The following is a 69,740-nucleotide window of genomic DNA, read 5'->3' as shown; positions in this document are numbered from 1 at the left end:
GGCTGGGATGGTGTGTGTGGGGAGTGTCTGGGACGGTGTGTGTGGGGAGTGTCTGGGACGGTGTGTGTGGGGGGGGTGTCTGGGATGGTGTGTGTGGGGAGTGTCTGGGATGGTGTGTGTGGGGAGTGTCTGGGATGGTGTGTGTGGGGAGTGTCTGGGACGGTGTGTGTGGGGAGTGTCTGGGATGGTGTGTGTGGGGAGTGTCTGGGACGGTGTGTGTGGGGAGTGTCTGGGATGGTGTGTGTGGGGAGAGTCTGGGATGGTGTGTGTGGGGAGTGTCAGGGATGGTGTGTGTGGGGAGTGTCTGGGATGGTGTGTGTGGGGAGTGTCTGGGACGGTGTGTGTGGGGAGTGTCTGGGATGATGTGTGTGGGGAGTGTCTGGGATGGTGTGTGTGGGGAGTGTCTGGGATGGTGTGTGGGGAGTGTCTGGGATGGTGTGTGTGGGGAGTGTCTGGGATGGTGTGTGTGGGGAGTGTCTGGGACGGTGTGTGTGGGGAGTGTCTGGGATGATGTGTGTGGGGAGTGTCTGGGATGGTGTGTGTGGGGAGTGTCTGGGATGGTGTGTGTGGGGAGTGTCTGGGATGGTGTGTGTGGGGAGTGTCTGGGAGGGTGTGTGGGGAGTGTCTGGGATGGTGTGTGTGGGGAGTGTCTGGGATGGTGTGTGTGGGAAGTGTCTGGGACGGTGTGTGTGGGGAGTGTCTGCGATGGTGTGTGTGGGGAGTGTCTGTGACGGTGTGTGTGGGGAGTGTCTGGGACGGTGTGTGTGGGGAGTGTCTGGGACGGTGTGTGTGGGGAGTGTCTGGGATGGTGTGTGTGGGGAGTGTCTGGGATGGTGTGTGTGGGGAGTGTCTGGGATGGTGTGTGTGGGGAGTGTCTGGGACGGTGTGTGTGGGGAGTGTCTGTGACGGTGTGTGTGGGGAGTGTCTGGGATGGTGTGTGTGGGGAGTGTCTGGGACGGTGTGTGTGGGGAGTGTCTTGGATGGTGTGTGTGGGGATTGTCTGGGATGGTGTGTGTGGGGAGTGTCTGGGATGGTGTGTGTGGGGAGTGTCTGGGATGGTGTGTGTGGGGAGTGTCTGTGACGGTGTGTGTGGGGAGTGTCTGTGACGGTGTGTGTGGGGAGTGTCTGGGATGGTGTGTGTGGGGAGTGTCTGGGACGGTGTGTGTGGGGAGTGTCTGGGATGGTGTGTGTGGGGAGTGTCTGGGACGGTGTGTGTGGGGAGTGTCTGGGATGGTGTGGGGAGTGTCTGGGATGGTGTGTGTGGGGAGTGTCTGTGACGGTGTGTGTGGGGAGTGTCTGTGACGGTGTGTGTGGGGAGTGTCTGTGACGGTGTGTGTGGGGAGTGTCTGGGATGGTGTGTGTGGGGAGTGTCTGGGACGGTGTGTGTGGGGAGTGTCTGTGACGGTGTGTGTGGGGAGTGTCTGGGATGGTGTGTGTGGGGAGTGTCTGGGACGGTGTGTGTGGGGAGTGTCTGGGATGGTGTGTGTGGGGATTGTCTGGGATGGTGTGTGTGGGGAGTGTATGGAATGGTGTGTGTGGGGAGTGTCTGGGACGGTGTGTGTGCTGAGTGTCTGGGATGGTGTTTGTGGGGAGTGTCTGGGATGGTGTGTGTGGGGAGTGTCTGGGATGGTGTGTGTGGGGAGTGTCTGGGATGGTGTGTGTGGGGAGTGTCTGGGATGGTGTGTGTGGGGAGTGTCTGTGACGGTGTGTGTGGGGAGTGTCTGTGACGGTGTGTGTGGGGAGTGTCTGGGATGGTGTGTGTGGGGAGTGTCTGGGACGGTGTGTGTGGGGAGTGTCTGGGATGGTGTGTGTGGGGAGTGTCTGGGACGGTGTGTGTGGGGAGTGTCTGGGATGGTGTGGGGAGTGTCTGGGATGGTGTGTGTGGGGAGTGTCTGTGACGGTGTGTGTGGGGAGTGTCTGTGACGGTGTGTGTGGGGAGTGTCTGTGACGGTGTGTGTGGGGAGTGTCTGGGATGGTGTGTGTGGGGAGTGTCTTGGACGGTGTGTGTGAGGAGTGTCTGGGATGGTGTGTGTGTGGGGAGTGTCTGGGATGGTGTGTGTGGGGAGTGTCTGGGATGGTGTGTGTGGGGAGTGTCTGTGACGGTGTGTGTGGGGAGTATCTGTGACGGTGTGTGTGGGGAGTGTCTGGGACGGTGTGTGTGGGGAGTGTCTGGGATGGTGTGTGTGGGGAGTGTCTGGTATGGTGTGTGTGGGGAGTGTCTGGGACGGTGTGTGTGGGGAGTGTCTGGGATGGTGTGGGGAGTGTCTGGGATGGTGTGTGTGGGGAGTGTCTGTGACGGTGTGTGTGGGGAGTGTCTGTGACGGTGTGTGTGGGGAGTGTCTGTGACGGTGTGTGTGGGGAGTGTCTGGGATGGTGTGTGTGGGGAGTGTCTGGGACGGTGTGTGTGGGGAGTGTCTGGGATGGTGTGTGTGTGGGGAGTGTCTGGGATGGTGTGTGTGGGGAGTGTCTGGGATGGTGTGTGTGGGGAGTGTCTGTGACGGTGTGTGTGGGGAGTGTCTGTGACGGTGTGTGTGAGGAGTGTCTGGGATGGTGTGTGTGGGGAGTGTCTGGGACGGTGTGTGTGGGGAGTGTCTGGGATGGTGTGTGTGGGGAGTGTCTGGGATGGTGTGTGTGGGGAGTGTCTGGGACGGTGTGTGTGGGGAGTGTCTGGGACGGTGTGTGTGGGGAGTGTCTGGGACGGTGTGTGTGGGGAGTGTCTGGGACGGTGTGTGTGGGGAGTGTCTGGGACGGTGTGTGTGGGGAGTGTCTGGGACGGTGTGTGTGGGGAGTGTCTGGGATGGTGTGTGTGGGGAGTGTCTGGGCTGGTGTGTGTGGGGGGTGTCTGGGATGGTGTGTGTGGGGAATGTCTGGGACGGTGTGTGTGGGGAGTGTCTGAGACGGTGTGTGTGGGGAGTGTCTGGGATGGTGTGTGTGGGGAGTGTCTGGGACGGTGTGTGTGGGGAGTGTCTGGGATGGTGTGGGGAGTGGCTGGGATGGTGTGTGTGGGGAGTGTCTGGGACGGTGTGTGTGGGGAGTGTCTGGGACGGTGTGTGTGGGGGGGGTGTCTGGGATGGTGTGTGTGGGGAGTGTCTGGGATGGTGTGTGTGGGGAGTGTCTGGGATGGTGTGTGTGGGGAGTGTCTGGGACGGTGTGTGTGGGGAGTGTCTGGGATGGTGTGTGTGGGGAGTGTCTGGGACGGTGTGTGTGGGGAGTGTCTGGGATGGTGTGTGTGGGGAGAGTCTGGGATGGTGTGTGTGGGGAGTGTCTGGGATGGTGTGTGTGGGGAGTGTCTGGGACGGTGTGTGTGGGGAGTGTCTGGGATGGTGTGTGTGGGGAGTGTCTGGGACGGTGTGTGTGGGGAGTGTCTGGGATGGTGTGGGGAGTGTCTGGGATGGTGTGTGTGGGGAGTGTCTGTGACGGTGTGTGTGGGGAGTGTCTGTGACGGTGTGTGTGGGGAGTGTCTGTGACGGTGTGTGTGGGGAGTGTCTGGGATGGTGTGTGTGGGGAGTGTCTGGGACGGTGTGTGTGGGGAGTGTCTGGGATGGTGTGTGTGGGGAGTGTCTGGTATGGTGTGTGTGGGGAGTGTCTGGGACGGTGTGTGTGGGGAGTGTCTGGGATGGTGTGGGGAGTGTCTGGGATGGTGTGTGTGGGGAGTGTCTGTGACGGTGTGTGTGGGGAGTGTCTGTGACGGTGTGTGTGGGGAGTGTCTGTGACGGTGTGTGTGGGGAGTGTCTGGGATGGTGTGTGTGGGGAGTGTCTGGGACGGTGTGTGTGGGGAGTGTCTGGGATAGTGTGTGTGTGGGGAGTGTCTGGGATGGTGTGTGTGGGGAGTGTCTGGGATGGTGTGTGTGGGGAGTGTCTGTGACGGTGTGTGTGGGGAGTGTCTGTGACGGTGTGTGTGAGGAGTGTCTGGGATAGTGTGTGTGGGGAGTGTCTGGGACGGTGTGTGTGGGGAGTGTCTGGGATGGTGTGTGTGGGGAGTGTCTGGGATGGTGTGTGTGGGGAGTGTCTGGGTTGGTGTGTGTGGGGAGTGTCTGGGACGGTGTGTGTGGGGAGTGTCTGGGACGGTGTGTGTGGGGAGTGTCTGGGACGGTGTGTGTGGGGAGTGTCTGGGACGGTGTGTGTGGGGAGTGTCTGTGACGGTGTGTGTGGGGAGTGTCTGGGATGGTGTGTGTGGGGAGTGTCTGGGACGGTGTGTGTGGGGAGTGTCTGGGATGGTGTGTGTGTGTGGAGTGTCTGGGATGGTGTGTGTGGGGAGTGTCTGGGATGGTGTGTGTGGGGAGTGTCTGTGACGGTGTGTGTGGGGAGTGTCTGTGACGGTGTGTGTGGGGAGTGTCTGGGACGGTGTGTGTGGGGAGTGTCTGGGACGGTGTGTGTGGGGAGTGTCTGGGATGGTGTGTGTGGGGAGTGTCTGGGATGGTGTGTGTGGGGAGTGTCTGGGATGGTGTGTGTGGGGAGTGTCTGGGACGGTGTGTGTGGGGAGTGTCTGTGACGGTGTGTGTGGGGAGTGTCTGGAATGGTGTGTGTGGGGAGTGTCTGGGACGGTGTGTGTGGGGAGTGTCTGGGATGGTGTGTGTGGGGATTGTCTGGGATGGTGTGTGTGGGGAGTTTATGGGATGGTGTGTGTGGGGAGTGTCTGGGACGTTGTGTGTGCTGAGTGTCTGGGATTGTGTTTGTGGGGAGTGTCTGGGATGGTGTGTGTGGGGAGTGTCTGGGATGGTGTGTGTGGGGAGTGTCTGGGATGGTGTGTGTGGGGAGTGTCTGTGACGGTGTGTGTGGGGAGTGTCTGTGACGGTGTGTGTGGGGAGTGTCTGGGATGGTGTGTGTGGGGAGTGTCTGGGACGGTGTGTGTGGGGAGTGTCTGGGATGGTGTGTGTGGGGAGTGTCTGGGACGGTGTGTGTGGGGAGTGTCTGGGATGGTGTGGGGAGTGTCTGGGATGGGGTGTGTGGGGAGTGTCTGTGACGGTGTGTGTGGGGAGTGTCTGTGACGGTGTGTGTGGGGAGTGTCTGTGACGGTGTGTGTGGGGAGTGTCTGGGATGGTGTGTGTGGGGAGTGTCTGGGACGGTGTGTGTGGGGAGTGTCTGTGACGGTGTGTGTGGGGAGTGTCTGGGATGGTGTGTGTGGGGAGTGTCTGGGACGGTGTGTGTGGGGAATGTCTGGGATGGTGTGTGTGGGGATTGTCTGGGATGGTGTGTGTGGGGAGTGTATGGGATGGTGTGTGTGGGGAGTGTCTGGGGCGGTGTGTGTGCTGAGTGTCTGGGATGGTGTTTGTGGGGAGTGTCTGGGATGGTGTGTGTGGGAAGTGTCTGGGATGGTGTGTGTGGGGAGTGTCTGGGATGGTGTGTGTGGGGAGTGTCTGGGATGGTGTGTGTGGGGAGTGTCTGTGACGGTGTGTGTGGGGAGTGTCTGTGACGGTGTGTGTGGGGAGTGTCTGGGATGGTGTGTGTGGGGAGTGTCTGGGACGGTGTGTGTGGGGAGTGTCTGGGATGGTGTGTGTGGGGAGTGTCTGGGACGGTGTGAGTGGGGAGTGTCTGGGATGGTGTGGGGAGTGTCTGGGATGGTGTGTGTGGGGAGTGACTGTGACGGTGTGTGTGGGGAGTGTCTGTGACGGTGTGTGTGGGGAGTGTCTGTGACGGTGTGTGTGGGGAGTGTCTGGGATGGTGTGTGTGGGGAGTGTCTGGGACGGTGTGTGTGGGGAGTGTCTGGGATGGTGTGTGTGTGGGGAGTGTCTGGGATGGTGTGTGTGGGGAGTGTCTGGGATGGTGTGTGTGGGGAGTGTCTGTGACGGTGTGTGTGGGGAGTGTCTGTGACGGTGTGTGTGGGGAGTGTCTGGGACGGTGTGTGTGGGGAGTGTCTGGGATGGTGTGTGTGGGAAGTGTCTGGTATGGTGTGTGTGGGGAGTGTCTGGGACGGTGTGTGTGGGGAGTGTCTGGGATGGTGTGGGGAGTGTCTGGGATGGTGTGTGTGGGGAGTGTATGTGACGGTGTGTGTGGGGAGTGTCTGTGACGGTGTGTGTGGGGAGTGTCTGTGACGGTGTGTGTGGGGAGTGTCTGGGATGGTGTGTGTGGGGAGTGTCTGGGACGGTGTGTGTGGGGAGTGTCTGGGATGGTGTGTGTGGGGAGTGTCTGGGATGGTGTGTGTGGGGAGTGTCTGGGATGGTGTGTGTGGGGAGTGTCTGTGACGGTGTGTGTGGTGAGTGTCTGTGACGGTGTGTGTGGGGAGTGTCTGGGATGGTGTGTGTGGGGAGTGTCTGGGACGGTGTGTGTGGGGAGTGTCTGGGATGGTGTGTGTGGGGAGTGTCTGGGACGGTGTGTGTGGGGAGTGTCTGGGATGGTGTGGGGAGTGTCTGGGATGGTGTGTGTGGGGAGTGTCTGTGACGGTGTGTGTGGGGAGTGTCTGTGACGGTGTGTGTGGGGAGTGTCTGTGACGGTGTGTGTGGGGAGTGTCTGGGATGGTGTGTGTGGGGAGTGTCTGGGACGGTGTGTGTGAGGAGTGTCTGGGATGGTGTGTGTGTGGGGAGTGTCTGGGATGGTGTGTGTGGGGAGTGTCTGGGATGGTGTGTGTGGGGAGTGTCTGTGACGGTGTGTGTGGGGAGTATCTGTGACGGTGTGTGTGGGGAGTGTCTGGGACGGTGTGTGTGGGGAGTGTCTGGGATGGTGTGTGTGGGGAGTGTCTGGTATGGTGTGTGTGGGGAGTGTCTGGGACGGTGTGTGTGGGGAGTGTCTGGGATGGTGTGGGGAGTGTCTGGGATGGTGTGTGTGGGGAGTGTCTGTGACGGTGTGTGTGGGGAGTGTCTGTGACGGTGTGTGTGGGGAGTGTCTGTGACGGTGTGTGTGGGGAGTGTCTGGGATGGTGTGTGTGGGGAGTGTCTGGGACGGTGTGTGTGGGGAGTGTCTGGGATGGTGTGTGTGTGGGGAGTGTCTGGGATGGTGTGTGTGGGGAGTGTCTGGGATGGTGTGTGTGGGGAGTGTCTGTGACGGTGTGTGTGGGGAGTGTCTGTGACGGTGTGTGTGAGGAGTGTCTGGGATGGTGTGTGTGGGGAGTGTCTGGGACGGTGTGTGTGGGGAGTGTCTGGGATGGTGTGTGTGGGGAGTGTCTGGGATGGTGTGTGTGGGGAGTGTCTGGGACGGTGTGTGTGGGGAGTGTCTGGGACGGTGTGTGTGGGGAGTGTCTGGGACGGTGTGTGTGGGGAGTGTCTGGGACGGTGTGTGTGGGGAGTGTCTGGGACGGTGTGTGTGGGGAGTGTCTGGGACGGTGTGTGTGGGGAGTGTCTGGGATGGTGTGTGTGGGGAGTGTCTGGGCTGGTGTGTGTGGGGGGTGTCTGGGATGGTGTGTGTGGGGAGTGTCTGGGACGGTGTGTGTGGGGAGTGTCTGAGACGGTGTGTGTGGGGAGTGTCTGGGATGGTGTGTGTGGGGAGTGTCTGGGACGGTGTGTGTGGGGAGTGTCTGGGATGGTGTGGGGAGTGGCTGGGATGGTGTGTGTGGGGAGTGTCTGGGACGGTGTGTGTGGGGAGTGTCTGGGACGGTGTGTGTGGGGGGGGTGTCTGGGATGGTGTGTGTGGGGAGTGTCTGGGATGGTGTGTGTGGGGAGTGTCTGGGATGGTGTGTGTGGGGAGTGTCTGGGACGGTGTGTGTGGGGAGTGTCTGGGATGGTGTGTGTGGGGAGTGTCTGGGACGGTGTGTGTGGGGAGTGTCTGGGATGGTGTGTGTGGGGAGAGTCTGGGATGGTGTGTGTGGGGAGTGTCAGGGATGGTGTGTGTGGGGAGTGTCTGGGATGGTGTGTGTGGGGAGTGTCTGGGACGGTGTGTGTGGGGAGTGTCTGGGATGATGTGTGTGGGGAGTGTCTGGGATGGTGTGTGTGGGGAGTGTCTGGGATGGTGTGTGGGGAGTGTCTGGGATGGTGTGTGTGGGGAGTGTCTGGGATGGTGTGTGTGGGGAGTGTCTGGGACGGTGTGTGTGGGGAGTGTCTGGGATGATGTGTGTGGGGAGTGTCTGGGATGGTGTGTGTGGGGAGTGTCTGGGATGGTGTGTGTGGGGAGTGTCTGGGATGGTGTGTGTGGGGAGTGTCTGGGAGGGTGTGTGGGGAGTGTCTGGGATGGTGTGTGTGGGGAGTGTCTGGGATGGTGTGTGTGGGAAGTGTCTGGGACGGTGTGTGTGGGGAGTGTCTGCGATGGTGTGTGTGGGGAGTGTCTGTGACGGTGTGTGTGGGGAGTGTCTGGGACGGTGTGTGTGGGGAGTGTCTGGGACGGTGTGTGTGGGGAGTGTCTGGGATGGTGTGTGTGGGGAGTGTCTGGGATGGTGTGTGTGGGGAGTGTCTGGGATGGTGTGTGTGGGGAGTGTCTGGGACGGTGTGTGTGGGGAGTGTCTGTGACGGTGTGTGTGGGGAGTGTCTGGGATGGTGTGTGTGGGGAGTGTCTGGGACGGTGTGTGTGGGGAGTGTCTTGGATGGTGTGTGTGGGGATTGTCTGGGATGGTGTGTGTGGGGAGTGTCTGGGATGGTGTGTGTGGGGAGTGTCTGGGATGGTGTGTGTGGGGAGTGTCTGTGACGGTGTGTGTGGGGAGTGTCTGTGACGGTGTGTGTGGGGAGTGTCTGGGATGGTGTGTGTGGGGAGTGTCTGGGACGGTGTGTGTGGGGAGTGTCTGGGATGGTGTGTGTGGGGAGTGTCTGGGACGGTGTGTGTGGGGAGTGTCTGGGATGGTGTGGGGAGTGTCTGGGATGGTGTGTGTGGGGAGTGTCTGTGACGGTGTGTGTGGGGAGTGTCTGTGACGGTGTGTGTGGGGAGTGTCTGTGACGGTGTGTGTGGGGAGTGTCTGGGATGGTGTGTGTGGGGAGTGTCTGGGACGGTGTGTGTGGGGAGTGTCTGTGACGGTGTGTGTGGGGAGTGTCTGGGATGGTGTGTGTGGGGAGTGTCTGGGACGGTGTGTGTGGGGAGTGTCTGGGATGGTGTGTGTGGGGATTGTCTGGGATGGTGTGTGTGGGGAGTGTATGGAATGGTGTGTGTGGGGAGTGTCTGGGACGGTGTGTGTGCTGAGTGTCTGGGATGGTGTTTGTGGGGAGTGTCTGGGATGGTGTGTGTGGGGAGTGTCTGGGATGGTGTGTGTGGGGAGTGTCTGGGATGGTGTGTGTGGGGAGTGTCTGGGATGGTGTGTGTGGGGAGTGTCTGTGACGGTGTGTGTGGGGAGTGTCTGTGACGGTGTGTGTGGGGAGTGTCTGGGATGGTGTGTGTGGGGAGTGTCTGGGACGGTGTGTGTGGGGAGTGTCTGGGATGGTGTGTGTGGGGAGTGTCTGGGACGGTGTGTGTGGGGAGTGTCTGGGATGGTGTGGGGAGTGTCTGGGATGGTGTGTGTGGGGAGTGTCTGTGACGGTGTGTGTGGGGAGTGTCTGTGACGGTGTGTGTGGGGAGTGTCTGTGACGGTGTGTGTGGGGAGTGTCTGGGATGGTGTGTGTGGGGAGTGTCTGGGACGGTGTGTGTGAGGAGTGTCTGGGATGGTGTGTGTGTGGGGAGTGTCTGGGATGGTGTGTGTGGGGAGTGTCTGGGATGGTGTGTGTGGGGAGTGTCTGTGACGGTGTGTGTGGGGAGTATCTGTGACGGTGTGTGTGGGGAGTGTCTGGGACGGTGTGTATGGGGAGTGTCTGGGATGGTGTGTGTGGGGAGTGTCTGGTATGGTGTGTGTGGGGAGTGTCTGGGACGGTGTGTGTGGGGAGTGTCTGGGATGGTGTGGGGAGTGTCTGGGATGGTGTGTGTGGGGAGTGTCTGTGACGGTGTGTGTGGGGAGTGTCTGTGACGGTGTGTGTGGGGAGTGTCTGTGACGGTGTGTGTGGGGAGTGTCTGGGATGGTGTGTGTGGGGAGTGTCTGGGACGGTGTGTGTGGGGAGTGTCTGGGATGGTGTGTGTGTGGGGAGTGTCTGGGATGGTGTGTGTGGGGAGTGTCTGGGATGGTGTGTGTGGGGAGTGTCTGTGACGGTGTGTGTGGGGAGTGTCTGTGACGGTGTGTGTGAGGAGTGTCTGGGATGGTGTGTGTGGGGAGTGTCTGGGACGGTGTGTGTGGGGAGTGTCTGGGATGGTGTGTGTGGGGAGTGTCTGGGATGGTGTGTGTGGGGAGTGTCTGGGACGGTGTGTGTGGGGAGTGTCTGGGACGGTGTGTGTGGGGAGTGTCTGGGACGGTGTGTGTGGGGAGTGTCTGGGACGGTGTGTGTGGGGAGTGTCTGGGACGGTGTGTGTGGGGAGTGTCTGGGACGGTGTGTGTGGGGAGTGTCTGGGATGGTGTGTGTGGGGAGTGTCTGGGCTGGTGTGTGTGGGGGGTGTCTGGGATGGTGTGTGTGGGGAATGTCTGGGATGGTGTGTGTGGGGAGTGTCTGAGACGGTGTGTGTGGGGAGTGTCTGGGATGGTGTGTGTGGGGAGTGTCTGGGACGGTGTGTGTGGGGAGTGTCTGGGATGGTGTGGGGAGTGGCTGGGATGGTGTGTGTGGGGAGTGTCTGGGACGGTGTGTGTGGGGAGTGTCTGGGACGGTGTGTGTGGGGGGGGTGTCTGGGATGGTGTGTGTGGGGAGTGTCTGGGATGGTGTGTGTGGGGAGTGTCTGGGATGGTGTGTGTGGGGAGTGTCTGGGACGGTGTGTGTGGGGAGTGTCTGGGATGGTGTGTGTGGGGAGTGTCTGGGACGGTGTGTGTGGGGAGTGTCTGGGATGGTGTGTGTGGGGAGAGTCTGGGATGGTGTGTGTGGGGAGTGTCAGGGATGGTGTGTGTGGGGAGTGTCTGGGATGGTGTGTGTGGGGAGTGTCTGGGACGGTGTGTGTGGGGAGTGTCTGGGATGATGTGTGTGGGGAGTGTCTGGGATGGTGTGTGTGGGGAGTGTCTGGGATGGTGTGTGGGGAGTGTCTGGGATGGTGTGTGTGGGGAGTGTCTGGGATGGTGTGTGTGGGGAGTGTCTGGGACGGTGTGTGTGGGGAGTGTCTGGGATGATGTGTGTGGGGAGTGTCTGGGATGGTGTGTGTGGGGAGTGTCTGGGATGGTGTGTGTGGGGAGTGTCTGGGATGGTGTGTGTGGGGAGTGTCTGGGAGGGTGTGTGGGGAGTGTCTGGGATGGTGTGTGTGGGGAGTGTCTGGGATGGTGTGTGTGGGAAGTGTCTGGGACGGTGTGTGTGGGGAGTGTCTGCGATGGTGTGTGTGGGGAGTGTCTGTGACGGTGTGTGTGGGGAGTGTCTGGGACGGTGTGTGTGGGGAGTGTCTGGGACGGTGTGTGTGGGGAGTGTCTGGGATGGTGTGTGTGGGGAGTGTCTGGGATGGTGTGTGTGGGGAGTGTCTGGGATGGTGTGTGTGGGGAGTGTCTGGGACGGTGTGTGTGGGGAGTGTCTGTGACGGTGTGTGTGGGGAGTGTCTGGGATGGTGTGTGTGGGGAGTGTCTGGGACGGTGTGTGTGGGGAGTGTCTTGGATGGTGTGTGTGGGGATTGTCTGGGATGGTGTGTGTGGGGAGTGTCTGGGATGGTGTGTGTGGGGAGTGTCTGGGATGGTGTGTGTGGGGAGTGTCTGTGACGGTGTGTGTGGGGAGTGTCTGTGACGGTGTGTGTGGGGAGTGTCTGGGATGGTGTGTGTGGGGAGTGTCTGGGACGGTGTGTGTGGGGAGTGTCTGGGATGGTGTGTGTGGGGAGTGTCTGGGACGGTGTGTGTGGGGAGTGTCTGGGATGGTGTGGGGAGTGTCTGGGATGGTGTGTGTGGGGAGTGTCTGTGACGGTGTGTGTGGGGAGTGTCTGTGACGGTGTGTGTGGGGAGTGTCTGTGACGGTGTGTGTGGGGAGTGTCTGGGATGGTGTGTGTGGGGAGTGTCTGGGACGGTGTGTGTGGGGAGTGTCTGTGACGGTGTGTGTGGGGAGTGTCTGGGATGGTGTGTGTGGGGAGTGTCTGGGACGGTGTGTGTGGGGAGTGTCTGGGATGGTGTGTGTGGGGATTGTCTGGGATGGTGTGTGTGGGGAGTGTATGGAATGGTGTGTGTGGGGAGTGTCTGGGACGGTGTGTGTGCTGAGTGTCTGGGATGGTGTTTGTGGGGAGTGTCTGGGATGGTGTGTGTGGGGAGTGTCTGGGATGGTGTGTGTGGGGAGTGTCTGGGATGGTGTGTGTGGGGAGTGTCTGGGATGGTGTGTGTGGGGAGTGTCTGTGACGGTGTGTGTGGGGAGTGTCTGTGACGGTGTGTGTGGGGAGTGTCTGGGATGGTGTGTGTGGGGAGTGTCTGGGACGGTGTGTGTGGGGAGTGTCTGGGATGGTGTGTGTGGGGAGTGTCTGGGACGGTGTGTGTGGGGAGTGTCTGGGATGGTGTGGGGAGTGTCTGGGATGGTGTGTGTGGGGAGTGTCTGTGACGGTGTGTGTGGGGAGTGTCTGTGACGGTGTGTGTGGGGAGTGTCTGTGACGGTGTGTGTGGGGAGTGTCTGGGATGGTGTGTGTGGGGAGTGTCTGGGACGGTGTGTGTGAGGAGTGTCTGGGATGGTGTGTGTGTGGGGAGTGTCTGGGATGGTGTGTGTGGGGAGTGTCTGGGATGGTGTGTGTGGGGAGTGTCTGTGACGGTGTGTGTGGGGAGTATCTGTGACGGTGTGTGTGGGGAGTGTCTGGGACGGTGTGTGTGGGGAGTGTCTGGGATGGTGTGTGTGGAGAGTGTCTGGTATGGTGTGTGTGGGGAGTGTCTGGGACGGTGTGTGTGGGGAGTGTCTGGGATGGTGTGGGGAGTGTCTGGGATGGTGTGTGTGGGGAGTGTCTGTGACGGTGTGTGTGGGGAGTGTCTGTGACGGTGTGTGTGGGGAGTGTCTGTGACGGTGTGTGTGGGGAGTGTCTGGGATGGTGTGTGTGGGGAGTGTCTGGGACGGTGTGTGTGGGGAGTGTCTGGGATGGTGTGTGTGTGGGGAGTGTCTGGGATGGTGTGTGTGGGGAGTGTCTGGGATGGTGTGTGTGGGGAGTGTCTGTGACGGTGTGTGTGGGGAGTGTCTGTGACGGTGTGTGTGAGGAGTGTCTGGGATGGTGTGTGTGGGGAGTGTCTGGGACGGTGTGTGTGGGGAGTGTCTGGGATGGTGTGTGTGGGGAGTGTCTGGGATGGTGTGTGTGGGGAGTGTCTGGGATGGTGTGTGTGGGGAGTGTCTGTGACGGTGTGTGTGGGGAGTGTCTGGGATGGTGTGTGTGGGGAGTGTCTGGGACGGTGTGTGTGGGGAGTGTCTGGGATGGTGTGTGTGGGGATTGTCTGGGATGGTGTGTGTGGGGAGTGTATGGAATGGTGTGTGTGGGGAGTGTCTGGGACGGTGTGTGTGCTGAGTGTCTGGGATGGTGTTTGTGGGGAGTGTCTGGGATGGTGTGTGTGGGGAGTGTCTGGGATGGTGTGTGTGGGGAGTGTCTGGGATGGTGTGTGTGGGGAGTGTCTGGGATGGTGTGTGTGGGGAGTGTCTGTGACGGTGTGTGTGGGGAGTGTCTGTGACGGTGTGTGTGGGGAGTGTCTGGGATGGTGTGTGTGGGGAGTGTCTGGGACGGTGTGTGTGGGGAGTGTCTGGGATGGTGTGTGTGGGGAGTGTCTGGGACGGTGTGTGTGGGGAGTGTCTGGGATGGTGTGGGGAGTGTCTGGGATGGTGTGTGTGGGGAGTGTCTGTGACGGTGTGTGTGGGGAGTGTCTGTGACGGTGTGTGTGGGGAGTGTCTGTGACGGTGTGTGTGGGGAGTGTCTGGGATGGTGTGTGTGGGGAGTGTCTGGGACGGTGTGTGTGAGGAGTGTCTGGGATGGTGTGTGTGTGGGGAGTGTCTGGGATGGTGTGTGTGGGGAGTGTCTGGGATGGTGTGTGTGGGGAGTGTCTGTGACGGTGTGTGTGGGGAGTATCTGTGACGGTGTGTGTGGGGAGTGTCTGGGACGGTGTGTGTGGGGAGTGTCTGGGATGGTGTGTGTGGAGAGTGTCTGGTATGGTGTGTGTGGGGAGTGTCTGGGACGGTGTGTGTGGGGAGTGTCTGGGATGGTGTGGGGAGTGTCTGGGATGGTGTGTGTGGGGAGTGTCTGTGACGGTGTGTGTGGGGAGTGTCTGTGACGGTGTGTGTGGGGAGTGTCTGTGACGGTGTGTGTGGGGAGTGTCTGGGATGGTGTGTGTGGGGAGTGTCTGGGACGGTGTGTGTGGGGAGTGTCTGGGATGGTGTGTGTGTGGGGAGTGTCTGGGATGGTGTGTGTGGGGAGTGTCTGGGATGGTGTGTGTGGGGAGTGTCTGTGACGGTGTGTGTGGGGAGTGTCTGTGACGGTGTGTGTGAGGAGTGTCTGGGATGGTGTGTGTGGGGAGTGTCTGGGACGGTGTGTGTGGGGAGTGTCTGGGATGGTGTGTGTGGGGAGTGTCTGGGATGGTGTGTGTGGGGAGTGTCTGGGATGGTGTGTGTGGGGAGTGTCTGGGACGGTGTGTGTGGGGAGTGTCTGGGACGGTGTGTGTGGGGAGTGTCTGGGACGGTGTGTGTGGGGAGTGTCTGGGACGGTGTGGGTGGGGAGTGTCTGGGATGGTGTGTGTGGGGAGTGTCTGGGCTGGTGTGTGTGGGGGGGTGTCTGGGATGGTGTGTGTGGGGAGTGTCTGGGACGGTGTGTGTGGGGAGTGTCTGAGACGGTGTGTGTGGGGAGTGTCTGGGATGGTGTGTGTGGGGAGTGTCTGGGACGGTGTGTGTGGGGAGTGTCTGGGATGGTGTGGGGAGTGGCTGGGATGGTGTGTGTGGGGAGTGTCTGGGACGGTGTGTGTGGGGAGTGTCTGGGACGGTGTGTGTGGGGGGGGTGTCTGGGATGGTGTGTGTGGGGAGTGTCTGGGATGGTGTGTGTGGGGAGTGTCTGGGATGGTGTGTGTGTGGAGTGTCTGGGACGGTGTGTGTGGGGAGTGTCTGGGATGGTGTGTGTGGGGAGTGTCTGGGACGGTGTGTGTGGGGAGTGTCTGGGATGGTGTGTGTGGGGAGTGTCTGGGATGGTGTGTGTGGGGAGTGTCAGGGATGGTGTGTGTGGGGAGTGTCTGGGATGGTGTGTGTGGGGAGTGTCTGGGACGGTGTGTGTGGGGAGTGTCTGGGATGATGTGTGTGGGGAGTGTCTGGGATGGTGTGTGTGGGGAGTGTCTGGGATGGTGTGTGGGGAGTGTCTGGGATGGTGTGTGTGGGGAGTGTCTGGGATGGTGTGTGTGGGGAGTGTCTGGGACGGTGTGTGTGGGGAGTGTCTGGGATGATGTGTGTGGGGAGTGTCTGGGATGGTGTGTGTGGGGAGTGTCTGGGATGGTGTGTGTGGGGAGTGTCTGGGATGGTGTGTGTGGGGAGTGTCTGGGAGGGTGTGTGGGGAGTGTCTGGGATGGTGTGTGTGGGGAGTGTCTGGGATGGTGTGTGTGGGAAGTGTCTGGGACGGTGTGTGTGGGGAGTGTCTGCGATGTTGTGTGTGGGGAGTGTCTGGGATGGTGTGTGTGGGGAGTGTCTGGGATGGTGTGTGTGGGGAGTGTCTGGGACGGTGAGTGTGGGGAGTGTCTGGGACGGTGTGTGGGGAGTGTCTGGGACGGTGTGTGTGGGGAGTGTCTGGGACGGTGTGTGTGGGGAGTGTCTGGGAGGGTGTGTGGGGAGTGTCTGGGATGGTGTGTGTGGGGAGTGTCTGGGATGGTGTGTGTGGGGAGTGTCTGGGATGGTGTGTGTGGGGAGTGTCTGGGATGGTGTGTGTGGGGAGTGTCTGGGATGGTGTGTGTGGGGAGTGTCTGGGATGGTGTGTGTGGGGAGTGTCTGTGACGGTGTGTGTGGGGAGTGTCTGTGACGGTGTGTGTGGGGAGTGTCTGGGATGGTGTGTGTGGGGAGTGTCTGGGACGGTGTGTGTGGGGAGTGTCTGGGATGGTGTGTGTGGGGAGTGTCTGGGATGGTGTGTGTGGGGAGTGTCTGGGACGGTGTGTGTGGGGAGTGTCTGGGATGGTGTGGGGAGTGTCTGTGACTGTGTGTGTGGGGAGTGTCTGTGACGGTGTGTGTGGGGAGTGTCTGTGACGGTGTGTGTGGGGAGTGTCTGGGATGGTGTGTGTGGGGAGTGTCTGGGACGGTGTGTGTGGGGAATGTCTGCGATGGTGTGTGTGGGGAGTGTCTGGGATGGTGTGTGTGGGGAGTGTCTGGGATGGTGTGTGTGGGGAGTGTCTGGGATGGTGTGTGTGGGGAGTGTCTGGGATGGTGTGTGTGGGAAGTGTCTGGGACGGTGTGTGTGGGGAGTGTCTGCGATGGTGTGTGTGGGGAGTGTCTGGGATGGTGTGTGTGGGGAGTGTCTGGGATGGTGTGTGTGGGGAGTGTCTGGGACGGTGTGTGTGGGGAGTGTCTGGGACGGTGAGTGTGGGGAGTGTCTGGGACGGTGTGTGTGGGGAGTGTCTGGGACGGTGTGTGTGGGGAGTGTCTGGGAGGGTGTGTGGGGAGTGTCTGGGATGGTGTGTGTGGGGAGTGTCTGGGACGGTGTGTGTGGGGAGTGTCTGGGACGGTGTGTGTGGGGAGTGTCTGGGACGGTGTGTGTGGGGAGTGTCTGGGACGGTGAGTGTGGGGAGTGTCTGGGACGGTGTGTGGGGAGTGTCTGGGACGGTGTGTGTGGGGAGTGTCTGGGACGGTGTGTGTGGGGAGTGTCTGGGAGGGTGTGTGGGGAGTGTCTGGGATGGTGTGTGTGGGGAGTGTCTGGGATGGTGTGTGTGGGGAGTGTCTGGGATGGTGTGTGTGGGGAGTGTCTGGGATGGTGTGTGTGGGGAGTGTCTGGGATGGTGTGTGTGGGGAGTGTCTGGGATGGTGTGTGTGGGGAGTGTCTGTGACGGTGTGTGTGGGGAGTGTCTGTGACGGTGTGTGTGGGGAGTGTCTGGGATGGTGTGTGTGGGGAGTGTCTGGGACGGTGTGTGTGGGGAGTGTCTGGGATGGTGTGTGTGGGGAGTGTCTGGGATGGTGTGTGTGGGGAGTGTCTGGGACGGTGTGTGTGGGGAGTGTCTGGGATGGTGTGGGGAGTGTCTGTGACGGTGTGTGTGGGGAGTGTCTGTGACGGTGTGTGTGGGGAGTGTCTGTGACGGTGTGTGTGGGGAATGTCTGGGATGGTGTGTGTGGGGAGTGTCTGGGACGGTGTGTGTGGGGAGTGTCTGGGATGGTGTGTGTGTGGGGAGTGTCTGGGATGGTGTGTGTGGGGAGTGTCTGGGATGGTGTGTGTGGGGAGTGTCTGTGACGGTGTGTGTGGGGAGTGTCTGTGACGGTGTGTGTGGGGAGTGTCTGGGACGGTGTGTGTGGGGAGTGTCTGGGATGGTGTGTGTGGGGAGTGTCTGGTATGGTGTGTGTGGGGAGTGTCTGGGACGGTGTGTGTGGGGAGTGTCTGGGATGGTGTGGGGAGTGTCTGTGATGGTGTGTGTGGGGAGTGTCTGTGACGGTGTGTGTGGGGAGTGTCTGTGACGGTGTGTGTGGGGAGTGTCTGGGATGGTGTGTGTGGGGAGTGTCTGGGACGGTGTGTGTGGGGAGTGTCTGGGATGGTGTGTGTGTGGGGAGTGTCTGGGATGGTGTGTGTGGGGAGTGTCTGGGATGGTGTGTGTGGGGAGTGTCTGTGACGGTGTGTGTGGGGAGTGTCTGTGACGGTGTGTGTGAGGAGTGTCTGGGATGGTGTGTGTGGGGAGTGTCTGGGATGGTGTGTGTGGGGAGTGTCTGGGATGGTGTGTGTGGGGAGTGTCTGGGATGGTGTGTGTGGGGAGTGTCTGGGAAGGTGTGTGTGGGGAGTGTCTGGGACGGTGTGTGTGGGGAGTGTCTGGGACGGTGTGTGTAGGGAGTGTCTGGGACGGTGTGTGTGGGGAGTGTCTGGGACGGTGTGTGTGGGGAGTGTCTGGGACGGTGTGTGTGGGGAGTGTCTGGGATGGTGTGTGTGGGGAGTGTCTGGGCTGGTGTGTGTGGGGGTGTCTGGGATGGTGTGTGTGGGGAGTGTCTGGGACGGTGTGTGTGGGGAGTGTCTGGGACGGTGTGTGTGGGGAGTGTCTGGGATGGTGTGTGTGGGGAGTGTCTGGGACGGTGTGTGTGGGGAGTGTCTGGGATGGTGTGGGGAGTGGCTGGGATGGTGTGTGTGAGGAGTGTCTGGGACGGTGTGTGTGGGGAGTGTCTGGGACGGTGTGTGTGGGGGGGGTGTCTGGGATGGTGTGTGTGGGGAGTGTCTGGGATGGTGTGTGTGGGGAGTGTCTGGGATGGTGTGTGTGGGGAGTGTCTGGGATGGTGTGTGTGGGGAGTGTCTGGGATGGTGTGTGTGGGGAGTGTCTGGGATGGTGTGTGTGGGGAGTGTCTGGGATGGTGTGTGTGGGGAGTGTCTGGGATGGTGTGTGTGGGGAGTGTCAGGGATGGTGTGTGTGGGGAGTGTCTGGGATGGTGTGTGTGGGGAGTGTCTGGGACGGTGTGTGTGGGGAGTGTCTGGGATGATGTGTGTGGGGAGTGTCTGGGATGGTGTGTGTGGGGAGTGTCTGGGATGGTGTGTGGGGAGTGTCTGGGATGGTGTGTGTGGGGAGTGTCTGGGATGGTGTGTGTGGGGAGTGTCTGGGACGGTGTGTGTGGGGAGTGTCTGGGATGATGTGTGTGGGGAGTGTCTGGGATGGTGTGTGTGGGGAGTGTCTGGGATGGTGTGTGTGGGGAGTGTCTGGGATGGTGTGTGTGGGGAGTGTCTGGGAGGGTGTGTGGGGAGTGTCTGGGATGGTGTGTGTGGGGAGTGTCTGGGATGGTGTGTGTGGGAAGTGTCTGGGACGGTGAGTGTGGGGAGTGTCTGGGACGGTGTGTGGGGAGTGTCTGGGACGGTGTGTGTGGGGAGTGTCTGGGACGGTGTGTGTGGGGAGTGTCTGGGAGGGTGTGTGGGGAGTGTCTGGGATAGTGTGTGTGGGGAGTGTCTGGGATGGTGTGTGTGGGGAGTGTCTGGGATGGTGTGTGTGGGGAGTGTCTGGGATGGTGTGTGTGGGGAGTGTCTGGGATGGTGTGTGTGGGGAGTGTCTGTGACGGTGTGTGTGGGGAGTGTCTGTGACGGTCTGTGTGGGGAGTGTCTGGGATGGTGTGTGTGGGGAGTGTCTGGGACGGTGTGTGTGGGGAGTGTCTGGGATGGTGTGTGTGGGGAGTGTCTGGGATGGTGTGTGTGGGGAGTGTCTGGGACGGTGTGTGTGGGGAGTGTCTGGGATGGTGTGGGGAGTGTCTGTGACGGTGTGTGTGGGGAGTGTCTGTGACGGTGTGTGTGGGGAGTGTCTGTGACGGTGTGTGTGGGGAGTGTCTGGGATGGTGTGTGTGGGGAGTGTCTGGGACGGTGTGTGTGGGGAGTGTCTGCGATGGTGTGTGTGGGGAGTGTCTGGGATGGTGTGTTTGGGGAGTGTCTGGGATGGTGTGTGTGGGGAGTGTCTGGGATGGTGTGTGTGGGGAGTGTCTGGGATGGTGTGTGTGGGAAGTGTCTGGGACGGTGTGTGTGGGGAGTGTCTGCGATGGTGTGTGTGGGGAGTGTCTGGGATGGTGTGTGTGGGGAGTGTCTGGGATGGTGTGTGTGGGGAGTGTCTGGGACGGTGTGTGTGGGGAGTGTCTGGGACGGTGAGTGTGGGGAGTGTCTGGGACGGTGTGTGGGGAGTGTCTGGGACGGTGTGTGTGGGGAGTGTCTGGGACGGTGTGTGTGGGGAGTGTCTGGGAGGGTGTGTGGGGAGTGTCTGGGATGGTGTGTGTGGGGAGTGTCTGGGATGGTGTGTGTGGGGAGTGTCTGGGACGGTGTGTGTGGGGAGTGTCTGGGACGGTGTGTGTGGGGAGTGTCTGGGACGGTGAGTGTGGGGAGTGTCTGGGACGGTGTGTGGGGAGTGTCTGGGACGGTGTGTGTGGGGAATGTCTGGGACGGTGTGTGTGGGGAGTGTCTGGGAGGGTGTGTGGGGAGTGTCTGGGATGGTGTGTGTGGGGAGTGTCTGGGATGGTGTGTGTGGGGAGTGTCTGGGATGGTGTGTGTGGGGAGTGTCTGGGATGGTGTGTGTGGGGAGTGTCTGGGATGGTGTGTGTGGGGAGTGTCTGGGATGGTGTGTGTGGGGAGTGTCTGTGACGGTGTGTGTGGGGAGTGTCTGTGACGGTGTGTGTGGGGAGTGTCTGGGATGGTGTGTGTGGGGAGTGTCTGGGACGGTGTGTGTGGGGAGTGTCTGGGATGGTGTGTATGGGGAGTGTCTGGGATGGTGTGTGTGGGGAGTGTCTGGGACGGTGTGTGTGGGGACTGTCTGGGATGGTGTGGGGAGTGTCTGTGACGGTGTGTGTGGGGAGTGTCTGTGACGGTGTGTGTGGGGAGTGTCTGTGACGGTGTGTGTGGGGAATGTCTGGGATGGTGTGTGTGGGGAGTGTCTGGGACGGTGTGTGTGGGGAGTGTCTGGGATGGTGTGTGTGTGGGGAGTGTCTGGGATGGTGTGTGTGGGGAGTGTCTGGGATGGTGTGTGTGGGGAGTGTCTGTGACGGTGTGTGTGGGGAGTGTCTGTGACGGTGTGTGTGGGGAGTGTCTGGGATGGTGTGTGTGGGGAGTGTCTGGGACGGTGTGTGTGGGGAGTGTCGGGGATGGTGTGTGTGGGGAGTGTCTGGGATGGTGTGTGTGGGGAGTGTCTGGGATGGTGTGTGGGGGGAGTGTCTGGGACGGTGTGTGTGGGGAGTGTCTGGGATGGTGTGTGTGGGGAGTGTCTGCGACGGTGTGTGTGGGGAGTGTCTGGGACGGTATGTGTGGGGAGTGTCTGGGATGGTGTGTGTGGGACGGTGTGTGTGGGGAGTGTCTGGGACGGTGTGTGTGCGGAGTGTCTGGGATGGTGTGGGGAGTATCTGGGACGGTGTGTGTGGGGAGTATCTGGGATGGTGTGTGTGGGGAGTGTCTGGAATGGTGTGTGTGGGGAGTGTCTTGGATGGTGTGTGTGGGGAGTGTCTGGGACGGTGTGTGTGGGGGAGTGTCTGGAATGGCGTGTGTGGGGGAGTGTCTGGAATGGTGTGTGTGGGGATTGTCTGGGATGGTGTGTGTGGGGAGTGTCTGGGACGGTGTGTGTGGGGAGTGTCTGGGATGGTGTGTGTGGGGGAGTGTCTGGAATGGTGTGTGTGGGGGAGTGTCTGGGACGGTGTGTGTGGGGAGTGTCTGGGATGGTGTGTGTGGGGAGTGTCTGGGATGGTGTGTGTGGGGAGTGTCTGGGACGGTGTGTGTGGGGAGTGTCTGGGACGGTGTGTGTAGGGAGTGTCTGGGATGGTGTGTGTGGGACGGTGTGTGTGGGGAGTGTCTGGGACGGTGTGTGTGGGGAGTGTCTGGGATGGTATGGGGAGTGTCTGGGGCGGTGTGTGTGGGGAGTATCTGGGATGGTGTGTGTGGGTAGTGTCTGGAATGGTGTGTGTGGGGAGTGTCTGGAATGGTGTGTGTGGGGGAGTGTCTGGGACGGTGTGTGTGGGGAGTGTCTGGGATGGTGTGTGTGGGGAGTGTCTGGGAAGGTGTGTGTGGGGAGTGTCTGGGACGGTGTGTGTGGGGGTGTCTGGGATGGTGTGTGTGGGGAGTGTCTGGGATGGTGTGTGTGGGGAGTGTCTGGGATGGTTTGTGTGGGGAGTGTCTGGGATGGTGTGTGGGGAGTGTCTGGGACGGTGTGTGTGGGGAGTGTCTGGGACGGTGTGTGTGGGGAGTGTCTGGGATGGTGTGTGTGGGGAGTGTCTGGGATGGTGTGTGTGGGGAGTGTCTGGGATGGTGTGTGTGAGGAGTGTCCGGGACGGTGTGTGTGGGGAGTGTCTGGGACGGTGTGTGTGGGGAGTGTCTGGGACGGTGTGTGTGGGGAGTGTCGGGGATGGTGTGTGTGGGGAGTGTCTGGGATGTTGTGTGTGGGGAGTGTCTGGGATGGTGTGTGTGGGGAGTGTCTGGGACGGTGTGTGTGGGGAGTGTCTGGGATGGTGTGGGGAGTGGCTGGGATGGTGTGTGTGGGGAGTGTCTGGGACGGTGTGTGTGGGGAGTGTCTGGGACGGTGTGTGTGGGGGGGGTGTCTGGGATGGTGTGTGTGGGGAGTGTCTGGGATGGTGTGTGTGGGGAGTGTCTGGGATGGTGTGTGTGTGGAGTGTCTGGGACGGTGTGTGTGGGGAGTGTCTGGGATGGTGTGTGTGGGGAGTGTCTGGGACGGTGTGTGTGGGGAGTGTCTGGGATGGTGTGTGTGGGGAGTGTCTGGGATGGTGTGTGTGGGGAGTGTCAGGGATGGTGTGTGTGGGGAGTGTCTGGGATGGTGTGTGTGGGGAGTGTCTGGGACGGTGTGTGTGGGGAGTGTCTGGGATGATGTGTGTGGGGAGTGTCTGGGATGGTGTGTGTGGGGAGTGTCTGGGATGGTGTGTGGGGAGTGTCTGGGATGGTGTGTGTGGGGAGTGTCTGGGATGGTGTGTGTGGGGAGTGTCTGGGACGGTGTGTGTGGGGAGTGTCTGGGATGATGTGTGTGGGGAGTGTCTGGGATGGTGTGTGTGGGGAGTGTCTGGGATGGTGTGTGTGGGGAGTGTCTGGGATGGTGTGTGTGGGGAGTGTCTGGGAGGGTGTGTGGGGAGTGTCTGGGATGGTGTGTGTGGGGAGTGTCTGGGATGGTGTGTGTGGGAAGTGTCTGGGACGGTGTGTGTGGGGAGTGTCTGCGATGTTGTGTGTGGGGAGTGTCTGGGATGGTGTGTGTGGGGAGTGTCTGGGATGGTGTGTGTGGGGAGTGTCTGGGACGGTGAGTGTGGGGAGTGTCTGGGACGGTGTGTGGGGAGTGTCTGGGACGGTGTGTGTGGGGAGTGTCTGGGATGGTGTGTGTGGGGAGTGTCTGGGATGGTGTGTGTGGGGAGTGTCTGGGATGGTGTGTGTGGGGAGTGTCTGGGATGGTGTGTGTGGGGAGTGTCTGGGATGGTGTGTGTGGGGAGTGTCTGTGACGGTGTGTGTGGGGAGTGTCTGTGACGGTGTGTGTGGGGAGTGTCTGGGATGGTGTGTGTGGGGAGTGTCTGGGACGGTGTGTGTGGGGAGTGTCTGGGATGGTGTGTATGGGGAGTGTCTGGGATGGTGTGTGTGGGGAGTGTCTGGGACGGTGTGTGTGGGGACTGTCTGGGATGGTGTGGGGAGTGTCTGTGACGGTGTGTGTGGGGAGTGTCTGTGACGGTGTGTGTGGGGAGTGTCTGTGACGGTGTGTGTGGGGAATGTCTGGGATGGTGTGTGTGGGGAGTGTCTGGGACGGTGTGTGTGGGGAGTGTCTGGGATGGTGTGTGTGTGGGGAGTGTCTGGGATGGTGTGTGTGGGGAGTGTCTGGGATGGTGTGTGTGGGGAGTGTCTGTGACGGTGTGTGTGGGGAGTGTCTGTGACGGTGTGTGTGGGGAGTGTCTGGGATGGTGTGTGTGGGGAGTGTCTGGGACGGTGTGTGTGGGGAGTGTCGGGGATGGTGTGTGTGGGGAGTGTCTGGGATGGTGTGTGTGGGGAGTGTCTGGGATGGTGTGTGGGGGGAGTGTCTGGGACGGTGTGTGTGGGGAGTGTCTGGGATGGTGTGTGTGGGGAGTGTCTGCGACGGTGTGTGTGGGGAGTGTCTGGGACGGTATGTGTGGGGAGTGTCTGGGATGGTGTGTGTGGGACGGTGTGTGTGGGGAGTGTCTGGGACGGTGTGTGTGCGGAGTGTCTGGGATGGTGTGGGGAGTATCTGGGACGGTGTGTGTGGGGAGTATCTGGGATGGTGTGTGTGGGGAGTGTCTGGAATGGTGTGTGTGGGGAGTGTCTTGGATGGTGTGTGTGGGGAGTGTCTGGGACGGTGTGTGTGGGGGAGTGTCTGGAATGGCGTGTGTGGGGGAGTGTCTGGAATGGTGTGTGTGGGGATTGTCTGGGATGGTGTGTGTGGGGAGTGTCTGGGACGGTGTGTGTGGGGAGTGTCTGGGATGGTGTGTGTGGGGGAGTGTCTGGAATGGTGTGTGTGGGGGAGTGTCTGGGACGGTGTGTGTGGGGAGTGTCTGGGATGGTGTGTGTGGGGAGTGTCTGGGATGGTGTGTGTGGGGAGTGTCTGGGACGGTGTGTGTGGGGAGTGTCTGGGACGGTGTGTGTAGGGAGTGTCTGGGATGGTGTGTGTGGGACGGTGTGTGTGGGGAGTGTCTGGGACGGTGTGTGTGGGGAGTGTCTGGGATGGTATGGGGAGTGTCTGGGGCGGTGTGTGTGGGGAGTATCTGGGATGGTGTGTGTGGGTAGTGTCTGGAATGGTGTGTGTGGGGAGTGTCTGGAATGGTGTGTGTGGGGGAGTGTCTGGGACGGTGTGTGTGGGGAGTGTCTGGGATGGTGTGTGTGGGGAGTGTCTGGGAAGGTGTGTGTGGGGAGTGTCTGGGACGGTGTGTGTGGGGGTGTCTGGGATGGTGTGTGTGGGGAGTGTCTGGGATGGTGTGTGTGGGGAGTGTCTGGGATGGTTTGTGTGGGGAGTGTCTGGGATGGTGTGTGGGGAGTGTCTGGGACGGTGTGTGTGGGGAGTGTCTGGGACGGTGTGTGTGGGGAGTGTCTGGGATGGTGTGTGTGGGGAGTGTCTGGGATGGTGTGTGTGGGGAGTGTCTGGGATGGTGTGTGTGAGGAGTGTCCGGGACGGTGTGTGTGGGGAGTGTCTGGGACGGTGTGTGTGGGGAGTGTCTGGGACGGTGTGTGTGGGGAGTGTCGGGGATGGTGTGTGTGGGGAGTGTCTGGGATGTTGTGTGTGGGGAGTGTCTGGGACGGTGTGTGTGGGGAGTGTCTGGGATGGTGTGGGGAGTGTCTGGGACGGTGTGTGTGGGGAGTATCTGGGATGGTGTGTGTGGGTAGTGTCTGGAATGGTGTGTGTGGGGAGTGTCTGGGACGGTGTGTGTGGGGAGTGTCTGGGACGGTGTGTGTGGGGAGTGTCTGGGATGGTGTGTGTGGGGAGTGTCTGGAATGGTGTGTGTGGGGAGTGTCTGGGATGGTGTGTGTGGGGAGTGTCTGGAATGGTGTGTGTGGGGAGTGTCTGGGATGGTGTGTGTGGGGAGTGTCTGGGACGGTGTGTGTGGGGAGTGTCTGGGACGGTGTGTGTGGGGAGTGTCTGGGATGGTGTGTGTGGGGAGTGTCTGGGATGGTGTGTGTGGGGAGTGTCTGGGACGGTGTGTGTGGGGAGTGTCTGGGACGGTGTGTGTGGGGAGTGTCTGGGATGGTGTGTGTGGGGAGTGTCTGGGACGGTGTGTGTGGGGAGTGTCTGGGATGGTGTGTGTGGGGAGTGTCTGGGATGGTGTGTGTGGGGAGTGTCTGGGATGGTGAGGGGAGTGTCTGGGACGGTGTGTGTGGGGAGTGTCTGGGATGGTGTGTGTGGAGGGTGTCTGGGACGGTGTGTGTGGGGAGTGTCTGGGACGGTGTGTGTGGGGAGTGTCTGGGATGGTGTGTGTGGGGAGTGTCTGGGACGGTGTGTGTGGGGAGTGTCTGGGATGGTGTGTGTGGGGAGTGTCTGGGACGGTGTGTGTGGGGAGTGTCTGGGATGGTGTGTGTGGGGAGTGTCTGGGATGGTGTGTGTGGGGAGTGTCTGGGATGGTGTGTGTGGGGAGTGTCTGGGGTGGTGTGTGTGGGACGGTGTGTGTGGGGAGTGTCTGGGATGGTGTGTGTGGGGAGTGTCTGGGACGGTGTGTGTGGGGAGTGTCTGGGATGGTGTGTGTGGGGAGTGTCTGGGATGGTGTGTGTGGGGAGTGTCTGGGATGGTGTGTGTGGGGAGTGTCTGGGACGGTGTGTGTGTGGGGAGTGTCTGGGACGGTGTGTGTGGGGAGTGTCTGGGATGGTGTGTGTGGGGAGTGTCTGGGACGGTGTGTGTGGGGAGTGTCTGGGACGGTGTGTGTGGGGAGTGTCTGGGATGGTGTGTGTGGGACGGTGTGTGTGGGGATTGTCTGGGACGGTGTGTGTGGGGAGTATCTGGGATGGTGTGTGTGGGGAGTGTCTGGAATGGTGTGTGTGGGGAGTGTCGGGGATGGTGTGTGTGGGGAGTGTCTGGGATGGTGTGTGTGGGGGAGTGTCTGGAATGGTGTGTGTGGGGGAGTGTCTGGAATGGTGTGTGTGGGGGACTGTCTGGGACGGTGTGTGTGGGGAGTGTCTGGGATAGTGTGTGTGGGGAGTGTCTGGGATGGTGTGCGTGGGGAGTGTCTGGGATGGTGCGTGTGGGGGAGTGTCTGGAATGGTGTGTGTGGGGGAGTGTCTGGGACGGTGTGTGTGGGGAGTGTTTGGGATGGTGTGTGTGGGGAGTGTCTGGGACGGTGTGTGTGGGGAGTGTCTGGGACGGTGTGTGTGGGGAGTGTCTGGGACGGTGTGTGTGGGGAGTGTCTGGAATGGTGTGTGTGGGGGAGTGTCTGGGACGGTGTGTGTGGGGAGTGTCTGGGATGGTGTGTGTGGGGAGTGTCTGGGATGGTGTGTGTGGGGAGTGTCTGGGACGGTGTGTGTGGGGAGTGTCTGGGACGGTGTGTGTGGGGAGTGTCTGGGACGGTGTGTGTGGAGAGTGTCGGGGATGGTGTGTGTGGGGAGTGTCTGGGATGGTGTGTGTGGGGAGTGTCTGGGATGGTGTGTGTGGGGAGTGTCTGGGACGGTGTGTGTGGGGAGTGTCTGGGACGGTGTGTGTGGGGAGTGTCTCGGATGGTGTGTGTCGGACGGTGTGTGGGGAGTGTCTGGGACGGTGTGTGTGGGGAGTGTCTGGGATGGTGTGGGGAGTGTCTGGGACGGTGTGTGTGGGGAGTATCTGGGATGGTGTGTGTGGGGAGTGTCTGGGATGGTGTGTGTGGGGAGTGTCATGGACGGTGTGTGTGGGGGAGTGTCTGGAATGGTGAGTGTGGGGGAGTGTCTGGAATGTTGTGTGTGGGGGAGTGTCTGGGACGGTGTGTGTGGGGAGTGTCTGGGATGTTGTGTGTGGGGAGTGTCTGGGATGGTGTGTGTGGGGAGTGTCTGGGATGGTGTGTGTGGGGGAGTGTCTGGGACGGTGTGTGTGGGGAGTGTCTGGGATGGTGTGTGTGGGGAGTGTCTGGGATGGTGTGTGTGGGGAGTGTCTGGGACGGTGTGTGTGGGGAGTGTCTGGGACGGTGTGTGTGGGGAGTGTCTGGGACGGTGTGTGTGGGGAGTGTCTGGGACGGTGTGTGTGGGGAGTGTCTAGGACGGTGTGTGTGGGGAGTGTCTGGGATGGTGTGGGGAGTGTCTGGGACGGTGTGTGTGGGGAGTATCTGGGATGGTGTGTGTGGGGAGTGTCTGGAATGGTGTGTGTGGGGAGTGTCTGGGATGGTGTGTGTGGGACGGTGTGTGTGGGGAGTGTCTGGGACGGTGTGTGTGGGGAGTGTCTTGGATGGTGTGGGGAGTGTCTGGGACGGTGTGTGTGGGGAGTGTCTGGGACGGTGTGTGTGGGGAGTGTCTGGGATGGTGTGTGTGGGGAGTGTCTGGGATGGTGTGTGTGGGGAGTGTCTGGGATGGTGTGTGTGGGGGAGTGTCTGGAATGGTGTGTGTGGGGGAGTGTCTGGGACGGTGTGTGTGGGGAGTGTCTGGGATGGTGTGTGTGGGGAGTGTCTGGGATGGTGTGTGTGGGGAGTGTCTGGGACGGTGTGTGTGGGGAGTGTCTGGGACGGTGTGTGTGGGGAGTGTCTGGGACGGTGTGTGTGGGGAGTGTCTAGGACGGTGTGTGTGGGGAGTGTCTGGGATGGTGTGGGGAGTGTCTGGGACGGTGTGTGTGGGGAGTATCTGGGAAGGTGTGTGTGGGGAGTGTCTGGAATGGTGTGTGTGGGGAGTGTCTGGGATGGTGTGTGTGGGACGGTGTGTGTGGGGAGTGTCTGGGATGGTGTGGGGAGTGTCTGGGACGGTGTGTGTGGGGAGTATCTGGGATGGTGTGTGTGGGGAGTGTCTGGAATGGTGTGTGTGGGGAGTGTCTGGGATGGTGTGTGTGGGGAGTGTCTGGGACGGTGTGTGTGGGGGAGTGTCTGGAATGGTGTGTGTGGGGGAGTGTCTGGAATGGTGTGTGTGGGGGCGTGTCTGGGACGGTGTGTGTGGGGAGTGTCTGGGATGGTGTGTGTGGGGAGTGTCTGGGATGGTGTGTGTGGGGAGTGTCTGGGATGGTGTGTGTGGGGGAGTGTCTGGAACGGTGTGTGTGGGAGAGTGTCTGGGACGGTGTGTGTGGGGAGTGTCTGGGATGGTGTGTGTGGGGAGTGTCTGGGATGGTGTGTGTGGGGAGTGTCTGGGACGGTGTGTGTGGGGAGTGTCTGGGACGGTGTGTGTGGGGAGTGTCTGGGACGGTGTGTGTGGGGAGTGTCTGGGACGGTGTGTGTGGGGAGTGTCTGGGATGGTGTGTGTGGGGAGTGTCTGGGATGGTGTGTGGGGGGAGTGTCTGGGACGGTGTGTGTGGGGAGTGTCTGGGATGGTGTGTGTGGGGAGTGTCTGCGACGGTGTGTGTGTGGAGTGTCTGGGACGGTATGTGTGGGGAGTGTCTGGGATGGTGTGTGTGGGACGGTGTGTGTGGGGAGTGTCTGGGACGGTGTGTGTGCGGAGTGTCTGGGATGGTGTGGGGAGTATCTGGGACGGTGTGTGTGGGGAGTATCTGGGATGGTGTGTGTGGGGAGTGTCTGGAATGGTGTGTGTGGGGAGTGTCTTGGATGGTGTGTGTGGGGAGTGTCTGGGACGGTGTGTGTGGGGGAGTGTCTGGAATGGCGTGTGTGGGGGAGTGTCTGGAATGGTGTGTGTGGGGATTGTCTGGGATGGTGTGTGTGTGGAGTGTCTGGGACGGTGTGTGTGGGGAGTGTCTGGGATGGTGTGTGTGGGGGAGTGTCTGGAATGGTGTGTGTGGGGGAGTGTCTGGGACGGTGTGTGTGGGGAGTGTCTGGGATGGTGTGTGTGGGGAGTGTCTGGGATGGTGTGTGTGGGGAGTGTCTGGGACGGTGTGTGTGGGGAGTGTCTGGGACGGTGTGTGTGGGGAGTGTCTGGGATGGTGTGTGTGGGGAGTGTCTGGGATGGTGTGTGTGGGGAGTGTCTGGGATGGTGTGTGTGGGGGAGTGTCTGGAATGGTGTGTGTGGGGGAGTGTCTGGGACGGTGTGTGTGGGGAGTGTCTGGGATGGTGTGTGTGGGGAGTGTCTGGGATGGTGTGTGTGGGGAGTGTCTGGGACGGTGTGTGTGGGGAGTGTCTGGGACGGTGTGTGTGGGGAGTGTCTGGGACGGTGTGTGTGGGGAGTGTCTAGGACGGTGTGTGTGGGGAGTGTCTGGGATGGTGTGGGGAGTGTCTGGGACGGTGTGTGTGGGGAGTATCTGGGAAGGTGTGTGTGGGGAGTGTCTGGAATGGTGTGTGTGGGGAGTGTCTTGGATGGTGTGTGTGGGACGGTGTGTGTGGGGAGTGTCTGGGACGGTGTGTGTGGGGAGTGTCTGGGATGGTGTGGGGAGTGTCTGGGACGGTGTGTGTGGGGAGTATCTGGGATGGTGTGTGTGGGGAGTGTCTGGAATGGTGTGTGTGGGGAGTGTCTGGGATGGTGTGTGTGGGGAGTGTCTGGGACGGTGTGTGTGGGGGAGTGTCTGGAATGGTGTGTGTGGGGGCGTGTCTGGGACGGTGTGTGTGGGGAGTGTCTGGGATGGTGTGTGTGGGGAGTGTCTGGGATGGTGTGTGTGGGGAGTGTCTGGGATGGTGTGTGTGGGGGAGTGTCTGGAACGGTGTGTGTGGGAGAGTGTCTGGGACGGTGTGTGTGGGGAGTGTCTGGGATGGTGTGTGTGGGGAGTGTCTGGGATGGTGTGTGTGGGGAGTGTCTGGGACGGTGTGTGTGGGGAGTGTCTGGGACGGTGTGTGTGGGGAATGTCTGGGACGGTGTGTGTGGGGAGTGTCTGGGACGGTGTGTGTGGGGAGTGTCGGGGATGGTGTGTGTGGGGAGTGTCTGGGATGGTGTGTGTGGGGAGTGTCTGGGATGGTGTGTGGGGGGAGTGTCTGGGATGGTGTGTGTGGGGAGTGTCTGCGACGGTGTGTGTGGGGAGTGTCTGGGACGGTATGTGTGGGGAGTGTCTGGGATGGTGTGTGTGGGACGGTGTGTGTGGGGAGTGTCTGGGACGGTGTGTGTGCGGAGTGTCTGGGATGGTGTGGGGAGTATCTGGGACGGTGTGTGTGGGGAGTATCTGGGATGGTGTGTGTGGGGAGTGTCTGGAATGGTGTGTGTGGGGAGTGTCTTGGATGGTGTGTGTGGGGAGTGTCTGGGACGGTGTGTGTGGGGGAGTGTCTGGAATGGCGTGTGTGGGGGAGTGTCTGGAATGGTGTGTGTGGGGATTGTCTGGGATGGTGTGTGTGGGGAGTGTCTGGGACGGTGTGTGTGGGGAGTGTCTGGGATGGTGTGTGTGGGGGAGTGTCTGGAATGGTGTGTGTGGGGGAGTGTCTGGGACGGTGTGTGTGGGGAGTGTCTGGGATGGTGTGTGTGGGGAGTGTCTGGGATGGTGTGTGTGGGGAGTGTCTGGGACGGTGTGTGTGGGGAGTGTCTGGGACGGTGTGTGTGGGGAGTGTCTGGGATGGTGTGTGTGGGACGGTGTGTGTGGGGAGTGTCTGGGACGGTGTGTGTGGGGAGTGTCTGGGATGGTATGGGGAGTGTCTGGGGCGGTGTGTGTGGGGAGTATCTGGGATGGTGTGTGTGGGTAGTGTCTGGAATGGTGTGTGTGGGGAGTGTCTGGAATGGTGTGTGTGGGGGAGTGTCTGGGACGGTGTGTGTGGGGAGTGTCTGGGATGGTGTGTGTGGGGAGTGTCTGGGAAGGTGTGTGTGGGGAGTGTCTGGGACGGTGTGTGTGGGGGTGTCTGGGATGGTGTGTGTGGGGAGTGTCTGGGATGGTGTGTGTGGGGAGTGTCTGGGATGGTGTGTGTGGGGAGTGTCTGGGATGGTGTGTGGGGAGTGTCTGGGACGGTGTGTGTGGGGAGTGTCTGGGACGGTGTGTGTGGGGAGTGTCTGGGATGGTGTGTGTGGGGAGTGTCTGGGATGGTGTGTGTGGGGAGTGTCTGGGATGGTGTGTGTGAGGAGTGTCCGGGACGGTGTGTGTGGGGAGTGTCTGGGACGGTGTGTGTGGGGAGTGTCTGGGACGGTGTGTGTGGGGAGTGTCTGGGACGGTGTGTGTGGGGAGTGTCGGGGATGGTGTGTGTGGGGAGTGTCTGGGATGTTGTGTGTGGGGAGTGTCTGGGACGGTGTGTGTGGGGAGTGTCTGGGATGGTGTGGGGAGTGTCTGGGACGGTGTGTGTGGGGAGTGTCTGGGACGGTGTGTGTGGGGAGTGTCTGGGACGGTGTGTGTGGGGAGTATCTGGGATGGTGTGTGTGGGTAGTGTCTGGAATGGTGTGTGTGGGGAGTGTCTGGGACGGTGTGTGTGGGGAGTGTCTGGGATGGTGTGTGTGGGGAGTGTCTGGAATGGTGTGTGTGGGGAGTGTCTGGGATGGTGTGTGTGGGGTGTGTCTGGGATGGTGTGTGTGGGGAGTGTCTGGGATGGTGTGTGTGGGGAGTGTCTGGGACGGTGTGTGTGGGGAGTGTCTGGGACGGTGTGTGTGGGGAGTGTCTGGGATGGTGTGTGTGGGGAGTGTCTGGGATGGTGTGTGTGGGGAGTGTCTGGGACGGTGTGTGTGGGGAGTGTCTGGGACGGTGTGTGTGGGGAGTGTCTGCGATGGTGTGTGTGGGGAGTGTCTGGGACGGTGTGTGTGGGGAGTGTCTGGGATGGTGTGTGTGGGGAGTGTCTGGGATGGTGTGTGTGGGGAGTGTCTGGGATGGTGTGTGTGGGGAGTGTCTGGGACGGTGTGTGTGGGGAGTGCCGTGTGTATCTGCAGCTGCAGCTTGTCAGCCTCCTGAGTGTCGATCCCGATTCCGGCCAATCCTGCAGTTTTCCATTCGATTGTGTTCCTGTGACGCCGGTGCCAGCCCCTCAATGGTATCTGAATCGGTCCAGGTGTTGCCGCAGGTTTTGTTGTTGTAGAATCCCACGAATCCTGCCCCGGCGTCAGGCCTTAGTCTCAGGAACGACGAACCCCGCCCTTCATGTTTTCAAGAAGTCGTTCGATGCAGCACCGGGGGGAAGGGAATCAAAGGATATGGGGGCTGCTGGGATTGGGCTATTGAGTTGGATGGTCAGCCATGATCAGAATGAATGGCGGAGCAGGCTCGAAGGGCCGAATGGCCTCCTCCTGCCCCTATTTTCTCTGTTGCTATGATACGCTAACTCTTAAAGTTACATGACAACAAAAACTACACTGCTCAGCAAGTGGGCAGAGACTCCTGACCGAACCGACACAGTGGGAGTGTCACTGGGCTAATAATCCACCCGTAATGTAGAATTCTCATCGCAAAATCTCTCAACGCTCAGGATGCCCATCACGCAGCTCCTCCAGGGCACACCTCCAGTTGCGACGTCGCGGATAGTCAGCCGTGGGGGCAGTGGTCCTCAAACGCGATGCAGACCAGTTTCACGCCGTCTGCCAGTGGGATTCCCGCTCTGCCATGACGGGCAGGTTCTGAAGATCGCGCTGCGATTTCACTCCGCCATTAATTGTCGTCCCCCCCACCACCATTGATCCCACTGGCGGGGGCAGGGGAGGATTCCACCCCCGGTGACTGCACTTGGCTCTTTTTTCATCAGTGAGGGAATCGAGGGTTCTGGGGATAAGGCGGGAAAGTGGAGTTGAGGATTATATCAGATCGGCCATTGAAATGAAATGAAAAATGAAAATCGCTTATTATCACAAGTAGGCTTCAAATTAAGTTACTGTGAAAAGCCCCGAGTCGTTGATGTGTTGGGTGTTGTGGATCACAAACAGGTCACCAACACTGGAAGTGGTGCAACTCTATTTTATTATAAGGTTAACTATATTAACATACTTGAACTGTGGGTAAATGCAATACCAGCTTTAACTGTTGACCCTGGCCTAGACCTAACCAGGTGATGCACTCAGCACATGGTGAATGTCTGTGTTGCAGGCTGTGAGCTCTGTGCTCTGAGCTATCTCCTGCTGGAATGAGCAGGAACTGTGGTGTTCCCTGTTTTATAGTGCGTGTGCTCTCACTGGTGATTGGCTGCGGTGTTGTGTGTGTTGATTGGTCCCACTGCATGTCCATCAGTGTGTGTCTGCACCATGATATACTGGTGTATATTATGACAGTCGCCACATTCCAGCGCCTGTTCGGGGAGGCTGTTACGGGAATTGAACCGTGCTGCTGGCCTGCTTTCAAAGAGCGATTTAGCCCTTGGGCGGAGCAGACTCGATGTGCCGAATGGCTCTCCTTTCTTACATTAATTATTTCTTCCAGTTCCTCTCTCTGTTTCTGCTGATTCAGGTTTCTCTGTCGTTCTCTCGATCACTCACTTTTCTTGGTATATCAATCACAATTGTTGAATTATTAACTGCAGAGTTCTCAGTTGCCCCAAATAGAATATCCTCGCCGGCCTGTTTCCACTGAAGGGTGAGGAAGGTCACCGCTGGCTGCTGTCGCTTGGTTTCAGGTATGTTAAATATCCGTCTGACAGGGCATGATGCTCATGTTGGCGCCTGCCAGCGAACTCTTGTCCAAGGCAACTCATATTTTCCATTTTTCCTTGGCACGGTTCCCACTGAAGCTGTCGGAAAGTTTGAAAGACGTGTCAGTGTGGGCGAGCAGGGATTTGTGTATTTAACAAACAGTCGAATGCACTGTCCATGCCAATTACTCTGAATTATTGACCACACCTGGCTCCACCGTCTTCTCCGGAACCGGCCTGGCTTTACATATCTGAAGATATTGGAAGACATTGTCCGACATCAATCCCCTCCGTCAGTCCTGCCCCCTTGATCATCCTGATTTTAATTTCTCGACCTTTGGTGCCTTATCCTCCAGCTGATTAGCTTTTAAACTCTGGGATTCATTGCCTCTTCCCCCTTCGCCTCTCTTCCCTGCCCTCCTTCTCGAAAGCACTCTTTGAAATCGAGCTCTTGCTCCAAGCTTTCGGCCATTGCCCCTAATATGTCCTGAAGGTGACTTGAGTTGCGTTTGATGATTTCTCTTCCGAGGCACTTGCCCCTTCCCAGCTCACACAACCGGGTCTCCACCCCCCCCCCAACACCCCCCTACCCCCCCACCCCCCCACCCCCTCCCAGGGACAGTGAGTAAGAAACGTGGATGCCCCATGGCTCAAACCACCCTCCCCGCAGAATTCTCTTTGCACAAATCTGTCGAAGCTCAGGACCCCCCCACCGCCCCCCCCCCCCCCTCCCCACCTCACAACGCTCCTCCAGGGCACGCTCCAGTTGCATAAGCTTACCCTATCTCTGATTGTTAAATGAGCCACACGGGGAGGGAAGACCGTGAGCCACACGGGGAGGTTCAATTCCAGATGAATACAGCAATAAGGAACCTGAGTTTGAGCGGTGACAGGGAATGCTCTATCGCACTGAGTGTGAGAATGCTCGAGGACTCTCTCTCCAAGGATTTGTCCAGTTAACCACGATTCGGAAATGTGTGCTCGGGCTGTGGCAGGGAACAGGATAGTCGTGCCCAGCCCAGTCACAAAGCTTACTCGCCCCGACAGTCCGGGCTAGTGTGACAGTGCAGTGTGATAGGTAAGGGACTCTCGCTTCTGGAACAGCATCTGAGCAGGAGGTACTCCCAGGACTGGGGAACCGGAAACTAGAAATCACAGGATCCACTGGGAGGAATGGTGGACGGTGGAGAGCAGAATGGTCTAAGTTGTGACAATCCCACTGCTCTCCCAGACGTGACAATCGCAGTGAACTCCCAGACGTGACAATCCCAGTGCCCTCCCAGACGTGACAATCCCAGTGAACTCCCAGACGTGACAATCACAGTGAACTCCCAGATGTGACAATCCCAGTGAACTCCCAGACGTGAAAATCACAGTGAACTCCCAGACGTGACAATCCCAGTGCCCTCCCAGACGTGACAATCACAGTGAACTCCCAGACGTGACAATCACAGTGAACTCCCAGACGTGACAATCCCAGTGCCCTCCCAGACGTGACAATCCCAGTAAACTCCCAGACGTGACAATCCCAGTGAACTCCCAGACGTGACAATCACAGTGCTCTCCCAGATGTGACAATCCCAGTGTCCACCCAGACGTGACAATCACAGTGAACTCCCAGACGTGACAATCACAGTGAACTCCCAGACGTGACAATCCCAGTGCTCTCCCAGACGTGACAATCCCAGTAAACTCCCAGACGTGACAATCCCAGTGAACTCCCAGACGTGACAATCACAGTGAACTCCCAGACGTGACAATCCCAGTGCCCTCCCAGACGTGACAATCACAGTGAACTCCCAGATGTGACAATCCCAGTGAACTCCCAGACGTGAAAACCACAGTGAACTCCCAGACGTGAAAATCCCAGTGCTCTCCCAGACGTGACAATCCCAGTAAACTCCCAGACGTGACAATCCCAGTGCTCTCCCTGATGTGACAATCCCAGTGAACTCACAGATGTGACAATCCCAGTGTCCTCCCAGACGTGACAATCCCAGTGAACTCCCAGACGTGACAATCCCAGTGCCCTCCCAGACGTGACAATCACAGTGAACTCCCAGACGTGACAATCACAGTGCTCTCCCAGACGTGACAATCCCAGTGCTCTCCCAGACGTGACAATCCCAGTGCCCTCCCAGACGTGACAATCGCAGTGAACTCCCAGACGTGACAATCCCAGTAAACTCCAAGACGTGACAATCCCAGTGCTCTTCCAGACGTGACAATCCCAGTGCTCTCCCTGATGTGTCAATCCCAGTGCTCTCCCAGACGTGACAATCCCAGTGTCCACCCAGACGTGACAATCCCAGTGTCCGCTCAGACGTGACAATCTCAGTCCTCTTCCAGACGTGACAATCCCAGTGCCCTCTCAGACGTGACAACCGCAGTGAGCTCCCAGATGTGACAATCCCAGTAAACTCCCAGACGTGACAATCCCAGTGCTCTCCCAGACGTGACAATCCCAGTGTCCTCCCAGACGTGACAATCGCAGTGAACTCCCAGACGTGACAATCACAGTAAACTCCCAGACATGACAATTCCAGTGAACTCCCAGACGCGACAACCCCAGTGCTCTCCCAGACGTGACAATCACAGTGAACTCCCAGACGTGACAATCCCAGTGAACTCCCAGACGTGACAATCCCAGTGCTCTCCCAGACGTGACAATCACAGTGAACTCCCAGACGTGACAATCCCAGTGAACTCCCAGATGTGACAATCCCAGTGCCCTCCCAGACCTGACTATCCCAGTGAACTCCCAGATGTGACAATCCCAGTGAACTCCCAGATGTGACAATCCCAGTGAACTCCCAGATGTGACAATCCCAGTGAACTCCCAGACGTAACAATCCCAGTGAACTCACAGACCTGGCAATCCCAGTGTCTTCCCAGACGTGGCAATCCAGTTGTCTCCCAGACATGACAATCCCAGTGCTCTCCCATATGTGACAATCCCAGTGAACTCCCAGACGTGACAATCCCAGTGCCCTCCCAGACGTGACAATCACAGTGAACTCCCAGATGTGACAACGCCAGTGAACTCCCAGACGTGACAATCCCAGTGCTCTCCCAGACGTGACAATCCCAGTGAATTCCCAGACATGACAATCCCAGTGAACACCCAGATGTGACATTCCCAGTGCTCGCCCAGACGTGACAATCCCAGTGAACTGCCAGCCATGACAATCCCAGTGAACCCCCAGATGTGACAATCCCAGTGAACTCACAGACGTGACAATCTCAGTGGTCTCTCAGACGTGACAATCTCAGTGCTCTCCCAGACGTGGCAATCAAAGTGTCCACACAGACGTGACAATCCCAGTGCTCTCCCTGACGTGACAATCCCAGTGCTCTCCCAGACGTGACAATCCCAGTGTCCACCCAGATGTGACAATCCCACTGCTCACCCAGACGTGAGAATCCCAGTGAACTCACAAACGTGACAATCCCAGTGCTCTTCCAGACATGACAATCCCAGTGCTCTCCCAGACGTGACAATCCCAATGTCCACCCAGACATGACAATGTCAGTGCTCTCCCAGACGTGACAATCCCAGTGTCCGCCGAGACGTGACAATCCCAGTCCTCTTCCAGATGTGACGATCCCAGTGAACTCCTAGATGTAACAATCCCTGTGCACTCCCAGACGTGACAATCGCAGTGAACTCCCACTCGTGACAATCCCAGTAAACTCCCAGACGTGACAATCCCAATGTCCACCCAGACATGACAATCCCAGTAAACTCCCAGACGTGACAATCCCAGTGCTCTCTCAGACGTGACAATCCCAGTGTCTGCCGAGACGTGACAATCCCAGTCCTCTTCCAGGCGTGACGATCCCAGTGAACTCCTAGATGTGACAATCCCTGTGCCCTCCCAGACGTGACAATCGCAGTGAACTCCCAGACGTGACAATCCCAGTAAACTCCCAGACGTGACAATCCCAGTGCTCTCCCAGACGTGACAATCCCAGTGTCCTCCCAGACGTGACAATCCCAGTGTTCTCCCAGATGTGACACTCCCAGTGAACTCCCAGACGTGACAATCAGAGTGAACTCCCAGACGTGACAATCGCAGTGAACTCCCAGACGTGACAATCGTAGTGAACTCCCAGACGTGACAATCACAGTGCTCTCCCTGACATGACAATCCCAGTGCCCTCCCAGACGTGACAATCCCAGTGTTCTCCCAGATGTGACACTCCCAGTGAACTCCCAGACGTGACAATCAGAGTGAACTCCCAGCCGTGACAATCACAGTGAACTCCCAGACGTGACAATCACAGTGAACTCCTAGACGTGACAATCACAGTGCCCTCACAGACGTGACAATCCCAGTGTTCTCCCAGATATGGGTTCAAAGACAAGGAAAATTAGGAGAAAGGGTAAGAGGAAAAATAAATTGCGAAAAGTTACTGATCAAGGTGTTAGGATTCATAACAAAGATATAAAAAACAGCATCAGTGTACTTTACCTGAATGCTCGTAGTATACGAAAGAAGGTAAATGAGTTGATGGTGCAAATCATCGTGAATGTCTATGATTTAGTGGCCATTACTGAAACATGGTTAAAAGATGGTCACGACTGGGAGTTAAATATCCGAGGGTATCAGACTATACGAAAGGATAGAATGGACGGTAAGGGCGGTGGTGTAGCTTTGTTGTTTAAGGATGGCATCCGGGCAATAGTAAGAGATGATATTGGTGCTATGGAGGACAAGGTTGAATCAATTTGGGTGGAAATCAGGAATAGTAAGGCGAAAAGGTCACTGATAGGAGTAGTCTATAGGCCACCAAATAGTAACAGGATGGTAGGGCAGGCAATAAGCAAAGAAATAACGGATGCATGTAGAAATGGTACAGCGGCTATCATGGGAGATTTTAATCTGCATATCGATTGGTTTAACCAGGTTGGTAAAGGCAGCCTTGAGCAGGAGTTTATAGAATGTGCCCGGGATAATTTCCTGGAACAGTATGTAATGGAACCTACAAGGGAACAAGCGGTCCTAGATCTGGTCCTGTGTAATGAGGCAGGATTGATCAATGATCTCATAGTTCGGGATCCTCTTGGAAGGAGCGACCACAATATGGTGGAATTTAAAATACAGTTGGAGGATAACAAGGTAAAATCAAACACGAGTGTTTTGTGCTTAAACAAAGGAGATTACAATGGGATGAGAGAAGAACTAGCTAAGGTAGACTGGGAGCAAAGACTTCATGGTGAAGCAGTTGAGGAACAGTGGAGAACCTTCCGAGCGATCTTTCACAGCGTTCAGAAAAGGTTCATACCGACAAAAAAGAAAGACGGTAGAAAGGGGAAAAATCGACCGTGGATATCTAAGGAGGTGAGGGAGAGTATCAAATTGAAGGAAAAAACATACAAAGTGGCAAAAATTAGTGGGAGACTAGAGGACTGGGAAGTCTTTAGGGGACAACAGAAAGCTACTAAAAAAGCCATAAAGAAGAGTAAGGTAGACTATGAAAGTAAACTGGCTCAGAACATAAAAGCAGATAGTAAAAGCTTCTACAAATATATAAGACAAAAAAGAGTGGCTAAGGTAAATATTGGTCCTTTGGAAGATGAGAAGGGAGATTTAATAATAGGAGACGGGGAAATGGCTGAGGAGCTGAACAGGTTTTTTGGGTCAGTCTTCACAGTGGAGGACACAAATAACATGTCAGTGACTGATGGAAATAAAGATATGATAGGTGAGGACCTTGAGATGATTGTAATCACTAAGGAGGCAGTATTGGGCAAGCTAATGGGGCTAAAGGTAGACAAGTCTCCTGGCCCTGATGGGGTGCATCCCAGAGTGTTAAAAGAGATGGCTAGGGAAATTGTAAACGCACTAGTGATAATTTATCTAAATTCACTAGACTCTGGGGTGGTCCCAGAGGATTGGAAAGTAGCAAACGGGACACCACTGTTTAAAAAAGGAGGTCGGCAGAAAGCGGGTAATTATAGGCCGGTAAGCTTAACTTCGGTTGTAGGGAAAATGCTGGAATCTATCATTAAGGAGGAAATAGCGGGGCACCTGGAGGGAAGTTGTCCCATTGGGCAGACGCAGCATGGGTTCATAAAGGGTAGGTCGTGTCTGACTAATTTGGTAGAATTTTTTGAGGCCGTTACCAGTGCAGTAGATAAGGGGGAGCCAATGGATGTGGTATATCTGGATTTCCAGAAAGCTTTTGACAAGGTGCCACACAAAAGGTTGCTGCATAAACTAAAGATGCATGGCATTGAGGGTAAAGTGGTAGCATGGGTAGAGGATTGGTTAACTAACAGAAAGCAGAGAGTGGGGATAAATGGGGGTTTCTCTGGTTGGCAACCTGTAACTAGTGGGGTCCCTCAAGGATCAGTGTTGGGCCCGCAGTTGTTCACAATTTACATAGACGATTTGGAGTTGGGGACCAGGTGCAATGTGTCAAAGTTTGCAGACGACACTAAGATGAGTGGTAAAGCAAAAAGTGCAGAGGATACCGGAAGTCTGCAGAAGGATTTGGATAGGCTAAGTGAATGGGCTAGGGTCTGGCTGGTGGAATTCAATGTTGCCAAGTGTGAGGCTATCCATTTTGGGAGGAATAACAGCAGAATGGATTATTATTTAAACGGTAAGATGTTAAAACATGCTGCTGTGCAGAGGGACCTGGGTGTGCTGGTGCACGAGTCGCAAAAAGTTGGTGTGCAGGTGCAACAGGTGATTAAGAAGGCTAATCGAGTTTTGCCTTTCATTGCTAGAGGGATGGAGTTTAAGACTAGGGAGGTTATGCTGCAATTGTATAGGGTGTTGGTGAGGCCGCATCTGGAGTATTGTGTTCAGTTTTGGTCTCCTTACCTGAGAAAGGACACATTGGCACTGGAGGGAGTGCAGAGGAGATTCACTAGGTTGATCCCAGAGTTGAGGGGATTAGATTATGACGAGAGGTTGAGTAGACTGGGACTGTACTCATTGGAGTTGAGAAGGATGCGGGGGGGGATCTTATTGAGACATATAAAATTATGAAGGGAATAGATAGGATAGATGTGGGCAGGTTGTTTCCACTGGTCGGGGAAAGCAGAACTACGGGGCATAGTGGGAAGTAGATTTAGGACGGAGTGTAGGAGGAACTTCTTCACCCAAAGGGTTGTGAATCTCTGGAATTCCTTGCCCAGTGAAGCAGTTGAGGCTCCTTCTTTAAACATTTTAAAGAAAAAGATAGATGCCTTTCTAAAGAATAAAGGGATTCGGGGATATGGTGTATGGGCCGGAGAGTGGAGCTGAGTCCACAAAGATCAGCCATGATCTCATTGAATGGCGGAGCAGGCTCGAGGGGCCAGATGGCCTACTCCTGCTCCTAGTTCTTATGTTCTTGTGTTCTTATGTGACAATCCCAGTGAACCCCCAGACGTGACAATCCCAGTGAACCCCCAGACGTGACAATCCCAGTGCTCTCCCAGACGTGACAATCCCAGTGCTCTCCCAGACGTGACAATCCCAGTGAACCCCCAGACGTGACAATCCCAGTGAACTCCCAGACGTGACAATCCCAGTGAACTCCCAGACGTGACAATCCCAGTGCCCTCCCAGACGTGACAATCCCAGTGAACTCCCAGATGTGACAATCCCAGTGAACTCACAGATGTGACAATCCCAGTGTCCTCCCAGATGTGACAATCCCAGTGGTCTCCCAGACGTGACAATCCCCGTGCTCTCCCAGACGTGACAATCCCAGTGAACTCCCAGACGTGACAATCCCAGTGAACTGCCAGCCATGACAATCCCAGTGCTCTCCCAGACGTGACAATCCCAGTGAACCCCCAGACGTGACAATCCCAGTGAACTCACAGATGTGACAATCCCAGTGTCCTCCCAGATGTGAGAATCCCAGTGGTCTCACAGACGTGACAATCCCAGTGCTCTCCCAGACGTGACAATTCCAGTGAACTCCCAGACGTGACAATCCCAGTGAACTCCCAGACGTGACAATCCCAGTGAACTCCCAGATGTGACAATCCCAGTGAACCCCCAGACGTGACAATCCCAGTGAACTCACAGATGTGACAATCCCAGTGTCCTCCCAGATGTGACAATCCCAGTGGTCACGCAGACGTGACAATCCCAGTGCTCTCCCAGACGTGACAATCCCAGTGAACTCCCAGACGTGACAATCACAGTGAACTCCCAGATGTGACAATCCCAGTGGTCTCCCAGACGTGACAATCCCAGTGAAATCCCAGACGTGACAATCCCAATGAACTCACAGATGTGACAATCCCAGTGTCCTCCCAGATGTGACAATCCCAGTGGTCTCCCAGACGTGACAATCCCAGTGCTCTCCCAGACGTGACAATCCCAGTGGTCTCGCAGACGTGACAATCCCAGTGAACTCCCAGACGTGACAATCCCAGTGAACAGCCAGCCATGACAATCCCAGTGCTCTCCCAGACGTGACAATCCCAGTGCTCTCCCAGACGTGACAATCCCAGTGAACTCCCAGCCGTGACAATCCCAGTGAACCCCCAGACGTGACAATCCCAGTGAACTCACAGATGTGACAATCCCAGCGTCCTCCCAGATGTGACAATCCCAGTGGTCTCGCAGACGTGACAATCCCAGTGCTCTCCCAGATGTGACAATCCCAGTATCCTCCCAGACGTGACAATCCCAGTGAACGTCCAGACGTGACAATCCCAGTGAACTCACAGACGTGACAATCCAAGTGTCCTCCCAGACGTGACAATCCCAGTGCTCTCCCAGACGTGACAATCCCAGTGGACTCCCAGATGTGACAATCCCAGTGCTCTCCCAGATGTGACAATCCCAGTGAACTCCCAGAAGTGACAATCCCAGTTAACTCACAGATGTGATAATCCCAGCGTCCTCCCAGATGTGACAATCCCAGTGGTCTCGCAGACGTGACAATCCCAGTGCTCTCCCAGATGTGACAATCCCAGTGAACTCCCAGACGTGACAATCCCAGTGAACTTCCAGACGTGACAATCCCAGTGAACTCACAGACGTGACAATCCCAGTGTCCTCCCAGACGTGACAATCCCAGTGTCGTCCCAGATGTGACAATCCCAGTGTCCTCCCAGACTTGACAATCCCAGTGCTCTCCCTGACGTGACAATCCCAGTGCTCTCCCAGATGTGACAATCCCAGTGCTCTCCCAGATGTGACAATCCCAGTGAACTCCCAGAAGTGACAATCCCAGTGCTCTCCCAGATGTGACAATCCCAGTGAACTCCCAGAAGTGACAATCCCAGTGCTCTCCCTGACGTGACAATCCCAGTGAACTGCCAGCCATGACAATCCCAGTGCTCTCCCAGGCGTGACAATCCCAGTGCTCTCCCAGACGTGACAATCCCAGTGAACTCCCAGCCGTGACAATCCCAGTGAACCCCCAGACGTGACAATCCCAGTGAACTCACAGATGTGACAATCCCAGCGTCCTCCCAGATGTGACAATCCCAGTGGTCTCGCAGACGTGACAATCCCAGTGCTCTCCCAGATGTGACAATCCCAGTGTCCTCCCAGACGTGACAATCCCAGTGAACTTCCAGACGTGACAATCCCAGTGAACTCACAGACGTGACAATCCCAGTGTCCTACCAGACGTGACAATCCCAGTGGTCTCCCAGACGTGACAATCCCAGTGTCCTCCCAGACGTGACAATCCCAGTGCTCTCCCTGACGTGACAATCCCAGTGCTCTCCCAGATGTGACACTCCCAGTGCTCTCCCAGATGTGACAATCCCAGTGAACTCCCAGAAGTGACAATCCCAGTTCTCTCCCTGACGTGACAATCCCAGTGAACTGGCCATGCTAAATTGCCCCTTAATTGGAAAATAAATGAATTGGGTACTCTAAATTTATATATTTTTTTAAATTTAGGAGTCTGGTAAAAACGGGGAAGAAGTTGGAAGAGTGAGTAAGCCGGGTGGGAAGGGTCTTTGATTATGCTGCCCGCTTTCTCCAGGTGTAGATGGAGTCAATGGATGGGAGGCAGGTTCGTGTGATGGACTGGGCGGTGTTCACGACTCTCTGAAGTTTCTTGTGGTCCTGGGCCGAGCAGTTGCCATACCAGGCTGTGATGCAGCCCGATAGGATGCTTTCTATGGTGCATCTGTAAAAGTTGGTAAGAGTCAATGTGGACATGCCGAATTTCCTTAGTTTCCTGAGGAAGTATAGGCGCTGTTGTGCTTTCTTGGTGGTAGCGTCGACGTGGATGGACCAGGACAGATTTTTGGAGATGTGCACGCCTAGGAATTTGAAACTGCTAACCATCTCCACCTCGGCCCCGTTGATGCTGACAGGGGTGTGTACAGTACTTTGCTTCCTGAAGTCAATGACTAGCTCTTTAGTTTTGCTGGCATTGAGGGAGAGATTGTTGTCGCTACACCACTCCACTAGGTTCTCTATCTCCCTCCTGTATTCGGACTCATCGTTATTCGAGATCCGGCCCACAATGGTCATGTCATCAGCAAACGTGTAGATGGAGTTGGAGGCAAATTTTGCCACACAGTCGTGTGTGTACAGGGAGTATAGCAGGGGGCTACGTACGCAGCCTTGCGGGGCCCCAGTATTGAGGACTATCATGGAGGAGGTGTTGTTGTTTATCCTTACTGATTGTGGTCTATGGATCAGGAAGTCGATGATCCAGTTTCAGAGAGAGGAGCCAAGTCCTAGGTTTTGGAGCTTTGATATTTGCTTGGCTGGAATTATGGTGTTGAAGGCCGAGCTGTAGTCAATGAATAGAAGTCTGATGCAGGAGTCCTTGTTGTCGAGATGCTCTAGGGATGAGTGTAGGGCCAGGGAGATGGCGTCTGCTGTGGACCGGTTGCAGCGGTATGCAAATTGCAGTGGATCAAGGCGTTCTGGGAGTATGGAGGTGAGGCGCTTCATGACCAACCTCTCAACGCACTTCATAATGATCGATGTCACGGCCACCGGACAATAGTCGTTGAGGCACACTGCCTCACTGCCTCGCTGCCTGGTCCTTCTTTGGCACCGGTTATGACGGTGGTCTTCTTGAAGCAGGTGGGAACCTCAGAACAGAGTAAGGAGAGGTTGAAGATGTCCGCGGACACGACTGCCAATTGGTCTGCGCGGGATCTGAGTGCACGGCCAGGACACCGTCAGGACCCGTTGCTTTCCGAGGGTTCACTTTCAAGAAGGCTGGTCTGACTTGGGAAGCTGTGACGGTGGGTATGGGTGTGTCCGAGGCTGCTGGGGCAGTTGACAACGGTTTGATTTCCTGCTCGGAACGAGCATAGAATGCATTGCATTGATCGGGGAGGGGGTGCATTGTTGCATTTCTTGAGGTAAGCCGTGAGGATCTTTGAAACATTCCTCTTGTTTGGGAAACTTCCGTGAGTTGGGACTCTGACATCCTGAGAACATGGCCGGCCCAGTGGAATTGGTTTCAGATGATTGCGGCCTCGATTCCGGTGCCCTTGTCTCGCTCAAGGAAGCTGATGTTAGTCCGCCTGCCCTCCCACTCATGCAGGGAATCCATCTCAGGCAGCGTTGATGGGACCTCTCCAGGGCCTTGAGGTGGCGTTTGTGCAGAGTCCAAGTTTCTGAGCCATCAGGGAGGACGGCTGTCTTGTACATGAGGATCTTGATGTCAGCAAGAATGTCACAGTCGTCGTAGACTCTCATCCTGAGGAGTCCAAAGGAGGAGCTTGCGGATTGGGTACGCCGTTGAATGTCCTCATTGGTGTCAGTGTTAGAGGAGAGGTGGTTCCCCAGGTAGGGGAAATGTTCCATGTTTGTTAGGATTTCTCCATTGAGCTTGCTGGAGGGAGAAACCGGATCTTACCCTGGGGGGGGGGGGGGGGGGGGGGTGGGGTGGGGTTGGTAAAGGACATGAGTCTTCTTGAGGTTGAGGCTGAGACCGATTCTTTAGTCTGCTTCCGCGAAGGGGTCAAGCATGGATTGGGCACTGCTGCCTCATGGCGCCGAGGACCCGGGTTCGATCCCGGCAGGGTGGCGCAGTGGTTAGCACTGCTGCCTCACGGCGCCGAGGACCCGGGTTCGATCCCAGCAGGGTGGCGCAGTGGTTAGCGCTGCTGCCTCACGGCGCCGAGGACCCGGGTTCGATCCCAGCAGGGTGGCGCAGTGGTTAGCGCTGCTGCCTCACGGCGCCGAGGACCCGGGTTCGATCCCGGCAGGGTGGCGCAGTGGTTAGCACTGCTGCCTCACGGCGCCGAGGACCCGGGTTCGATCCCGGCAGGGTGGCGCAGTGGTTAGCACTGCTGCCTCACGGCGCCGAGGACCCGGGTTCGATCCCGGCAGGGTGGCGCAGTGGTTAGCACTGCTGCCTCACGGCGCCGAGGACCCGGGTTCGATCCCGGCAGGGTGGCGCAGTGGTTAGCACTGCTGCCTCACGGCGCCGAGGATCCGGGTTCGATCCCGGCTCCGGGTCACTGTCTGTGTGGAGTTTGCATATTCTCCCCGTGTCTGCGTGGGTTTCGCCCCCACAACCTAATGATGTGCAGGGTGGGTGGATTGGCCACGCTAAATTGCCCCTTAATTGGAAAAAATGAATTGAGCACTCTAAATTTATTTTATAAAACAGCAGAGATTGGAGATTTTCTTCTGAGCGAGTGGAGATATCGACGTCATCCACATGCTGATAGAATCGAGTCCCTACAGCGCAGAAGGGGGCCATTTGTCCCATCGAGTCTGCACCTATCCATTCCACCCGATAGCCGTAACTTAACCTGTGCATCCCTGGAGACTAAGGGGCAATTAACCTAATCTGCACATTTTTGGACTGTGGGAGGAAACCGGATCAGCCGAGGAGACCTACGGGGAGAACGTGCAAACTCCACACAAATAGTTACACGAGTCAGAATTGAACCCGGGTCCCTGGCGTTGTGAGGCAGCAGTGCTAACCACTGTGCCACCGTGCCGGCCCGGGCCCCTGGCGTTGTGAGACAGCAGTGCTAACCACTGTGCCACCATGCCGACCCGGCTCCCTGGAGCTGTGAGACAGCAGTGCTAACCACTGTGCCACCGTGCTGCGTTTTGAAGTTCCACAAGCGATGTCGGTGTAGTTTTCTTCTTGGAGCCGTTCGGAGGAGGAGGAGCAGTCTCTGTCAGCGAGAGAACCTGAGAACATCTAAGACACTCAGAAGGTAAGAAGGTAAGTAAGTGATTTTTACTCATTTTTACTTTTATACCTTTTTCAAATTGTGTGTGTCGGGGGAAACTGAAGTGACATCACAGAAAAGCTGTGGCCTGAGTGGCTGGTTGGGAATCTACACTAAATTTAAAAAATTAAGCATTGGTAACTAATTAAACATAATTACTTAATTATAATTTAGAGGGGTATCTAAGCCAGAGATCGGAGAGTACTATATTTAGCTTTCACATTTATATTAGAAATCTAGTGCTAGGAAACAGATAGTTAACAGTAACTTTAAAAAAAATATATATATATAAAACATTTTTAAAAACTTTTAATTTGAATTAATTGACGCAATGTCAGTTAGAGGGGTGCAGTGCTCTGACTGTGAGATGTGGCAGGTCCGGGAAGCTTCCAGCATCCCGGATGGCTTCATCTGCAGAAAGTGCACCCAACTGGAGCTCCTCACAGACCGCATGGTTCGGTTGGAGCAGCAATTGGATGCACTTAGGAGCATGCAGGTGGCGGAAAGCGTCATAGATCGCAGTTATGTAAATGTGGTCACACCCAAGGTGCAGGCAGAGAAATGGGTGACCACCAGAAAGGGCAGGCAGTCAGTGCAGGAATCCCCTGTAGTTGTCCCCCTCTCGAACAGGTATACCCCTTTGGTTACTGTCGGGGGGGATAGCCTATCAGGGGAAAACAGCAGCAGCCAGAGCAGTGGCACCACGGCTGGCTCTGATGTTCAGAAGGGAGGGTCAAAGCGCAGAAGAGTAATAGTAATAGGGGACTCTATAGTCAGGGGCACAGATAGGCGCTTCTGTGGACATGAAAGAGACTCCAGGATGGTATGTTGCCTCCCTGGTGCCAGGGTCCAGATGTCACCGAACGGGTAGAGGGCATCCTGAAGGGGGAGGGCAAACAGGCAGAGGTCGTTGTACATATTGGTACTAACGACATAGGCAGGAAGGGGCATGAGGTCCTGCAGCAGGAGTTCAGGGAGCTAGGCAGAAAGTTAAAAGACAGGACCTCGAGGGTTGTAATCTCGGGATTACTCCCTGTGCCACGTGCCAGTGAGGCTAGAAATAGGAAGATAGAGCAGCTAAACACGTGGCTAAACAGCTGGTGTAGGAGGGAGGGTTTCCATTATCTGGACCACTGGGAGCTCTTCCGGGGCAGGTGTGACCTATATAAGAAGGACGGGTTGCATCTAAACCGGAGTGGCATAAATATCCTGGCCGCGAGGTTTGCTAGTGTGGGTGTCTTAAGAAATATTAAGGTAGGTAAGTCCCCAGGGCCTGATGGGATCTACCCCAGAATACTGAAGGAGGCTGGAGAGGAAATTGCTGAGGCCTTGACAGAAATCTTTGGATCCTCGCTGTCTTCAGCTGATGTCCCGGAGGACTGGAGTATAGCCAATGTTGTTCCTCTGTTTAAGAAGGGTAGCAAGGATAATCCAGGGAACTACAGGCCGGTGAGCCTTACTTCAGTGGTAGGGAAATTACTGGAGAGAATTCTTCGAGACAGGATCTACTCCCATTTGGAAGCAAATGGACGTATTAGTGAGAGGCAGCATGGTTTTGTGAAGGGGAGGTCGTGTCTCACTAACTTGATAGAGTTTTTCGAGGAGGTCACTAAGATGATTGATGCAGGTAGGGCAGTGGATGTTGTCTATATGGACTTCAGTAAGGCCTTTGACAAGGTCCCTCATGGTAGACTAGTACAAAAGGTGAAGTCACACGGGATCAGGGGTGAGCTGGTAAGGTGGATACAGAACTGGCTAGGTCATAGAAGGCAGCGACTAGCAATGGAAGGATGCTTTTCTAATTGGAGGGCTGTGACCAGTGGTGTTCCACAGGGATCAGTGCTGGGACCTTTGCTGTTTGTAGTATATATAAATGATTTGGAGGAAAATGTAATTGGTCTGATTAGACGACACAAAGGTTGGTGGAATTGCGGATAGCGATGAGGACTGTCAGAGGATACAGCAGGATTTAGATTGTTTGGAGACTTGGGCAGAGGGATGGCAGATGGAGTTTAATCCGGACAAATGTGAGGTAATGTATTTTGGAAGGTCTAATGCAGGTAGGGAATATACAGTGAATGGTAGAACCCTCACGAGTATTGAAAGTCAAAGAGATCTAGGAGTACAGGTCCACAGGTCACTGAAAGGGGCAACACAGGTGGAGAAGGTAGTCAAGAAGGCATACGACATGCTTGCCTTCATTGGCCGGGGCATTGAGTATAAGAATTGGCAAGTCATGTTGCAGCTGTATAGAACCTTAGTTAGGCCACACTTGGAGTATAGTGTTCAATTCTGGTCGCCACACTACCAGAAGGATGTGGAGGCTTTAGAGAGGGTGCAGAAGAGATTTACCAGGATGTTGCCTGGTATGGAGTTATGGTATGATATTAGCTATGAGGAGCAGTTGAATAAACTCGTTTTGTTCTCACTGGAACAAAGGAGGTTGAGGGGCGACCTGATAGAGGTATACAAAATTATGAGTGGCATAGACAGAGTGGATAGTCAGAGGCTTTTCCCCGGGGTAGAGGGGTCAATTACTAGGGGGCATAGGTTTAAGGTGAGAGGGGCAAGGTTTAGAGTAGATGTACGAGGCAAGTTTTTTACGCAGAGGGTAGTGGGTGCCTGGAACTCGCTACCGGAGGAGGTGGTGGAAGCAGGGACGATAGTGACATTTAAGGGGCATCTTGACAAATACATGAATGGGATGGGAATAGAGGGATACAGACCCCGGAAGTGTAGAAGATTGTAGTTTAGACGGGCAGCATAGTCGGCACGGGCTTGGAGGGCCGAAGGGCCTGTTCCTGTGCTGTACATATCTTTGTTCTTGTATTTTAACCGATTTGCGGTTGAAATGTTTTCCGGCCATCCTGTAGACAATGTCCATCCACTGGGAAACTTGTTTGTGTCAAGGTGAAGGATAATGGCGATGAAGATGGAGAAAAGGGAGGGGGCAGTGACACATCCCTGCTTGGACTCTAGTCTTGACCTTTCCGTCGATGAGGACTGTCACCGACATCTCATTGTGGAGAAGTCAGAGGATGTTGATGAATTTCTCTGGACAGACGGCCTTTGACAGGGTCTCCCATAGCCCTTCCCAATTGACTGAGTCAAAAGCCTTGTTCAGGTTGATGAACAGTAAGAAGTCTTACAACACCAGGTTAAAGTCCAACAGGTTTGTTTCGATGTCACTAGCTTTCGGAGCGCTGCTCCTTCCTCGGATGAATCAGGTCGATCAAGGCCATGTGGAGTGGTTGATGTTGCTCCTGGGATTTCCTTTGAAGTTGCCGGGCAGTGAAAAGCGTTTCCAGTTTGGTCAGAAGCCACACCGTCTTTCCGGAGGATTCCTTCAGAGAGTGGGAGAGGACGGCGAGTGAGGATTCAGGTGATTTTCCCGGTGATGGAGATTAGGGAGATTCCTTGTCAATTCCCACAGTCACGTTCAGTGCAGTTGCTGTGGAGTACAGTGAAGTTAATTGCTTTCATTTCCACTTTGGGCATGGAAGAAGACTTTCCTGATAAACCCCTGCACTGTCCTTTAATGTTTTCATCACAGACCAGCCCGTGGCCATGGCCCCGGGAATAAAAATAGCAAGAACTGAAAAAAGAGAGTTAAATATTGAAAATTACACCATGTGGAATAACCACAAAATAGCAACTTTGAAAAGTAAAAATAAACACTCAGGCTCACAACAGATTGTTCTCCATCTGTCAACAAATGTTTGATGGAAGAGGAAGGTGTATTCTGTATTAAACCCCGTGCTGTACCTGTCCTGGGAGTGTTTGATGGGGACAGTGTAGAGGGAGCTTTACTCTGTATTAAACCCTGTGCTGTACCTGTCCTGGGAGTGTTTGATGGGGACAGTGTAGAGGGAGCTTTACTCTGTATCTAACCCCGTGCTGTACCTGTCCTGGGAGTGTTTGATGGGGACAGTGTAGAGGGAGCTTTACTCTGTATCTAACCCCGTGCTGTACCTGTCCTGCGAGTGTTTGATGGGGACAGTGTAGAGGGAGCTTCACTCTGTATCTAACCCCGTGCTGTACCTGTCCTGGGAGTGTTTGATGGGGACAGTGTAGAGGGAGCTTCACTCTGTATCTAACCCCGTGCTGTACCTGTCCTGGGAGTGTTTGATGGGGACAGTGTAGAGGGAGCTTTACTCTGTATCTAACCCCATGCTGTACCTGTCCTGGGAGTGTTTGATGGGGACAGTGTAGAGGGAGCTTTACTCTGTATCTAACCCCGTGCTGTACCTGTCCTGGGAGTGTTTGATGGGGACAGTGTAGAGGGAGCTTTACTCTGTATCTAACCCCGTGCTGTACCTGTCCTGGGAGTGATTGATGGGGACAGTGTAGAGGGAGCTTTACTCTGTATCTAACCCCGTGCTGTACCTGTCCTGGGACCTTAGCCACTCTTTTTTTGTTTTATATATTTGCAGAAACTTTTACTATCTGTTTTTATATTCTGAGCAAGTTTACTCTCATAATCTATCTTACTCTTCTTTATAGCTTTTTTAGTAGCTTTCTGTTGCCCCCTAAAGTTTTCCCAGTCCTCTAGTCTCCCACCAAACCTTGCCACTTTGTATGTTTTTTCCTTCAATTTGATACTCTCCCTTATTTCCTTAGATATCCACGGTCAATTTTCCCTCTTTCTACCGTCCTTCCTTTTTGTAGGTATAAAACCTTTGCTGAGCACTGTGAAAAATCACTTGGAAGGTTCTCCACTGTTTCACCATAAAGTCTTTGCTCCCAGTCTACCTTAGTTAGTTCTTCTCTCATCCCATTGTAATCTCCTTTGTTTAATTACAAAACACTAGTGTTTGATTTTACCTTCTCACCCTCCATCTGTATTTTAAATTCCACCATATTATGATCGCTCCTTCCGAGAGGATCCCTAACTATGAGATCATTAACCAATCCTGTCTCATTACACAGGACCAGATCTAGGACCGCTTGTTCCCTCGTAGGTTCCATTACATACTGTTCTAGGAAACTATCGCGGATACATTCTATAAACTTCTCCTCAAGGCTGCCTTGACCGACCTGGTTAAACCAATCGGCATATCGATTAAAATCCCCCATGATAACTGCTGTACCATTTCTACATGCATCCGTTATTTCTTTGTTTATTGCCTGCCCCACCATAATGTTACTATTTGGTGGCCTATAGACTACTCCTATCAGTGACTTTTTCACCTTACTATTCCTGATTTCCACCCAAATGGATTCAACCTTATCCTCCATCGCACCAATGTCATCCCTTACTATTTCCCGGATGTCATCCTTAATTAACAGAGCTACACCACCTCCCTTACCATCCACTCTGTCCTTCCGAATAGTTTGATACCCTCGGATATTTAACTCCCAGTCGTGACCATCCTTTAACCGTGTTTCAGTAATGGCCACTAAATCATAGTCATTCACGGTGATTTGCGCCATCAACTCATTTACCTTATTCCGAATACTACGAGCATTCAGGTAAAGTACACTTATGTTGGCTTTTATACCTCTGTTTTGAATCTTAACACCTCGATCAGTAACCTCTCCTAAGTTATATTTCCTCTGAACTTTTCTCCTAATTTTCCTTGTCGTTGAACCCATATCTTCCTGTAACAACCTGCCGCATCGCTTACCGTTAATGTTTTCACTTCCCGTTTTATTCCTTTCAGTATTCCTGGTCCTATTCACTGAGCTCCCCTCAGTCACTGTACCTTGTACTGTTGCCCTTTTTGATTTTTGACTATGGCTTAACTGCCTTCCACTTTCCCCCTTACTGCCTTTTGTTTCTGTCCCTGTTTTACTACCTTCCGACTTCCTGCATCGGTTCCCATCCCCCTGCCACATTAGTTTAAACCCTCTCCAACCGCTCTAGCAAATAGCCCCCCGAGGACATCGGTTCCAGTCCTGCCCAGGTCCAGACCGTCCAGTTTGTACAGGTCCCACCTCCCCAGAACCGGTCCCAATGCCCCAGGAATCTGAAACCCTCCCCCTGACACCATCCCTTCAGCCACGTATTCATCCTATATATCCTGTCATTTCTACTCTGACTAGCACGTGGCACCGGTAGTAATCCTGAGATCACTACCTTCGAGGTCCGATTTCTTAACTTCCTTCCGAGCTCCCTGTATTCTGCTTTTAGGACCTCATCCCTTTTTTTACCGATGTCGTTTGTACCGATGTGAACCACGACCACATCCCCTCCAGAATGTCCTGTACCCGCTCCGAGACATCCTTGACCAGGGAGGCAACATACCATCCTGGAGTCTTGTTTGCGGCCACAGAAACGCCTGTCTATTCCCCTTACAATTGAATCCCCGATAACTATTGCACTGTCACACTTATCACCCCTCCCCTCTGCAGCAGAACCAATCAGGGTGCCACAAGTTTGGCTGTTGCTGTTTTTGCCTGAGAGGCCATTCCCCTCAACAGTATCCAAAGCGGTATATCTGTTCTGCAGGGGAATGGCCACAGGAGATTCCTGCACAACCTGCCTCTCTCTCTTGCTCTGTCTGGTGGTCACCCATTTCCTTCCTGCCTGCAGAGTCTGAGCCTGCAGTGTGACCACCTCTGTATACGTGCTATCCACGATGCTCTCCGACTCGCAGATGAACAAAGAACAAAGAAAATTACAGCACAGGAACAGGCCCTTCGGCCCTCCCAGCCTGCACAGATCCAGATCCTTTATCTAAACCTGTCACCTATTTTCCAAGGATCTACTTCCCTCTGTTCCCCGCCCGTTCATATATCTGTCTAGATGCATCTTAAATGATGCTATCGTGCCCGCCTCTACCACCTCCGCTGGCAAAGCGTTCCAGGCACCCACCACCCTCTGCATAAAGAACTTTCCATGCACATCTCCCTTAAACTTTCCCCCTCTCACCTTGAAATCGTGACCCCTTGTAATTGACACACCCACTCTTGGAAAAAGCTTGTTGCTATCCACCCTGTCCATACCTCTCATAATTTTGTAGACCTCAATCACGTCCCCCTTCAACCTCCGTCTTTCCAACGAAAACAATCCTAATCACTCAACCTCTCTTCATAGCTCGCACCCTCCATACCAGGCAACATCCTGGTGAACCTCCTCTGCACCCTCTCTAAAGCATCCACATCTTTCTAGTAATGTGGCGACCAGAACTGCACGCAGTATTCCAAATGTGGCCCAACCAAAGTCCTATACAACTGTAACATGACTGCCGACTCTTGTACTCAATACCCCGTCCGATGAAGGCAAGCATGCTGTATGCCTTCTTGACCACTCTATCGACCTGCGATGCCACCTTCAGGGTACAATGGACCTGAACCCCTAGATCTCTCTTGACACCAATTTTCCCATCTGATTTGCAATGATCCCACCGCACCCAGAACCGGTTCCAATGTCCCAAAAATATGAACCCCTGCCTCCTGCACCATCTCTCAAGCCACATATTCATTCTGACTATTCTTGAATTTCTACTCTGACTGTCACGTGGCACTGGTAGCAATTCTGAGATTACTACCTTTGAGGTCCTACTTTTTAACTTATCTCCTAACTCCCTAAATTCTGATTGTAGGACCTCATCCCGTTTTTTACCTATATTGTTGGTGCCTATATGCACCACGACAACTGGCTGTTCACCCTCCCCCTTCAGTATGTCCTGCAGCCGATCTGAAACATCCCTGACCCGTGCACCCGGGAGGCAACATACCATTCGGGAGTCTCGTTTTCGATCACAGAAACGCCTGTCTACTCCCCTTACGATTGAATCCCCTATGACTATAGCCCTGCCAGTCTTTTTCCCGCCCTTCTGTGCGGCAGAGCCAGCCACGGTGCCATGAACCTGGCTATTACTGCCTTCCCCTGGTGAGTCATCTCCCCCAACAGTATCCAAAACAGTATACCTGTTTTGGAGGGAGATGACCGCAGGGGACACCTGCACTGCCTTCCTGCTCTTTCTCTGCCTTTTGGTCACCCATTCCCCGTCTCCCTCACCAATCCTAATCTGCGGTGTGACCAACTCACTGAACGTGCTATCCACGACCTCCTCAGCATCGCGGACGCTCCAAAGTGAGTCCATCCGCAGCTCCAGAGCTGTCATGCGGTCTAACAGGAGCTGCAGCTGGACACACTTCCCACACATGAAGGAGTCGGGCATCGGCCGCGTCCCTGAACTCCCACATTGAGCACGAGGAGCATAACACGGGTCTGGGATCTCCTGCCATTTTTACACTTTACCGTAACTGATTACAAATATAATACCAGATAATTAATAAGTGAAAGGAATAAAGATTTTACTTACCAACCATAATACTTACCAACACACAAAGAGTTAAAGTTCTCCCAGCTACTGCTAATTGGAGCACTTTCCTTACCAGCCAATCAGGTCACTGCTTTGCTGTGATGTCACTCTTCAAATTTATCCCCAAAGACCCTGTGGCCACAGCTCCGCCCACTGCAACAGCTGAATTCCCGCCGAAAAGACTCGACTCCGCGAAGCAGCTAGTTTAAATACCCACCGCTCGACCTTGTAGCTCCGCCCACTCCAACAGCTGAATTCCCGTTGAAAAGATGCTCCACAGTGTCTGCAGCCGCCGCTCCAGCTCTGAAACTCGAGCTTGCAGGAGCTGTAACTGGAGACACGTCCTGCACACATGCTGATCCCGGGGGCTGGAACTGTCCCCAGCCTGCCACGTGGAGCAAGAGGAGGCGACCACGCCTTGGAGCTGTCCTGCCATGATTTATTCCTTTAAATTAAACTTTTGAAATTAAACTTTAGAAAGATGTTTTTGTGTCGGATTATATCCAATCTGCTGTATACTATTTACTTAGCTTTATCCCTGAGTATTCATCTTGCTTGATCTGACAACAAATTAAATAGTTATTTAATTGAAATTTAAAAAGTTATTTAATTAAAATTTAAAAAGTTATTTAAATCAACTTAAAAATGGTAATTTAAATCAACCCAAAATAGTTATTTAAGTGAGATTTAAAAATTAAAAAATAGTAATTCAAATCAATTTAAAAATAATAATTTATGTCAAATTAAAAGTAGTAACTCCACAAATATTCAAATTTAGCCCAGTCTGCCTTTCAGCCAATCAGGTCACAGTCTCCTGTGACTTCACTTTACAGGATTATTTTCAATTTTGAAATAAACAAACAGGCAAGCAGCTGTCCTACCCGCAGCGCAGTGTCCCGCACAGTGTCCCGCGCAGTGTCCCGCACACTGTCCCACACAGTATCTATCCCCATGCTGTACCTGCCGTCCGAGTACAAGGAGATTTTACCGTGACAATCTTCGCTGTACCTATTCTCTTTTTGTCTACTATGTACGTACTGTGTACACTCCCTTGGCCGCAAAAAAATACTGTACATGTGACAATAAATGAAATGTAAGTTTCAATCAGATCCCCCCTCATCCTTCTAAACTCCGAGTACAGACCCAGAGTCCTCAAACGTTCCTCATATGACAAGTTCTTCATTCCAGGGATCATTCTTGTGGACCTCCTCGGGACCCTTTCCAAGGCCAGCACGTCCTTCACTAGACACAGGGCCCAAAACTGCTCACAATACTCCAAATGGGGTCTGACAAGAGCTTTATACAGCCTCTGAAGTGGATCCCTGGTCTTGTATTCTCGACATGAATGCTAACATTGCATTAGCCTTCCCAATTGCTGACTGAACCTGCTCGTTAACCTTATGAGAATCTTGAATGGACTTTCGCTGGCGGCCTTGGAGTGAGTGGTCGCATATTTGGTAGCTCCCGCTCGTGGTGGATCATTTGGACCTTTTTCCCCGATTTATGGTTGATTTGACCGACAAAACCGGAGACTGGTGAGGGAGAGGAGAAGGATTCCCCACCAGTGTATGGATTCGTGGACCAGAAGTGGTCTGAAAAGGAGAGGACGTTGGTCGAAGACGGGCGTGGAGTCTGCAGTGCAGGAGAATATGGCGGAGGGTCAGGGGAACGAAGCTGCCAGCCCAGTGGTCGACGGAGCAACTGGTGGACGTTCTCCAGGAGAGCTTTGCTCAGCAAAGAAAGGACTACCTGGATCCGATTAAGACTGGGATTGACCTCGTGGAGCAGAGGCTGGAAGCCCGGGGCCAGGCGTGTAAGAAGGTGGAAGAGGCGGTTGCTGAGCACGAGGACCAGCTAGCCGCGATGGCGGTGGAGATGGGGGCTCATGAAGGACCACCAGAAGAGGCTGCAAGATAAAGTGGAGGATCTGGAGAACAGACCACGCAGGCAGACCCCGAGGATCGTTGGCCTCCCGGAGGGCAGCGAGGGATCGGACGCAGGGATATACGTGGCGAGTATGGTTCAAGAAACTGCTGGGGGAAGGTGCGTTTGCTCGACCCTTGGAACTGGACAGGGTGCCCAGGGCGCTGGTGAGGAAGCCGCTGAGGAATGAGCGCCGAGGGCGATGGTGGTACGAATGCACCGGTCCCTAGGCAAGGAACAGATCTTGAGGTGAGCCGGGCAGTCGAGAGCTGCAAATGGGAAGATAGCGAGCTGTGTATTTACCAGGACTTGGGTGGGGAACTGGCCAAAACAGGGGCGGGAAAGTGAAATCTTTAAGAAGGGGTGAAGTTTGATATGCTGTACCTCGTGTTTTATTACGCTTCTGTGCTATGTTATGATACACTACTGAATGTAATATATGTTACTCAATACTGTTGTTGGTGAGGTTTTCTGAATCTTGATGAAAAAGACTCAAACCCATCCAGTAGCAACAAAAGATTTATTGAGCAACGAAAACAATAATTTCATAAGTTCATTACTTTAATACTAATACTATAAGTAAGGTTAACAAGATCTAAATTCAGTAACTATGTTTAACTACACTAACACTCTGAGCTAATCTATACTCCTGCTCTCGTCACAGTACACCCAAAACAGTGAGAGAGAGAGAGGGGCACAATGCGGTTGCTTTTATACTCCTGTTGGTACTGCCCTCTAGTGATCATCTGATTCTATTGATTACACATTAACCTGTTATGTACTTGCACATAGAGAGATCACGACACCCAGCACGTTTGTGGGTCACTTATGAGGGCCAGGAATTTTACTTCGGAACGCCAGATGAGGCGATGAACTTTGTTAAGGACAGGGGACTGGCAGGTGATGGAGGACATTGAACTTGGGGGCAAGTAGTTGTGTTCTTGGCCTCCTGCTAAATTTATTTTCTCTTCTGGTTTTGTTTGTATTGTTTTGCAGTACGTTTGGGGCTGTTGCTCAGTTTTGTATATGGGTTAGTTTTGTTCTTAATGGGGGTGTGGGGGGGGGGGAATTTTCTTCTTTGTGTTTATGGAGATTGTAATGTTTGCATATGTATGCTAGAGTGGGGGGCGAGGAGGGATATCAGTGGGAGGTAGGATGCTTGGCGTCATGGGCGGGGGCTACCAGGATAGCTGGGCGGGCTAGTTCACAGAAGCGCAGTGGGGGGCGAGCAGGTGATAAGTTTGTTGAGGGGGGTTGGGATTGTTATTTTGTTATGGGGGAGGGAGTGGGGGCATTGATCTGCTGACAGGGGAGGGACTGGCACTTGGAGACAGACTAAGGGTGGATGACAGGGGGCACCCGGGGGTCTGCAGTGGGGCGCGATGCGGGCTGGGGGCTTCCCTTAGAAGGGTTATGGTTGATCGGCAAGGGGGGAGGGTGCCCTCCGACCAGGCTGATCACATAGAACGTGAGAGGGCTAAATGGGCTGGTCAAGAGGGCTCGCGTGTTCGCGCATTTGAAGAGCTTACAGGCGGATGTGGCAATGCTACAGGAGACACACCTGAGGGTGGATCAGACTAGGCTGAGGAAGGGGTGGGTTGGGCAGGTATTTCATTCGGTGCTAGACTCTAAAACTAGGGGGGTAGCGATCTTTATCAATAAGCAGGTGTCATTTGAAGTAAGGAGCATAGTTGCAGACTCGAGGGTAAGTATGGATGGGAGCTTTCCCTGTTTGAAGGATTTGGAGGAGGAGTTGGAATTGCCAGGAAGGGAATGGGTTTCGATATCTGCAGGTGAGGGACTTTGTACGAAGGCAGGTTTCCACCTCTCCACTTCTACCGCCACAGGGGATACAGGACAGGGTAGTCTCTAAAACGGGGTTGGGGGAGGGGAAGGTCTCGGGAATTTAAGAACTAATGGAGTGGGAGGGCAGCACGGTAGCATTGTGGATAGCACAATTGCTTCACAGCTCCAGGGTCCCAGGTTCGATTCCGGCTTGGGTCACTGTCTGTGCGGAGTCTGCACGTCCTCCCCGTGTCTGCGTGGGTTTCCTCCGGGTGCTCCGGTTTCCTCCCACAGTCCAAAGATGTGCAGGTTAGGTGGATTGGCCACGATAAATTGCCCTTAGTGTCCAAAATTGCCCTTAGTGTTGGGTGGGGTTACTGGGTTATGGGGATAGGGTGGAGGTGTTGACCTTGGGTAGGGTGCTCTTTCCAAGAGCCGGTGCAGACTCGATGGGCCGAATGGCCTCCTTCTGCACTGTAAATTCTATGATAATTCTATAATAACCCAGATAGGGGAGGTAAAGCGCAAGTGGGAAGATGAGCTGGGTAAGGAGTTAGAGGCGGGGCAGTGGGAGGATGCTCTTGAGCAGAGTCAACACGTCCTCATCATGTGCCAGGCTCAGCCTGATACAATTCAAGGTGCTTCACCGGGAACACATGATGGTGGCCAGGATCAGCAGGATTTTTGGGGTGGAGGACAGGAGTGGGTGGTGAGCAGGAGGGCCCGCAAATCATGTCCACATGTTCTGGGCATGTCCGAAGCTCACGGAACTCTGGCAGGGATTTGCGGATGTCATGTCCACGGTGCTAAAAACGAGGGTGGCACCGAGTCCGGAGGTGGCGATTTTTGGAGTGTCGGAAGACCCGGGAGTCCAGGGCGCGAGAGAGGCTGACGTCTAGGCCTTTTCCTCCTAGGTAGCCCGGATACAGATCCTATTATCCTGGAGGGACCCGGGGCCTCCGAAATCAGGGGTATGGATTGGCTACATGGCCGGGACCCGGGGCCTCCGAAATCGGGGGTATGGATTGGCAACATGGCCGGGACCCGGGGCCTCCGAAATCGGGGGTATGGATTGGCTACATGGCCGGGACCCGGAGCCTCCGAAATCGGGGGTATGGATTGGCTACATGGCCGGGACCCGGGGCCTCCGAAATCGGGGGTATGGATTGGCTACATGGCCGGGACCCGGAGCCTCCAAAATCAGGGGTATGGATTGGCTACATGGCCGGGACCCGGGGCCTCCGAAATCGGGGGTATGGATTGGCTACATGGCCGGGACCCGGGGCCTCCGAAATCGGGGGTATGGATTGGCTACATGGCCGGGACCCGGAGCCTCCGAAATCAGGGGTATGGATTGGCTACATGGCCGGGACCCGGGGCCTCCGAAATCGGGGGTATGGATTGGCTACATGGCCGGGACCCGGGGCCTCCGAAATCGGGGGTATGGATTGGCTACATGGCCGGGTTTCTCAGGCTTGAGCAAATTAAGTTCGCCCTACGGGGATCAACGTTAGGGTTCGTCCGGAGGTGGCAGCCGTTTATCAACTTCTTTGGGGAAAATAAAACTGTTAGCATATTCAAAAGGGGGGGGGGGGGCGATTGGGGAATGTGGGTGGGGGGGTAGGGGCAATTAGTTTAGCTTAGGCGGGATCAGCGAGAGGAGATGGAGGGATTTGGGGAATTGTGTGTATAAGACATGTTGGCTGTGTATGCTTGTTGGTTATGGGGGTGTTATGGACTGAATTATGTTTACATTTGTATTTGTTGTTAGAAAATCATAAATGCATGAATAAAATGTTTTTAAAAAATCAGAAATGAGAATCGTGACCAAGGATTCCCCTTTGTGCTTCTGATTTCCGAAGCATTTCCCCATTTAGAAAATAGTCTATGCCTCCATTCCTCCTTCCAATGTGCATAACTTCACACTTTTCCACATTGTCTTCCATCTGCCACTTCATTGCCCACTCTCCTAGCCTGTCCAAGTCCTTCTGCAGCCCCCCTACTTCCTCAATACTACCTATCCCTCTACAGATCTTTGCATCATCTGCAAACTTAGCAACTGTGCCTTCAGTACCTTCTTCCAGATCATTCATGTATATTGTGAAAAGTTGTGGTCCCAGCACCGACCCCTGAGGCACACCACTAGTCCCCGGCTGCCATCCTGAAAAAGACCCCTTTATCCCCACTCTCTGCCTTCTGCCAGTCAGCCAATCCTCTATCCATGCCAGGGTCTTACCCTGAACACCATGGGCTCTTAACTTATTTAACAGTCTCCTGTGCGGCACCTTGTCAAAGGCCTTCTGGAAATCTAAATAAATCACGTCCACTGGTTCTCCTTTGTCTAACTTCCCTGTTACTTCCTCAAAGAACGCTAACAGATTTGGAGATGCCGGCGTTGGACTGGGGTGAGCACAGTACGAAGTCTTACAACACCAGGTTGTCAGATTTGTCAGACACGACCTCCCCTTGACGAAGCCGTGCTGACTCAGTCCTATTTTACCATGCACTTCCAAGTACTCCGCGATCTCATCTTTAATAACAGACTCTAGAATCTTACCAATGACCGAAGTCAGGCTAACCGGCCTATAATTTCCCCTCTTCTGCCTCCCTCCCTCTTAAACAGGGGTGTTACATTAACCACTTTCCAGCCAGGCATTTAAACAGTAGATTTAGGTCGAAAACAGCGGGCGAGTATTTTAACACGTGTTTTGAAGGTATGTAGACATTTTACAATTTTTTTTTGTTTTCTTTTAAACAAGCCTCACTGTTGTTAGTGATCCTTTTAAACTAATTTTAAATTTTTTTTAATGATTTGAGGTGATCATAGAATAGAATCCCGACAGGACAGACGGAGTCCATTCGGCCCATCGAGTCTGCACCGGCCCTTGGAAAGAGCACCCTACTTAATCCCACACCTCCACCCTACCCCGTCACCCAGTGACCCCACCCAACCTTTAGGTTGCTAAGAGTTAATTTTGTTTTAAATCTGTGAAACTATTCCAGTCTGCACTGTATTATTATGTAATGTTATGTCTGGCATGTTTGAAAGTGTTTGTGTATTCTAGTTTAGATTGTGGTCAAAGATTTTAAAAGTGCCCCGGGGCTTTTTGCTGTCACTGTCCTTCATTTGTTTTGATTGGTGTTTATGGAATCTCTGCAGTGCTGAAGGAGGCCATTCGGCCCATCGGGTCTGCACTGATACTTGGAAAGAGCACACCATACAGCCCCGTTTCCCGCCCTATCCCCGGAAACCAGACTAGCCTTTTGGACACTAAGGAGGAATTGACCATGGCCAATCCACCCAACCTACACATATTGGACAGTGGAAGGAAACCGGAGCACCCGGAGGAAATGCCGTCGGTACGGTGGCACAGTGGTTAGCACTGCTGTCTCACAGTGTCAGGGACCCGGGTCGGCACGGTGGCACAGTGGTTAGCACTGCTGTCTCACAGCGCCAAGGATTCGAGCCCAGAGCGACTTTGGGGGGCTTTCACTTTCTGGGTGCCCTCTGACCCCAGCCGACCCATCAGCTGTACGGCCGTGCCCCAGGACAACCAGTGACACCCTATTGGCTGGGATGAGTGTGTGTGCGGCTGGGATGAGTGTGTGTGGGGAGTGTAATGTGTGTGTGCGGCTGGGGTGAGTGTGTGTGGGGAGTGTAATGTGTGTGTGTGGCTGGGATGAGTGTGTGTGGGGAGTGTAATGTGTGTGTGCGACTGGGATGAGTGTGTGTGGGGAGTGTAATGTGTGTGTGCGGCTGGGATGAGTGTGTGTGGGGAGTGTAATGTGTGTGTGCGGCTGGGATGAGTGTGGGTGGGGTGTGTAATGTGTGTGTGCGGCTGGGATGAGCGTGTGTGGGGAGTGTAATGTGTATGTGTGGCTGGGATGAGTGTGTGCGGGGAGTGTAATGTGTGTGTGCGGCTGGGATGAGTGTGTGTGGGGAGTGTAATGTGTGTGTGCGGCTGGGATGAGTGTGTGTGGGGAGTGTAATGTGTGTGTGCGGCTGGGATGAGTGTGTGTGGGGAGTGTAATGTATGTGTGTGGCTGGGGTGAGTGTGTGTGGGGAGTGTAATGTGTGTGTGTGGGGCTAGGATGAGTGTGTGTGGGGAGTGTAATGTGTGTGTGTGGCTAGGATGAGTGTGTGTAGGGCGTGTAATGTGTGTGTGCGGCTGGAATGAGTATGTGTGGGCAGTGTAATGTGTGTGCAGCTGGGATGAGTGTGTGTGGGGAGTGTAATGTGTGTGTGCGGCTGGGGTGAGTGTGTGTGGGGAGTGTAATGTGTGTGTGCGGCTGGGATGAGTGTGTGTGGGGAGTGTAATGTGTGTGTGCGGCTGGGATGAGGGTGTGGGGGGAGTGTAATGTGTGTGTGCGGCTGGGATGAGTGTGTGTGGGATGTAATGTGTGTGTGCGGCTGGGATGAGTGTGTGAGGGGAGTGTAATGGGTGTGTGTGGCTGGGATGAGTGTGTGTGGGGAGTGTAATGTGTGTGTGGGGAGTGTAATGTGTGTGTGTGGCTGGGATGAGTGTGTGTGGGGAGTGTAATGTGTGTGTGGCTGGGGTGAGTGCGTGTGGGGAGTGTAATGTGTGTGTGCGGCTGGGATGAGTGTGTGTGGGTAGTGTAATGTGTGTGTGGCTGGGGTGAGTGTGTGTGGGGAGTGTAATGTGTGTGTGATACTGGGATGAGTGTGTGTGGGGAGTGTAATGTGTGTGTGCGGCTGGAATGAGTGTGTGTGGGTAGTGTAATGTGTGTGAAGCTGGGATGAGTGTGTGTGGGGAGTGTAATGTGTGTGAAGCTGGGATGAGTGTGTGTGGGGAGTGTAATGTGTGTGTGCGGCTGGGGTGGGTGCGTGTGGGGAGTGTAATGTGTGTGAGCGGCTGGGATGAGTGTGTGTGGGTAGTGTAATGTGTGTGTGGCTGGGGTGAGGGTGTGTGGGGAGTGTAATGTGTGTGTGCGTCTGGGGTGAGTGTGTGTGGAGTGTAATGTGTGTGTGCGACTGGGTGAGTGTGTATGGGGAGTGTAATGTGTGTGTGCGTCTGGGGTGAGTGTGTGTGGGGAGTGTAATGTCTTTGTGCGGCTGGGATGAGTATGTGTGGGGAGTGTAATGTGTATGTGCGGCTGGGATGTGTGTGTGTGGGGAGTGTAATGTGCGTGTGCTGCTGAGATGAGTGTGTGTGGGGAGTGTAATGTGTGTGTGCGTCTGGGGTGAGTGTGTGTGGGGAGTGTAATGTGTGTGTGCTGCTGGGGTGAGTGTGTGTGGGGAGTGTAATGTGTGTGAGCGGCTGGGATGAGTGTGTGTGGGGAGTGTAATGTGTGTGTGTGGCTGGGATGAGTGTGTGTGGGGAGTGTAATGTGTGTGTGCGGCTGGGATGAGTGTGTGTGGGGAGTGTAATGTGTGTGTGCGTCTGGGATGAGGGTGTGTGGGGAGTGTAATGTGTGTGTGCGGCTGGGATGAGTGTGTGTAGGGAGTGTAATGTGTGTGTGCGGCTGTGATGAGTGTGTGTGGGGTGTGTAATGTGTGTGTGCGGCTGGGATGAGTGTGTGTGGGGTGTGTAATGTGTGTGTGCGGCTGGGATGAGTGTGTGTGGGGAGTGTAATGTGTGTGTGCGGCTGGGGTGAGTGTGTGTGGGGAGTGTAATGTGTGTGTGCGACTGGGTGAGTGTGTGTGGGGAGTGTAATGTGTGTGTGCGGCTGTGATGAGTGTGTGTGGGGTGTGTAATGTGTGTGTGCGGCTGGGATGAGTGTGTGTGGGGTGTGTAATGTGTGTGTGCGGCTGGGATGAGTGTGTGTGGGGAGTGTCATGTGTGTGTGCAGCTGGGATGAGTGTGTGTGGGGAGTGTAATGTGTGTTGGCTGGGATGAGTGTGTGTGGGGAGTGTAATGTGTGTGTGTGGCTGGGATGAGTGTGTGTGGGGAGTGTAATGTGTGTGTGCGGCTGGGGTGAGTGTGTGTGGGGAGTGCAATGTGTGTGTGCGGCTCGGATGAGTGTGTGTGGAGAGTGTAATGTGTGTGTGCGACTGGGATGAGTGTGTGTGGGGAGTGTAATGTGTGTGTGCGGCTGGGATGAGTGTGTGTGGGGAGTGTAATGTGTGTGTGCGGCTGGGATGAGTGTGTGTGGGGAGTGTAATGTGTTTGTGCGGCTGGGATGAGTGTGTGCGGGGAGTGTAATGTATGTGTGTGGCTGTGGTGAGTGTGTGTGGGGAGTGTAATGTGTGTGTGCGGCTCGGATGAGTGTGTGTGGGGAGTGTAATGTGTATGTGCGGCTGGGATGAGTGTGTGTGGGGAGTGTAACGTGTGTGTGAGGCTGGGGTGAGTGTGTGTGGGGAGTGTAATGTGTGTGTGCAACTGGGTGAGTGTGTGTGGGGAGTGAAATGTGTGTGTGCAGCTGCGATGAGTGTGTGTGGGGAGTGTGTTGGCTGGGATGAGTGTGTGTGGGGAGTGTAATGTGTGTGGGTGGCTGGGATGAGTGTGTGTGGGGAGTGTAATGTGTGTGTGCGGCCGGGATGAGTGTGGGTGGGGAGTGTAATGTGTGTGTGCAGCTGGGATGAGTGTGTGTGGGGAGTGTAACGTGTGTGTGAGGCTGGGATGAGTGTGTGTGGGGAGTGTAATGTGTGTGTGCGGCTGGGATGAGTGTGTGTGGAGAGTGTAATGTGTGTGTGCGGCTGGGATGAGTGTGTGTGGGGAGTGTAATGTGTGTGTGCGGCTGGGATGAGTGTGTGTGGGGAGTGTAATGTGTGTGTGCGTCTGGGTGAGTGTGTGTGGGGAGTGTAATGTGTGTGTGCGGCTGGGAAGAGTGTGTGTGGAGAGTGTAATGTGTGTGTGCGGCTGGGATGAGTGTGTGTGGGGAGTGTAATGTGTGTGTGCGTCTGGGTGAGTGTGTGTGGGGAGTGTAATGTGTGTGTGCGGCTGGGATGAGTGTGTGTGGGGTGTGTAACGTGAGTGTGAGGCTGGGATGAGTGTGTGTGGGGAGTGTAATGTGTGTGTGCGGCTGGGATGAGTGTGTGTGGAGTGTGTAATGTGTGTGTGCGGCTGGGATGAGTGTGTGTGGGGAGTGTAATGTGTGTGTGCGGCTGGGATGAGTGTGTGTGGGGTGTGTAATGTGTGTGTGCGGCTGGGATGAGTGTGTGTGGAGTGTGTAATGTGTGTGTGCGGCTGGGTGAGTGTGTGTGGGGAGTGTAATGTGTGTGTGTGGCTGGGATGAGTGTGTGTGGGGAGTGTAATGTGTGTGTGCGACTGGGATGAGTGTGTGTGGGGAGTGTAATGTGTGTGTGCGGCTGGGATGAGTGTGTGTGGGGAGTGTAATGTGTGTGTGCGGCTGGGTGAGTGTGTGTGGGGTGTGTAATGTGTGTGTGCGGCTGGGATGAGCGTGTGTGGGGAGTGTAATGTGTATGTGTGGCTGGGATGAGTGTGTGCGGGGAGTGTAATGTGTGTGTGCGGCTGGGATGAGTGTGTGTGGGGAGTGTAATGTGTGTGTGCGGCTGGGATGAGTGTGTGTGGGGAGTGTAATGTGTGTGTGCGGCTGGGATGAGTGTGTGTGGGGAGTGTAATGTATGTGTGTGGCTGGGGTGAGTGTGTGTGGGGAGTGTAATGTGTGTGTGTGGGGCTAGGATGAGTGTGTGTGGGGAGTGTAATGTGTGTGTGTGGCTAGGATGAGTGTGTGTAGGGCGTGTAATGTGTGTGTGCGGCTGGAATGAGTATGTGTGGGCAGTGTAATGTGTGTGCAGCTGGGATGAGTGTGTGTGGGGAGTGTAATGTGTGTGTGCGGCTGGGGTGAGTGTGTGTGGGGAGTGTAATGTGTGTGTGCGGCTGGGATGAGTGTGTGTGGGGAGTGTAATGTGTGTGTGCGGCTGGGATGAGGGTGTGGGGGGAGTGTAATGTGTGTGTGCGGCTGGGATGAGTGTGTGTGGGATGTAATGTGTGTGTGCGGCTGGGATGAGTGTGTGAGGGGAGTGTAATGGGTGTGTGTGGCTGGGATGAGTGTGTGTGGGGAGTGTAATGTGTGTGTGGGGAGTGTAATGTGTGTGTGTGGCTGGGATGAGTGTGTGTGGGGAGTGTAATGTGTGTGTGGCTGGGGTGAGTGCGTGTGGGGAGTGTAATGTGTGTGTGCGGCTGGGATGAGTGTGTGTGGGTAGTGTAATGTGTGTGTGGCTGGGGTGAGTGTGTGTGGGGAGTGTAATGTGTGTGTGATACTGGGATGAGTGTGTGTGGGGAGTGTAATGTGTGTGTGCGGCTGGGATGAGTGTGTGTGGGGAGTGTAATGTGTGTGTGTGGCTGGGATGAGTGTGTGTGGGGAGTGTAATGTGTGTGTGATACTGGGATGAGTGTGTGTGGGGAGTGTAATGTGTGTGTGCGGCTGGGGTGAGTGTGTGTGGGGAGTGTAATGTGTGTGAAGCTGGGATGAGTGTGTGTGGGGAGTGTAATGTGTGTGTGCGGCTGGGGTGGGTGCGTGTGGGGAGTGTAATGTGTGTGAGCGGCTGGGATGAGTGTGTGTGGGGAGTGTAATGTGTGTGTGGCTGGGGTGAGGGTGTGTGGGGAGTGTAATGTGTGTGTGCGTCTGGGGTGAGTGTGTGCGGGGAGTGTAATGTCTTTGTGCGGCTGGGATGAGTATGTGTGGGGAGTGTAATGTGTGTGTGCGGCTGGGTGAGTGTGTGTGGGGAGTGTAATGTGTGTGTGCGTCTGGGGTGAGTGTGTGTGGGGAGTGTAATGTGTGTGTGCGTCTGGGGTGAGTGTGTGTGGGGAGTGTAATGTGTGTGTGTGGCTGGGATGAGTGTGTGTGGGGAGTGTAATGTGTGTGTGCGGCTGTGATGAGTGTGTGTGGGGTGTGTAATGTGTGTGAGCGGCTGGGATGAGTGTGTGTGGGGAGTGTAATGTGTGTGCGGCTGGGATGAGTGTGTTTGGGGAGTGTACTGTGTGTGTGCTGCTGGGGTGAGTGTGTGTGGGGAGTGTAATGTGTGTGAGCGGCTGGGATGAGTGTGTGTGGGTAGTGTAATGTGTGTGTGTGGCTGGGATGAGTGTGTGTGGGGAGTGTAATGTGTGTGTGCGGCTGTGATGAGTGTGTGTGGGGTGTGTAATGTGTGTGTGCGGCTGGGATGATTGTGTGTGGGGTGTGTAATGTGTGTGTGCGGCTGGGATGAGTGTGTGTGGGGAGTGTAATGTGTGTGTGCGGCTGGGGTGAGTGTGTGTGGGGAGTGTAATGTGTGTGTGCGACTGGGTGAGTGTGTGTGGGGAGTGTCATGTGTGTGTGCAGCTGGGATGAGTGTGTGTGGGGAGTGTAATGTGTGTGCAGCTGGGATGAGTGTGTGTGCGGAGTGTGTTGGCTGGGATGAGTGTGTGTGGGGAGTGTAATGTGTGTGTGTGGCTGGGATGAGTGTGTGTGGGGAGTGTAATGTGTGTGTGCGGCTGGGGTGAGTGTGTGTGGGGAGTGTAACGTGTGTGTGCTGCTGCAGCTTGTCAGCCTCCCGAGTGTCGATCACGGACCCGGCGAATCCCGCACCATTTCTCATTGGAATCGATGGTTACTGATTAGCAAGTTTGCAAACGACACAAAGGTTGGTGGAATTGCGGATAGCGATGAGGACTGTCGGAGGATACAGCAGGATTTAGATTGTTTGGAGACTTGGGCGGAGAGATGGCAGATGGAGTTTAATCTGGACAAATGTGAGGTAATGCACTTTGGAAGGTCTAATGCAGGTAGGGAATATACAGTGAATGGTAGAACCCTCAAGAGTATTGAAAGTCAAAGAGATCTAGGAGTACAGGTCCACAGGTCATTGAAAGGGGCAACACAGGTGGAGAAGGTAGTCAAGAAGGCATACGGCATGCTTGCCTTCATTGGCCGGGGCATTGAGTATAAGAATTGGCAAGTCATGTTGCAGCTGTATAGAACCTTAGTTAGGCCACACTTGGAGTATAGTGTTCAATTCTGGTCGCCACACTACCAGAAGGATGTGGAGGCTTTAGAGAGGGTGCAGAAGAGATTTACCAGAATGTTGCCTGGTATGGAGGGCATTAGCTATGAGGAGCGGTTGAATAAACTCGGTTTGTTCTCACTGGAACAAAGGAGGTTGAGGGGAGGCCTGATAGAGGTATACAAAATTATGAGGGGCATAGACAGAGTGGATAGTCAGAGGCTTTTTCCCAGGGTAGAGGGGTCAATTACTAGGGGGCATAGGTTTAAGGTGAGAGGGGCAAGGTTTAGAGTAGATGTACGAGGCAAGTTTTTTACACAGAGGGTAGTGGGTGCCTGGAACTCGCTACCAGAGGAGGTGGTGGAAGCAGGGACGATAGTGACATTTAAGGGGCATCTTGACAAATACATGAATAGGATGGGAATAGAGGGATACGGACCCAGGAAGTGTAGAAGATTGTAGTTTAGTCGGGCAGCATGGTCGGCACGGGCTTGGAGGGCCGAAGGGCCTGTTCCTGTGCTGTACTTTTCTTTGTTCTTTGTTCTTTGACTCCAGTCTGAACATTTCCCATCAACCATCACCCTTTGTCTTCTTCCAGCTAGCCAATTTCTGGTCCAAACTGCTAAATCACCCTGAATCCCATGCCTCCGTATTTTCTGCAGTAGCCTTCCGTGGGGAACCTTATCAAACGCTTTACTGGAATCCATTTCACCACATCAACTGCTTTACCCTCATCCACCTGTTTGGTCACCTTCTCAAAGAACTCAATAAGGTTTGTGAGGCACGACCTACCCTTCACAAAACCGTGTTGACTATCTCTAATCAAATTATTCCTTTCCAGATGATTATACACACTATCTCTTCTAAACCTTTCCAAGATTTTGTCCACAACAGAAGTAAGACTCACTGGTCTATAGGTACCGGGGTTGTCTCTACTCCCCTTCTTGAACAAGGGGACAGCATTTGCTATCCTCCAGTCTTCTGGCACTATTCCTGTAGACAAAGATGACTTAAAGATCAAAGCCAAAGGCTCAGCAATCTCCTCCCTAGCTTCCCAGAGAATCCTAGGATAAATCCCATCCGGCCCAGGGGACTTATCTATTTTCACACTTTCCAGAATTGCTAACACCTCCTCCTTATGAACCTCAAGCCCTTCTAGTCGAGTAGCCTGAATCTCAGTATTCTCCTCGACAACATTGCCTTTTTCCTGTGTGAATACTGACGAAAAATATTCATTTAGCACCTCTCCTATCTCCTCGGACTCCAAGCACAACTTCCCACTACTGTCCTTGACTGGCCCTACTCTTACCCGA

This window comes from Scyliorhinus torazame, chromosome 9 (assembly GCF_047496885.1).
Source record: "Scyliorhinus torazame isolate Kashiwa2021f chromosome 9, sScyTor2.1, whole genome shotgun sequence".
Classification (NCBI taxonomy): Eukaryota; Metazoa; Chordata; class Chondrichthyes; order Carcharhiniformes; family Scyliorhinidae; genus Scyliorhinus; species Scyliorhinus torazame.
The sequence above is the reverse complement of the archived record's forward strand: the minus strand, read 5'-3'. Positions refer to the sequence as shown.